Source organism: Lichenostomus cassidix, chromosome 1 (genome assembly GCF_008360975.1).
Source record: "Lichenostomus cassidix isolate B80296 chromosome 1, HeHo_3.0, whole genome shotgun sequence".
Taxonomy (NCBI): domain Eukaryota; kingdom Metazoa; phylum Chordata; class Aves; order Passeriformes; family Meliphagidae; genus Lichenostomus; species Lichenostomus cassidix.
In genome coordinates, this window is record NC_139479.1 from 108,117,258 (window position 1) to 108,189,346 (window position 72,089).

A 72,089-nucleotide genomic window follows, 5' to 3' on the forward strand; every position below is an offset into this window, starting at 1 on the left:
CCCAAACAGCCTTATCTGTTATCAGTCAAATTTGAGAGTGAGAACATGCATTTGGGTTCCTCATTCAGCATCTAAGCGTGTGATGATTTTATGCTGTGGCAGCAGTGTGGAGAATCACTTTTACGGGGGTTGCAGGTGTATTACTTGTGAGATACTCACAAGGGGCTGTGCAGACACAGGCAGGGCTCAGTTTCTGGCTCCAGCTGAGCTTTCACAGACAGGAAGGGCTGGGGCAGAGCTTTCCCGGGCAATCCCTACTACTCCTTGAGTCCCACCTTGCAGTGCCTGTGGCTGGCTGTGCTGGGATCCCTCTCACTGCCACACAGCAATTCTGGGCTTCCCAGTGCTCAGCAGAGACCTCAGACCAGGCTCTTTCCACAAGCCACTGGTGTCTCAGAAGTGGCAGTGTGGACAGCCAGCATCAATCCTGCTGGTGGCTCAGGATCCAGCTGCACAGGCACAGCTGGATGGATCAGGTATTGCTCACCTCTTGAGCATCACTTGGTAACCCATGCCCACACACACAGCCCCCTGCAGCAATGCTGTCCTCTCCCACCGAGCAGCTCTTTCTGAGCCATCAGAACCCAGCAGGGGAAGCAATAAAATCGGAGGCAGCAGCAGTGAGTGCAGCAGGGCCCACACCTGATACTTGAGACTGAAAAGCACAGCTGAAGGAAAATGCCTTCAGCCTTCCCACAGCTGAAGCAGATGCGAGAGAGCCCTTCGAGGAGCAGGAGCATGTGAGGGGACTGCTGGAGTGTGCTGGTGACATGAGATGTGTGGCATTTGCCACCTTGAGGCCCTTGCAGGCTCAGCAGCATCTAATTAGCTCCCAGCCGGAAGCACCTTCCCAAACACTCCTGCTGCTGGCTGAAAATTAACCTCCTTCAGATTAAGTTTCTGCATCAACAGACCCTCCTGGGTTTGGCTTAGGTTTGGCTGGTGAAGTTTTGCATCTCCTGCAGATTGCAGTATAATCCCCGTATATGCATTTCTTCCTCAGAAAAAAGAAGTATCTCACAAGTAATACACCTGCAACCCCTGTAAAAGTGATTCTCCACACTGCTGCCACAGCATCAAATCATCACACGCTTAGATGCTGAATGAGGAACCCAAATGCATGTTCTCACTCTCAAATTTGACTGATTTTCAGAATACAGTTTCTCCTCTTTATAATCAAATTCTGCTAGACTCATATCATGCTTTAGACCAATATTAATTACAAGCACAGTGAGAAGAGCAAGAAACCAGCAACATGGCTAGAGTGGTAAAAACTGGGTTACAAATCTGTGTTTAGTGACCACAAGTTAAAAATCATCTCACTTATTAAACAGACGTGGCTGCACAGCTGGTCAAATAAACACAAAAATAAAGTTAAATAAACACGAAAATAAAGTTAAATAAACATTAATTCAATCCCCAGCAAATCTTGCAGGTCAGCTTATCTGTTCCTTACCAGGTGTGATTCTGTTACCTGGTTAACTCACACAACATTGGGTACTGATAGCAGCTGCTGTTGACGGGTAATGCTGTGAGTTAACCACTCCTGGCTAAGAATGGCACAGAAACTGGTAGAAATCAGGAATGCTGCCAGCATGACAAAGCAGTAAATCCCCTAAAGTGAATATCAGATCACAAACTGATATTCATAGTTACTATTATTTCTGCTTTTGCTTTTTAACCCTAAATGTAATTGTATACTGCAATTCTTTGCCAATATTTGCTGCATTTTCATCATGTAGGTGTCTCAACAACTCTCCACGAGGACTACAAAACTGGTTGAAAATTCCAAATTTTTAGGCACAAAGCATGTTCCTGGTGCTTGTAGGACTCCAGCCCTGGAAACTGCAGCTTCTGCAGCTTTGCTCCCTCACACACACACAGCTCCAAAAGTATTTATTTTCTCCTGCCAAGAGAGAACCAAATGACCTTCAAAGGAGCCAAGACATCTCCAGACTGGAATATCTGTGCCTGCCAGCTGTGATGAGCAGCCCCACTTTGTCATGAACTGACTGCATTCCTTCAGTGCCTTGCAAAATGTCTTGAATTCACAGCCTGAATTCAGTAAAAAGCTATCCAGGAAAAGTGCTGAAGCTTATATTCGTGTTCTGTCTCATGCCTACTTTGACTTACCTCACAATGTTTAGTATGCAGAGTAAATTACTCTGTAGTCCAAGTAGTTCGTTCATATTCCATTTACTAAAGAATGAAGAGCCTTATTTGCACAGTAAAGGTAAATATAGTTGTTGTTATTGGGTATGCTTTTCTGGGGGATGGAGCAAACACTCCCCAGAGCCACAGTGACATCAGTGGAAATTTAAAAAAAACCCAAAGCTTTTAAACTAAAATGGTAAGTTCTGTTAAAAATACAAGCTATCTGTCTGCTTAATAGCAGTGAATAAGAGGACTCACTATAAAGAACATAGACAGTGGGAAATGAAGTTTATTTCTCAAGAACTTATAGCAAATAATGGACAGGTGGACAACACCTGTGCAGAATTCTCACAGTGTCTCTTGAAGCCTTCACGAACAAGAAACTGGACATAAAGCTGAGAACTCAGCGTGGCAAGCAGGGGTTAACTTGCCTCATTGAATGACATTAATTGAATCACATGCCACTGAGAAACATCTAAAACAGATGAGATAAAGTGAAGGAAAAAGTCTACAGCTTTTTTTGAAGCTATAATCTTCCTGCTTCTTTACACATTAGAAATTAGAGGCTTATAGGTAAGCAGGCTTGGTATCAGCTGGGGATTCTTCCTGAATACCCTGAAGGACTTGAAAGCTTCTTCCCTCATCCCCTGAAAAAACAGTAATTATACATTTGTTACAAATGAAGTCCAGGCTTCTCAAGTTTTTCCCCCTGCTCCAAGCAGTGAGGAACAAAAGCAACTTTGTAATATTTGTCCATTTTCCTGCAGGAGCTCAGGCTCAATAAAGAAGAAATAACTGCATTCCCTAGACCTAACTCCTACTACCCACTCTCATCCCCACACATCCTTTGAACTGTTCTGAATGGTCTAGGGGTCCTACACAATACATTTTTTTTTTTTTTTAGCCAGAGCAGTCATACACTCTAAGGCTATTTCTCTGAAAGCAGTTTGTGACCCCACTAATTCCTATTTATACAGCCTGGTGTAAAGCAGCACTACTTTAGTAAGACTTCACTAAATATACAAGGGCATACAATTCTGTAGCTAGTTTGAAAAATTATAGTATTTTTTTTCTGAACCATAATGTATTGTTATCCTGAATTGTACATGAGATGCAGAGATGATATTTCAACATTTCCATGGTGCTAAGAGAGTTTGCTGGACAGTGACCAATTCCCTGAGAATTTCAGCAAATGGCTACTGAGAAGACAGAGTGGCTGTTCTGAGGCTTCACTGCATCAAGGCTCTGGGGAAAATCATCAGGTGCACTCCTCCTCTGCTAGTGACAGAGTGCTCCCAGAGTCCACATTTCTCTTTTCCTTCACACAGAATTAAAATGAAATATTTTATACCAAATAAAGAAAGAATGCCAAAAGCAAAATATTGAAATGCTCTGCAAAATTAAATGTTCTCCTTTTCCGATTTCAATTCCAGTCTCTCTCACCTTCTCACTTATTGCTATTTACACAGTAAGAAGTGAAACTTTTTTTTTTTTTAAAGAATAAACAAAATACTTAAGGTTACTTCACTGCTTTTTTAAGACTCGTTTTTATGGCTCTGTCCTCAGAGAACGGTTGTTGGGAAAAGCAGAAGGGAATGGAATAATGGGATGCTTTACAGATACTTCTGTATGCAAATAAACAACAACAGCCATTCCTCTAAGTGGATTCTGCCATCAGCATTCACCTGCATACAGACCCTCCCCTGGGACTGAGGAAATGCAGGGTAGAGCATGGCTGGCTGGGTTTATCGACAGCACTCATTTCTCTCCCAAGCTTATCACCATGCAGGGCAGAATCTCGAAAGGCAGAAACCAAGGTGAGCAGAGGAGCTCCCTACAGGTATGTGGTGGGGAACTGTAAATCACTGAGAGGAAGGTAAGCAGAAGATGTATGATTATTGGAAATTACATCCTAGCGAGTGACATCCTATCAATTTCTTGGTCAGGGTGTTGCTGTTGTCAGTAGCCACATACTCTACCTCACCTGTGCTGTAGCTTGGATCCTTTGTGGGTTGTTACGAAAAGAAATGGAAATACCAAGGTGCAAGCAGGAATTTCCAAGTTTTCCCGCTCCCCATCCAGCTTTTGGAAATGCACTGAGCCCTGACCATAGCACAGGAGGAGAGGAGAGGTTCTGCAAATGCCACCAGCATTGTAACCAACAAGAGTGATCAGGAAACAGTCAGTCAGGAACTTCTGGTAAGTCTTGTCACACTGTATTATAAGCAAATATAGAGTAAAACCAGTACAAGTGCCAAACAAAATTAAAGAGAATGGGGAAGGAAGGAAACAAGACACAGAATAGCACACATCACCTGCAAAGTACAAATGGAAAAGAGTGCATTTCTATCTCGTCCTTACTTTACTAGCAGGCTCTGTTCTGCTCTGACAAATGACTGCCAGACTTTGTTATTCACGGTTTCATCATTTCTCCTGTAATGTAGGTAGCCACGAAGGATCAGTCTTTTTATCATCAAAAAATTTCAACTTACTTCAATACTTCTTGCCAGCAACAAAAAAAATTAGTTTTCTTTTGACCTCCCATGCAATTTTTAATCCATATCAAGATATCAGTCTATAAATTTAAGGCATATGTAAGGCTAAGATAACTAAATTAAATACAATAGAGTATCTATTATAGGTAGTATCTTCTAGTAGATATTTGTTAAGTGATAACAACCCCTAAGGACAGGACCCGTTATGACCAGCATCAGTGCCTAGCTGAAGTTTATACTGTTTAATGGGTTTAATTTTAAGCTGTCTTCAGGCCTGTATACAACAATACTTACATTTCACCAAATCACAGAATAATTTGAGTTCCTTCAGCTGATTTCCAGCAGTAACTGAGCCTTACCCTGGAAGCCTTAAAAAAAAATCCAGGATTCCAGGTGAGGATTAGACTATGACACTCTTCACCTTCTACCCTACCCTCTTCTGAAATGGGTTGATAATAAAAGCAGCCACGCTGTGGCCTTGCTAAAAAAAATAAAAAAAAAAAAATCAGTCATCAAAATTAGGCAGATATTCTCCTGTATATCTTAGAAATACAGTTTGGGTATTTTCTTGGCTTGAGAGTGTGTCTTTTAACAGAGCCAACCCTTCTTTGAAGCCTATTTTTAGCCAAGTGTCTATACATCAGACAAAACAGACACCTAAAATTTAAATGCTAGCATCTGATCAAATGGCACCAAGGAGGAACAAGGAAATCTCAGCAAGAAAGTATATCTTCTAGGAGAGACAGAAACAGTTTCATGCAAAGGTAAAAATTTTTCAGGAAAGACTTGATGAGCGAAACTTATCAGTAAATGTCTGATAGACCCTGGTTAGGAATAAAGTATACATGCTGCTTAATAAGGTTGTAGTTTCAATATAGAAGATCTGGCTGTGGTTTCATGGGGACCTGCATGTGCCCTGCCTCTCTTCTCTTAGCAAGCTTTTTTAAAATAAGAGCTAGAACAGCCCAGGACTTCTAGAATCAAAATTACAGCAATATTTTTGAATTTAGCGAGCTCAAATCAAATAGATTAACACACTAGAAATGGAATATTCCCTCTTGCTTGGTTTCCAGACTTAAATAAGTTGATGATTTTCTGAGCAGAGCGACTCTGCACAGCCTTTGACATTTCTCTGCTCCTCGCTGCAGTCTCAAGGAGTCTCAAGTAGGTGCATCTGGCTGCACTTTGCAGCCCCCCAAGCCACCCCTCTGAGCAGCTACGACAGATCTCCAACAAAAGGAGCAATTTCCCTGTCTTTCTGGAGGCTTCACCTTGCTGAGGCTTCTTAAAGGCACACGAAGGCAAGGGCAGGGATAACAGATGCCATCTGTCACAACTGATTTTGGCACATTGCAATCTTATTTTTTTTTCCCCCTTTAAAAGACTACTTTCAATTAGCGGAATTAAGCAATCCAGTTTCCTGCTCAGCCCACCACACAACAGATTTTGTGCAGCTGAGGAGATAGGTGGGTGGAAAAAACTGAACCACAAGAACAATAAAAAATGACCAGAGAAAGAACAAGGAAACTACTTACAGTGGTTTTAGCTGCAGAGCCACAATCTCTGACTGCCAGGGAGAGTGTGAAACTCTCAGAACAATAAACCTGCTTACTGGAGATCATTGAAAAACTTTCTAAGGCACTTCTTTGACCCTCTTCAGGTTTATACAGCTGTCACCTGAAAGACCACTGCACTAACTCCCGTGTTTAATCATGGAAGGGCACTCTTTCCCTTCTGTGAAATGCCCCAAATCTACTGCAGCTAGCATGGATGCAGCAGCAGATCCAAGGAAACAGGAAGAGCTACATTATAAAAGAACCAAAGCAACACACTTCTGTGCTGTTCTGACACTGCTGTGTGGAACTCGCCTGACACATACAGTAGGTCTCCCCAAAATTACCAACAATTTTACCAACAAAATTACCAACAGCAAATGTGAGTGATAAATGCCAGCTCCCCATGCTTCAGATCACCAGAAAGTTTTACATTTTAACTCTGATGTCACTTGGTGGTTCTAGCAGCAGCAAATCTGTTGCAGTTCTCAGGAACATAACAAGCAGACACTCTAGAAAGCCCTAGGCAAGCAGCCTTGGAAGGTAAGAGTCATAGCACATTTATGGGGTAATACATTAAAAAATGCCTTTTGGATCTACTTTAGAGGCAAAATTCAAAGATACCTCAATTTCAAGTTGGGGCCTTTATAGATACTGCTAGTCTTGGTTTGTTAGGCTGATATCAGGGTAAGGGCTTTGGTAAGGTCACTGGTCACTTTGTGGGGTCAGCATCAGGGTTTGGCCTTTTCCAAGTGATTGGATCACTCACCTTATCCTCCCCTCATCTGAGATCACACTCTCTGAAGGTAACAGATCACAGCCTCTGGTTTAGTCAGATAACAATCCCTTATTTGAGCAGCAACTGCACTGAACTTTTTTCAGACATAGCAATCTGCCAGGCCTGTGTGGGCTGTGCTGATAAATGGTGCAGGGCTCTGTAGCTGCTCTATCTTGATTTCCTGCTGCCATGTCAAAGTCCTCCTGGGCCTCCTTGACACCTTTAGAAGGTCCTGGCTCAGCTCCCCTTGATCCCCATGAACTCAGGGTGACATCCTTGCCATAAAACATTAGGGAAAATGTAGCCTTAGCTGAACACCCAGCAAAGGGGACAACTCTGCTTTGATAAATGCCTTTCTGTTCAGAGGGATAGAGATTGGGTGAACAGCAGTCCTCTAACATGACGGGGGCAATGCTCTCTGAATTCTGCATTTGAGGAAAATAAAGCAAGACAGGCAGAATTCAACACTGTTTTGAGCACTTGTGGTCCTACTGGCCATAAAAGTCAGCAGTTTAACTCATTTTTGGGCACAGATTTTGAACTGAGGTTGATTATATGACTAATGACACTGGACCTGAACTAATAATAATGAACCAAACAAAACTCAGTTTTTCACTAGGTCAGGCAGGAGAAAATGAAAAGCAGAAGAAAAAAAGTTGATTATTTTTGTCTGCCAATGAAAGAATTGATATATTAGAAGAAAAAGTGTGTTTTACTCTTTCTTTAGAAGCAGCAAATAACTTCCTTTCACAGAGCATTAAGAATCAGTGGCTAAAGTGATTTCACCAAATGGGGAATGTATCCCATTCAAAGACAGCATAATGTGCATTGTTATGGCTTTTTCATTTCTCCTGAATAGCAGCAGGTAGCTATTGTTCTTCTCACTCCATAATCTTCAGAGGTTTTCAAATTTTCCATTGCAGATAATACCATCCCAAAGGGGATTGCATTATTACTGGCTTCTCAGACATTATTTCAAATCTGTCTTTCTTTGGTCATGTTTTGAGGTGAAATAAGTACCATCATATCTGCCTGAGTCTTAATACAGTTTTATTTTCAGGAGTTGTGAAGCTGTTCTGGTGGATTTCTTTCTTTTCACTAATTATTTTCCTCCTAGTTAATGGGGTGAAGAGATCTCAGTCTCACCTTATTAAAAAACTTTTAAAAAAATCAACAAACTACAGCTTACATTATTCTTCTGTGATTTCAGCAAAGTACTAGCATGGGTTCTCCCCATCCTTCCCCTGTATTCACTTGTGGAGATCCAAAAAAACCCAAAACCATTGCATCAGGAGACCAGAGAAACCCTGAGCCTCTGCATTGTCTGTGTTTGATAAAGCCCTTTACTATCTCCAAGGAGGAAGCATTAATGCTGCAGCTTTTCAGTCTTCATTCCTTTTTCAACTTCCTTAAAGTCCATAACAGCAGAGGAGATTGTGATATTATGGAGAGCAAACAAATTTGATAACAGCCTTCAGATTAAACAGTTGGATTTTTCTAATGGAAAAAAAATCAAAGTTTTGGGGTACATTTTCCAGTTCCCAAGGATCACTAACATCCCAGATATTAATTTTCTTCACTCCTAAGCTACAAAAAAAAAGACATAGTGATATTTATCTATGTTCTATCCATAGTCCAGGGAAATCCTTGTTTCAATCACCAGCAAAAGAAAAAAAAAAAGAAGGAAAACCATTGTAGAGTCCTACACAGTCCAGATTATTTGACCTGATTTTCTACTAGTAAAACTACCAACAAAAAAACAAAACAAACTCAAAAAACTTCACAAAAACACTACAAAAACAAGACACTTTTAAATGTAAGTGGGGAAAAAAGAAACAAAAAATAAAAATCAAAGCAGTAAAGCAGAAGTTTTCCAAACATGAAAATTAATAAGGATACTATTAGATTATTATTCTTCTAATCCTTCAATGCACCTCTAGTTCACTAAGGGGCAAGTTTTGGTTGTCTTTCCCATGGCTAAAGTTTGCTTTCCATGGCTCTAACTTGAATCAAAAAAGAAAAAACAAACCTTGAAGACAGCTGGGTGACAGGAGAGAGAGGTGCTCAATTACAGGAGTATCAAAACCAAAGTAAAAACCTTGATAAGATCACTTGATTGTCACTTCTAGCTAGTTCAGTTGATGTCAAACCTAAACTGCTCGAATTTGCTGACTCTAGACTCTTTCCTTATCAGGCTGATTTTCACATCAAAGACATTTATAAGGACAAACTCATCTTTACTTTCCAGGGCCAGTATCAATCAAAATGCTTCAATATGGTCTATGGATCGATTCAGTCTCCTATTTGCAAGACTGAAACTGTGAGCAGGCTAGCACCCTTAGCTGAAAAAAGGGATGTCAAAGTTAAAAACCTGTACAAAACAACTTGCTCAGCAGTCAGCTCATCAAGCTTGCTTGGGTAATGCCAAAGTGCAGGCTCTGTGGCAAAATTATATACCCAAAGCATATCTAACTCGCTGAAATTATGCAAGGTTTAGGTTTGCAGAAGGTTATTTTATTGACAATTTTAGCTTTCAGAGCCAGCTCTCACTCATCCAAAGAAAACCCTTAATTTTTGTTAATTTTCTTGTCCTAAGAAAGTAAACCTTACACTTCCAAAGTCTTAAAAATACTGGATCATTGTAGTCCAAGGTGAAGGAATTACATCCAACTGGTCTGACAACATGTTATTGAGTGGAAGAGGAAAAACTAAGGAAGACTGTCACTGCACTAAAATAAAAATAAAAAAAACAATGAGAGACAGAAGGCTGTTCAGGTTATTAGCTCTATATTATACTGCTACACTATATCATTGAATGCTTCATACTCCTGTGCAGTTGTAGAATAGGACATAATCCTGCCCAATTTCCACCAAGCAGCCATGTCCTGACTGAAGACACCAATTATGCCCAGGCTCTTCTCCCAGCATGTGCAGCATTTGTGGAACAAAGATCCAAGAATATTCCCCAGGAAGCAGGAGGGCTGCACTTGTAAGAGTGAAGAAGTAGAAAACATGTCAGGAAAAAAAAAAAAAACAACGAAACCAGCAGTTCATATTGTTCCTGGGATTCCTGACCGCCACACCTAAATTTCTGACCCACAGATCCTCAGGTATGGAAAAGAGACACTTTAGCCATGAGACAGATAAGTAGAAGTCCTTCATAAGGCACAAGTGTCACATACACACAAATGTCAGTGCAAATTCAATAGTAAATTACATCCATAGCCACAGTCTTGGGTCTCATCACATGGCCAGAACCCAAGACCTGAAGTATAACATCTTCCGACAAAGCCTGAGGCCTTTCCTCCTTCACTGAGAAATCACTTCTCAACTATTCAGGTGTCCCTCACAGGAATCACTGTTGTCTCAGGTAAGACTGTGTAAAATGCTGGTGTTTGACCTCGGAATCCCCCCTTGCTCCCCCACAGCAGAGCATCCTGCACGTTGTTTCCTCTCCAGTCTGTTACAGGGATGTGCATTTCCCTCGTGGAAAGCTACTGCTTTCAGACACTTCATGCTCCAGCAGTTCTGTAAAACTGATATTTTGTCTGCAAGTTGCTACCCCTGGCAGTGAGACTATGCCCAGGGAATATTTCCCTGCTAGTGATAGAGGGACAGATCCAGAAGTCAAACTCCTAAAATCACTGCTTTGCAGCTGCATTTCCAAACTTTTGTGCTGCTGACTTTAATTGATCAGTGCTACCAGGAGTAGCTGGAGATAAAATCAGTTTTAAATTAATCTATATAAGAACACACTGTTTTCAGCCTTTTTTACTGACAGCTATCTGACCTTGATTAGGCAGCCTAACTTAGAATTTTATAGCTAGGTAAACAACAAACAAATTTTGAATTACTTTTGAGTGCTTCCACGAATAAAAGCAGGGAATTTCTGCTGCTGTAATTGATACCTTGATCTTTTTTCTCAGCCATGAAAACATCATGAAAAATATTACATACATCTGAATAATAATCCTGCCCAGATTGTATGTTCAGCAGAGCAGTTGCTTGCTGGATAACACACTGGATTTTTCACTGACACCTTGCCAAAGGAGGTTGGTCCCACACTCCCTGAGCCAAAGAGCAAGTCCAGAGACAACAACCAGGTTCAACAATTGAGTAAAATCTGCAGGCAAATTCACTGCATTTCCTCCTGGCCCTCTCTGCTAGTATTTGGGAACTTTGGGAAGATCTCTCTTTTTCTCACCAGAAACCTGATGGAAAGCTTTCAGATGTGTCAAAACTTTCTGCTTCTCCTTTGCATTCGTCACATTGCAAGACATTCCCCATGTGGCAAAGTAATGATGAAGTTTCTGTTGCCATTGCCTGCTATTTACAGCCTCTGTTGGAGAAGGATTTGCTGAATTTACAGAGGGGGTGGCCAGAAGATAAAATCTGATAGTTTTCCTCCATTTCTGACTTCTCTGATTCTTAAATACACACAAGAGAGCAACTTGATTTGGATCTACCAAGTATGAAGTAGGCCACATTTCTTTTTCTTCCAAATGGATATAAGTGCTTGCTCAGAAATCTATGAGGATGGAAATTGATTTTGTATTCTCCTTTCCTTGGTCTCTTGGGGACAGAATGGCAAACAAAGAGGAGAGAGTGTGAATTCCAATGTTTTCAGAAGGGCAAGTAATTAAAAACTGTTCAGCATGTAAGGGGAGTTTCTCAAGGTTGCCTCTGATAACCACAGAATTGCAGAATGGTTTGGGTTGGGAGGGATCTTAAACATCATCTCATTCCAACACCTTGCCATGGGCAGGGATACCTTACATTACACCAGACTGATCAAAACCTCATCCAACCTGCCCTTGGACACTTCCAGGAATGAAGCAACACTTCTCTGGGCAACCTGTGCCAGTGCCTCACCAAAGAATTTCCTTCTAACATTTAATTGAAATCAACAATAACAGAAGCCTCTAAATAGTAACATTACTTTGTTTTGTGGCAATGCTGAATATGACTTGTGGCTTTCAAAATATTTCTTCTTCTTTCAGAAATGTTAGAACTATTCTGGAGTTTTTTTGTCTCAATTTTTTTACACAGGAAGTTACAGAAATACATGCAAGTGGCTTGCAAGGAAAAGAGAAGCTGCAGTGATTAAGGAAGAAGCATAGAAAGAGCAAAACAGAAATATAAAAACCTCAGAAATCCACAGTGGAGCAAGAGACAAGGGAAAAAAAGGCAGGGGGCAAAAATAATTATGAGATAAATTTGCTATATCAAAGCTCAAAAAAGCTTCTCTGTAAACATAAAAAAAGCCACATAAGAAATTGCAGATATTTCTAAATCCTCCAGATTAGGGGAAATAACCCTGGGTTTGCATCAGAAGTAAGAATTTCATAAGCCATGGAAGATCAGTGACCCAATGAAGGCACTGGGTCTGTGATGCTGCTGAGTGTGCTACAGACCTATAATCCAGACAGTGAAGTTTTACTGTGGAAAGTCCGTCTGTGCAATACTTTGGAGCTCTTTAATATAGTTTCCTCTTCTTTTTTGTAGGTAAACAGTGACAAGGTGAAGTCTACAATCTGTTTGGCTTAGAAATTTTATGTGCTTTTAGTGAAGCTAATAAACAATGGCAAAACACATAATTGCACAATACATATGTTTGAATTTCTCAGCTAAAATAGCTGAAATTTAAAATTCCTAAAACTCCCTTCCTCCAGAAATCATAAACTACAACTTTGTCAGAATTTCTTAAAATTTGCATTTATATAAAATTAATTAAGAGCAATATTTTTAAACCATAAAACTATTTTCAAGCCTCTAATAAAATATTTTTTTTTCCTTACCTTTTATGGTTTTGGTGGATTTAAATGGATCCTTTTGAAAAAACTGCCTAAACAGTAACATGCAAGAATACAATCTGACATTGTAGTGGGTGATAATAAGTTTTCTGCTTTAGGGGACTTTGAAGTGATTGCTGATGCTGCACTGAATTCAATTCACAGCATGATAAACACAGACAAAGAACATGCTTGTATACAGGACCTTTCAAAGTCGAAGGTGAGTATCTTTACCTGAGTCTTGGAAGTCAGGTTCAAAAAATCAGTATTCAACCTCTGTCATCCTCTCTCAGGGAGAGGAGCTGACCTGGAGCACTGTGGAAAACTGGACTGTTGCAAACTACATCAGAGAAAACAGACTGCTGGGAATGTGGAGGCACTCCTGAGATGCTGAAGGATAGCAGCATGCTGACTTAATTGGAGAGGAAGTTGTTCTCTGGTTGTATTGTCACTGCCACCATATTTTTCTTCATATTAGTTCTGCTTCCATGTCTGAAATGTCACTTTGGGGAACTGCTGCCAGATGTTGTTTGGATGAAGGTGACAGAAAGTGTTATAATACTAGATGAGTCTGGCATATGTGCATCATCTATAATAAAGTTCTACCTGCAAGAGCAATGATAATTTGCAGAAACTGATGAGCTTTTGCTGAAGAGGAGAAGCTATGGCCAGCACTGCATAAGTAGCATGAAATTCTGCATCCCACTGAGAGTTCACTGCCAGCATGTCTCTAATAGCAAATTTATGAGTAATGGTATAAATGTATGCTAAAAATATTAAGAAGTTTCAGCCTTGAGAAAATTCAGTTCAGTGTTTCTAGTGCTCAGTCCTGAGCATAGAAAGCATTTGGTAGCTCTGGTCATAAAACAAAGATGGTTGTATGGATGCCTTAGAGTCCTTTCAACAGAATACATTTCAAGAGAAAAAAATATTTCATGTGAGGTTTCTCTTCCTCTGCAACTGATCCTAACAATAATTCCCTTTTTATTATTTGATCTTCTTTTTTCTCTTTCCTCTGAATTCGTCACTTCATCTTACTCTTATATTGGCCAGAGGAAACGGGAACAGAAAACAATGATTTGTCAGATGTTAAAAAAAAAAATTTAGGAATAATTAAAGAAAGAAATGACCATTATGCCCTTTGTTTTCATTATTATCTATGGTCATATGGTCATATCTATTTTTAGAAGGAAAAAAAATACATATATTGATATACAGACTTGTACACACATGCAGACACATTTTAGAGAGCACACCTAGCACATCTTTGAACACCATATCCAAGGTGTAAAGAGTCTCAGAAGACGTTTAAATTACAAATACTCCTATTTTAAGTCCCTGGAGTAATTTCACTTTAAGTGAGATTAAGATCCAGTATAAGTATTATGAATGGGACTATTATTTAAGTCAGATGACAGTTCCCATTATAAAGCCCTGATTTTGGTGGCCTATAATTTTGCTGAACTTTAATCTTTCAGGCTGACGTGTTCCTCACTGGCAGGATGGGGCTGGAGGCTATATGGTTCACAAGGATGGTCCATCTGTCAGAAATACAGCCTGTCTCCTAAAATAAAACTCCATTTTATCTCTTCACAGCATATTCTTACCCCTTGTCTCTAACTTCAAGAGATATTTCAGTGTCCTTGGGCTCAGTCTCTCCTTGCCACCCACCAACAGAAAGAGAAGGGTGTGGGCAGGATGAGAAAGAGCAAAACAGAGGAGATTGGAGGAAAATTAGTCCTGTTTCTGTTGGGAACTGTTCTGCCAGTTTCTGCTTTTCTCCCTCTTTCCATTTTATTTTAGAGTCCCATGTCTCCTGTCTCAGTGGGAGACCAAAGGAGGAACAATCCTGAACTTGCTTGCCATCCCTCTGTTAATATATATCTATATATACACACATCTGTGAGTGAAAACTGTGAAGTGACACAAGTAAATTATTAAACCGATTTGTATTTCTCATTTTCAGTACCTAATCTGCAGGACTACTGAGTATTCACAGCACTATCTGCCAGCAAGAGAATCTATATAGTCAACTAACCTCAAAACCAACTAACCCAAAACCAGCTGAAAAGATGAATTTGTTGTCTCAGTGGGAAACCAAAACTGGTTTGACCAGCGTTATGAAAAAAAAATATTTAGAGCTGCAGATCATCCTTTCTTGTGTATCAGTACTGAAGTCATAGAACTTCAGAACATTGAAAAGATATTGTAGGTTAAAAGGCAACAGGTGGGAATTGTGCTGGCAGCATGGATACATGGATGCATAGGCAAGAATAGTTGAGAAAATTTACACTTAAATGAAACAGAGAGGAAGCTATTTCATAAAATAGAGAACAAGACACATCTGCTTATATAGCACAGAGTAGAAGATGTGTTGTAACTTGAAACCCTGATGTAACTCATTCAATTACAAAAAACTTGTCATATCTAAGGACTGAGTTTGGATTATTATGCTACTGATCAGCACACATATGTACATTTTAGAAGATCAGGCTGACAGGAAATAAAAATCCACAAAATCGTTGAGAAGTAAAAATAAATTAGAATATCCTGCAATTTTGAGTAATGAACATATAATGATTTCTCTTTCCCCATTCCACAGTAGCTACCAAATATAAACCAATTCATGTATAAGAAAATATGATATCAGTGGTTCCTCAGTAGTCATACAGAACTATTTCAGCAGCTCCCACAATCTGCCTGCAATCTGAAGATTAAAAGAACCGGGAATTTTGCAGCAGCAAATTAGCAGTGATGGCTGGAATTTTTTTACTCTAAGGCACCTCTAACAAATGTGGGTCAGTTGTTTGGGCATGGATGTCTAATATTATATTTGGAAACCCATTTGATCCCAAACAGATGTCCTTGGGACTTGTGTCCAGAAGACTGGAGAAACTCATCATTCAGAAATGGAAGGCAGGAGGAAATCCCAGAGCATCTAAAATGCTAGGGAAGTGGTGAGGTCTTACCCAGTGGCTCTCAGCATAGACTAGAGATTTCTCTGTTCACTAATGTTTGGATATCCCATTCTGAGACAGGCTGGGGTGATGTCTCTTAGAGGGAAAATCACCTCCAGAGCTTGGTGATCTCAAAGCAAATACCTCATGTTAAAATATTTACATAAAAGACACTGGATTTTTTTCACTTTTCATTTCCTCTCAGGCAGCCTTGGGTATCATTCAAAGTTTAGGGTACACTTCACAGGATCAGTGCTGAAATAAGCAGTCACCCATATGTGATCAGACCATGCATGTTCTAGACTAGAAAGAAACACACAAACACATGCGTATACATTTACATATATATGCATATAGGTATAAAGCATAAAAATTTTAAAAAAATTGTACAACTAAAAAAAAAATACCTCTATATATACACACACAAAAATAATAAACCATAAGGAAGAGCTTCAGCAACTCACAGAAGAGGCTGAACTTCTCATCTATTTCAGGCTAACCTATAAGCAAAACAGATAAATGTGTTAACTACTTTCCTAAGTAGAGTCTCAGGGGATGTTGAGAAGAAACATATGCCAATAATTGTAAAGAGGGACTGCTGCTCACTTTTAATTGCAAAACATATGAGTAGGTTTGTGGTTTTTAAATACTGTCTAAATACTCGAAAAATAAAATTATAAAAAGCAAGTAACAGAGCACTGCAACAACTATAATTACTGTAAATATGAAAAGGCTGTATTTTTCAGTACTATAATGGTATTTATCTTAGAAAGCTCAGACAGTTTGGCTACCTGTATCATTATTATGCTGTTCATCAGCCACTGTGGTTATTTTGTCATTTTAAGCATTGATTGACTACCGATCCTCATTCCCTCTGCCTCTCTCCTTCATATTTTCTGTATTGAATTTCCTAATGAATTTTTTGTTTTCTATGATAGTTTGTAAGCAAATTCTTGCTGTTTGTAGCTTTAACTTTATAGGGTTGAGCAAGGTTGACATAAAGAATAAGCAAAAAAAAAAGATACCCATGAATTTAACTGTTGAAGTTACTACCAACCTTAAACATGTGAAAGTATTTATAGCCATATACTTTAAAGCATTTAATTGCACCCAATATTGTCTGCCTGCATCCTATTATTTTTCTTTTTTATTGAATTTGTAATAACTGCTAAAAAAAAAAAAAAATCACAGCCACATTTGAGAGAAAATTAAGAGTACTAAAGACACTAAGTATTTGCAATGTTTCTGTGAAATGGGCAAACACTGAATTAGTTTCATCTCTTTGAAAAAGGATGCAACATCAACCCAACCATTGTGAGACACTTCAGTGTTTCTATAGGATAGCAACACTGTAAATACCTTAAGTGTGAGAAAAGATTAGACCTGAAGACTCCCACTAGGAGACACAATGGATAGAAAATTAGACTTCATTAATTCCACTCTCCAAGGAACAAAGCTTTTTTTCTCATTCAGTTGCATCAGGCTTTGGATTACTGCATTAAAATTAGTTATATCCAAGTCACATTCATTTAGCTGAAAACTCCTTGAGATACAACTTTTGATCTTCTATGAATCAAAAGCGCTTGTGAACAAACTTGGCTTTAACAACATTCCTGCCACATATTAAACCACATATTAAAAGCCTCTGAGATGTTCTTAGCATAATACAGGAATTATGTTGCTGTAGATTAGAACACATACATTTTTGGGGCTTTTTCCATAATTTTCAAAGCAATGCAGAAACTCTTTTCTTACTTTTCTCTCGTTGCTTTCTGCAGTGGAAGAGGAGTTGGGAGCAAATATTCCTGGAATTTACATAATCATCCAGAATACCACAGTACTGCACTGACAAACTCCATTTGTCACTCTGTTTACAAGGCAAGTGCTTTGCACAGTGATTCTTGCCTTGTTCTGGACATTCAGAGCATCAAACAGCCAACAACTTTCAAGAAGTTCCAGTGTTCTTCCATAAGTCATCCCACAAAATATTTTGTCTCGTCTAACATGCTTAGTTTGATTTGCTTTTGAGATGATGGGTCCATTGGTTAAGCTTCAGTTACTTAATTCAGTTTTTATTCATAATCAGAGGATGTAAACAACCAGTCTAACAATCTAATCACACTCCACTGCCAGCTGAAGAAAAGTGCCAATGTTAAGTGCCAACTCTCCCAAGGACAGCACCATAAACAAGGGTGCCATGTAAACCACTGAAAGAAATAAATCACATTTGTAGTGTGATGTGACTCCTCAGCTGCAAGAATAACTACAAGAATCTCTTGCCAGTCACATGGATTCTGCCTAAATCCCTCTGGTTCATGATGAATCCATCTCAAGGCTGTCACCTCTACCCACCACCTTCTCAAAACAAAACTCTTGCATGTGTGCACCTGGCCACAGCTTCAGTGTCTTTGAGTTACCTAAACTTGGAATGTCGCCTGGAACAAAATGCTCCCAGCATCCAATAATCTGTGAAAGTGGCTAGCAAGGCAGCCCAACAGAAACAGAGCATGATCTGCACTTCCCTTAGACTTCAAAGACTATTTTGCTTTATATTTAACAAGAGATTTTTATAAACAGCCTTCTAGAGGACAGATTAGGTGTGTCTCTGCTCTTGAATATACCATGCCACAAATGAATGCACAAGGAATTCTGTTTGAGGGTTTAATTTGGTTATTTTAATTAATACTATTTAAAATTATTATTAAAAAAAAGTCCGTAGTAAAATGCAATTTTTTGATTTCAACTTTAATTAGTGGCCTTCAGTATTGTTTCTACAGTTACATCAGGCTTGCCCTCAAATAACACATAAAAAGAAAAATCATCCACTTGCTTCCATTCTCTAAAAGCTTTTCCAAGTCTTGCCATTACTGTGCAATAATTTGTACATTTTCATTTCCAAATATACCAGCATCCTACTAAATTATTTAGAGAACTTTAGTCATACCTGTACACTCCTTTTCCTGCCTGTCCTTGCTGCTTAAGCAGTAACCTCTCTCTTCCCAGGGTGGTGTTTTACTGACCCTAAGCTTTGCACCCTACAGGACCAAATCTAACTGCACTATCAGAAAAATATTCTCACCAAAGCAGGTTCTGGAAAAAGCAAAATGGGTATCAAACTCAATATTGCTCTTCATTCCCAGTGAATTTACTGAGCTAAAGTAAGTGTCTGTGCAGCTCTAGATCAGGAACCACTTTTGTTCTAGTTTGATTCACTGCCTGGCAGTCCATCAAGCATTTCTATATTTGTGTCTACTTCAAAATCATAAAAAGAAATCTGATTCTTGAAAAGAGCCATTTCCTAGACTGTAGTGAAGATGGCTGTTGGCAAATGCCTCTTACTCAACAAAAATATTAAACATTCTTCTTTACTGTGTGGTTGTTGTGGTCTTTTAATTGATTGGGAAATTCCCAAGAATCAGTTTCGAATTTAACAAGAACATTGGAGAATTCAAGATTCAGCAGCTCAAAGATATTTTTCAGCAGTTTCTTGTGATGCAATATGCACGTGGTCATGTGCATTACTTGACTAGACCACACACCTAATATTTTGCTGCAGCACTGTCCTAAGGTTAGAGCATCATTCCTGCACTTGTTTTTGAATATGTAAAAAAAAAGTCAAATAAATTACAGGAAAAATGAACAAACAAACAGAAACCCCCAAACAACTGCACAGAAAAATACTTCCTAAGAAAAATCTCAAGCCAAATTACAATATATCAAGCACAGATTATCCAAGTTGGTACAAAACAGAGGGGAAAAGGCAAATTTGAATATGAAGGCACAATATCATCACCATAATATCAACAAGTACAGAGAAAACAAGTAAGGAAACTAACTGCAAGAAAAGTGGAATTCATTTACCTCTTTTTAAAAAATTTAAATTTTTATTCAGTTCAAAGTGTTCTGGATTTATTTTACCTTAATTTTAGGTTAGTATTTTACCATGTGAGCAATGTAGGTCAGTTTTAAAAGAAAAAAAAAAGTGACATTTTGAATCAAAAAGTCAAAGTTTCATTTTACAAATGTCAAAATGAAATGGTTTGGCATTTCTGAAATGAAACATTTCATTTCAGAAAGGTCAAAATGATATGTTTTGACATTTTTTAAATTTCTCCCCACTTTTGTTCTGACCGGAACTATTAGTCAAATTCAACCTTGATTAGTTTCAGGCCCCTTTAAGCTCAATTTTCTATCCTAATTGCCACTCCTGAAAAAAGATTTGCCCAGTGTCATTACGACAAGGAAAACAATACGATCTTTAAAACTGTGCTGGAACTGCTTCTGTAACAAACTCTGTCCCTCTCCTGCTTTGCCTCAGCCTCCAGCATCCAACTACCTTCCCACGTATTTTCACAGCTGTGAGAGTTAGCTTTGCCCTACTGCCTGCCTTAAATTAAAAACAATAACACAGCCAAAGGCACAAAGTCTCAATTAAACCAGAAGCTGGACAGAGAATTAATTGCCCTAATGGACAGTTCTCAACATTTTTATAGTGCACATATATCGCCCAGGTGTTACAATTGCAGTCGCTATAAAAATGCTTATAGGTGAATAAATGCACCATGTGAATGTGAGGCAGAGTCATCTGCCCATTGCCCTTAGCAATAACATGCCAGCATTTCTGTTCAGTGTCTCATGGGCAGCCCACACTAAACTCAATATTGTTAGTTTAGCATCTTATGAATAAATAAATCATATTAAGCACTGCAACCAGGATTGAGGCCAGAACACTGAATAAGAATAAATAAGAGATGTTATAATGCCTGCTGGCTGCCTTGTTGGGAGGTGTGTGTAGCAGAGTGGGAGATCACCTTTCCCACTATCCTGCCAGCACACTGGGATCAGTGTGGGGCGGCAGGGGACAAGAGTGACACCATTGTGCTGACTGCAAATGAAGCACACCACATTCACAGCAACATCATACTGAAATACCTCACCATGGAGTCAGGGGCTCTTCCACCAGCATTGCTGGAATGGCAAAGTGTGAAAGGGATTTATTCCTTTTGCATGCGTTAAGGACAAATCCAAGGAAAACAGGCAAAGGGATGCAAAGAGAACCTATGATTTATTTTTTTTTCCCCCCAAGCATATCAAATAAAGAGATCCTGATGGATGTCATGGACCATATCATTCTGTCTGTGATCTGACCAAATGAGTATTTTCCCTCAAGGCACTTCTGAAATTTCCCCTCCTACAAGCAGGTGCTCACCACCCCAAACAGCCTGGGTAGAAAAAACAGAGCTCCAAGAATCCTGGAGTTATTTATGCCTTTTGCAGGATTTTTTTTTTTTTTACTTATTTGGCTATTTTTTTTTTTATGAATATTTAGAATCTTGTGGCATAAAGCTACCTCTAGAGAATCTCAGGAAAAACATAAATACATTTAGTAATGCTTCACTCACTAGATCTTGCCTGCACAGAATGTCTGTACAGAAATTTTCTCTTTTGGTCCAGTTGATGTCTGCCCTGCCTGTTTACTCCTGACGAGACTATCCATCTCCTTTCCACAAAATCAAGTAAAACTCTGGTGCTTGTGTCCTCCTCATGCCCTCAAAACTGGCAGGTTGTCAATATGTGCTACCCTGCACTGTGTCTCCTGGAATCCTTCTTAGACTGATGACTTTCAAGCCCTTAAACCTGGCTATGCAATACTTTGTGCATAATGTTATCTGCTGACAGAATCAAATAGCATGTTATTAAAGTTTGAAAGGCTTTATCTATTTTTCATAAGCATTTTAATAGGCACTGCACTGCCTTTTGCCTCCCATATGCTCATCAGCCACACTGATCTCAAAACGGACATTGTATACTTGGATTGTATTACAATAGATCTCTCAGAGCCAGGAGAAAGTAGAAACAAGTGCTTAGCTCTGCCTTACCTAGGCTTCAAAGATTACTCAAAGACTTCAGCCTTAAGGGTTTAGGTTTTGTTTGGCTTGGGTTTTTTTTTTTTCTTTTTCACTTTTTTTGCTGATGCTCTAATTCCAGATTTTGAACTGTAACTGCACTTGCCCCTCCTGGCTATTCTTATAGCCATTTTGCCGTTTCTCTGTTTTCTGCTAGGGAACACCACTGTTTTTAGTAATGTTAAAGAACAAATTCCAACGCTAGTGCTGAGGGAGCATGGAAACTTTGTGGTGGCATCCAGACTCCTCTCCCACAATTTCATTTAGTACAATTCATAATGCATCATGTAACACCAACCAAAAGCAGTGCTTCACAAACTGCAGGAGTTTTACCAACTGAGACATTCCTTAGATTTTCACTGGGCAAAAGCAATTCATATATGGCAGTTAACTTAGTTTTAATTATATAAATTGTTTTAAATATATACACACATTTCTAGAATACAAATAGGAATTTTTTGTTCAAATGAAAGCTTTCAACAAGTTTTCCTCAGGAATAGAATATGAAGATAGTAAAACCAGCATCTCACTAGAAGAGCAATTGCATACTTTTAGAAAATATTGGATTCTTTATCCTCCAAAATGAAAGAACTTCAGGGATAGATCTGTAATCCAAAGATGAGCAATCCATAGCAAGTCTACCTGATATTCACCAAGAACATAGATTTCATCTTTTAGGGCATATTGGCTACATTTATGCTGCATAGCATTTGCCCTTAGTTCTACATGGGTGATGTGCCAATAACATAACAGTCAGTTTGGGCTGGTTTATGTTCATGTAGGAACAAACACAAGCCCTGCTGGACCCACTAAGAGAGTGCTTCTAAAACATGAAGTTATGTGAACATAACTGAAGGCCAGGAGCTCTGGGTCAGCACTGGAGGACTGTGTGGAAGACACAAGGACAAACCTGGCACAGATTTACTCACACTGCTTAGGAGAGCAGTCCAGTGCTCATCAGAAGCTATTCCCAGGAGGACGCTTGAGTTTTGTTTTAGGGAAGGCTGGTTGAGGCCCTTAGACACAGAGCCAGGGAGCTGCCTGACAGCTTAGTGGTTTTTTATTCAGCAGCATGGCTGCACCTGTAGAGACAAGAGCCCTGTGGTGTATGTGACATGTGCATTTCAGGTCTGTTAGAACACACTAATTTCACATATTGCCAATGGGAAACAATACTGAAAGGAAAAAAAGAAAAGGAAAAAAAAGGAGGAAAGAAAAATGCAGTGATGAAAATGATGATGCAGCAAAGCAGAGTTTTTTTCTCTGAGCAATCATTGCTTTGCTTAAGGCATGTAAATGCTTTCACCTCACACCGAGGGTTTAGGAACAATATAACTATTTCAGTGGCTCATTGCAGTATATTTCTGCAGTAACTTTGTGTGTCCTCTACCAGTATTTCTTTCTCTTCCAATAGTTCACACTTTTGGTTTTTCTCCACACAGTTACTTAAAGATCTTTATATTATATCAGTGGCAGGGAACACTGCATGTCTTTTGCTTTCCATGCTCCATTTCATGTTGTAATATTTACAGGAAACTATGAACAACTAAAAAGAAACCCAAACCCACAAATATTTTACACAAAGAGCAAACCACTCAGAACAGTAATGTTTCCATGTGAGATTATTAACTCAACCTTATTAACTTGTATTAACTGAGTTCTTAAGTAACTACAAAGCCCCTTTAGCTATTTCTTGATCCACATGGTATTTTGTTTTGTCAGATAACATTTTTTCATTCATCAGTCTAGACTGCAAGTAGAGCTTTCTTTGCTCATGCCTGAGCCATTATTCTGGTGATAAAAACAGGCAAGAAAACTGGGTTGGTTTCCCTCCACGTGTTTGAGGCTATCCTGTGATTTCATCAGAACTCATTCATGCCTACAAAATGTCTTCACATATCTGCATTGTGTGGGCAGGATAAACTTTTATTTATGAAAAAAGTCAAAGCTGACCTCAGTGGAAACTGCGTAATATCAAAAGTAGCACAGCTGCATCCTATTACCAAACAGAAGATAACAGGAAATTGGTCCAAAAGGTTGCAAAGAATTCTAGAGCCCTGTTTCACCTGGAATTGAACAATGTGCATAAATTCTGTTGAATAATAACATTAAATAACATCTTTTTTTTGTTAGTAATTATGATTATATTGCGTTCATGAGATGCAAGGAAAAGTATTCAAACCTCATACTGAGAATAATTTCCTCTCTTCATTAAGTTTCTAAAATGAAAGATTAATTCAGTACCTATAGGAACTAATAGGAACACTTTTATATGGGGAACAAGGAAAACCGGCCAATGCTGACACAGTCACCAGATACATGAGTTATTCAGACTAAAATTTGGTGCCAGTTATATTCTGAGATGGAGCAACTCAGCAGATAAAATGCTCCTCAACTCCACAATTAACCTTGAGCAGATCAAGATAGGCAAGAAAACTGTACTTTCAGGCCAAAAGCTCTTAAATTGGTAATTCATCATGAAAGAAAAAACACCCTAAACAAGAAAAATCATAAGCTGCTTGGTCCTTATTTCAGCTTTGTAACAATTCATCTCACATACTTGCTTAACTCATCTGGAGGCAAAAGAATAGGTAAAGATTTAAAGATGTTATGAGTCAGAAAAACAATAAACTATTTATATGAATATTTTAGCATACCAAAACAAATTTAAAAAAAAAAGAAAGAAAAATAAGCACTTTCATCTCTTAAAGATTGTATAACCCAACAGAATCTTACAGAGGATGAAAACCGTAAGGTAATAATTGCATGATAATGTCAGTTTATAATGTGCAGCAAATTCAGGACACAAAGGAGCTTCATTAGAAGATGGGTCTTCACTTCCCTGCCCCTGTTCACCTGCTGGAAATCAAAAATTCAAAAGGCAACATGAAGGAGGTCAGCATGTGGTACCTCTGGAGAGGACTGTGGCAGCAGCTAGGGGTGGGCTCAAATTAATCAGGAGGCAGTGGTGAAATGGAGACTGAGCCCTTAGAAAATCTGTCCTTGTTGCTATGTTATAAGGAGAAAAGAAAGAAGATTTTATTTATTTATTTTTTTATCCAGCATTCAGAAACCCCAGATTGCTACCTAAGTTTAAAATTAACTGGAAATATCTCAGGAAAATGTCTATCAATAACAAAGCAAAAAGGGAAAGGATATATATCTGGAAATATACCCATTGAATATAAAATTGGTCTAAAGGGATGATTTTAAATGTTTGTCTCATTAATGTAATTCCTTTCTAATACAACTGAAAATGTGGTTTTATTTACCAGAGACACACATACACCTACACAACACATGCAATCAAATTGCACAGGACATGGAATAAGAACTGAGGTGTGAAGATCAGTGCTGGCTTTGTTGCCTGCTGAGCATTTCAGCACAGATCTATGTAGGACAAATTCCACTGGAGAGTGTCTTTTATCATTAGCTGATCCCTGGGCCTCATGGAGATTGCACTTCATTGACCAGAAGTGTCTTTCCTTGTTCCACTGAGAAGCACAGTCTGGTGGGATTATTTTACCTTCTTTTTTTTTTTCCTTCTTTTATTTTTCCCCCTGTCTCAAGACAGACATTAACTATGTGAGTTTCCAACTGGTTTTAAAGGTCTCAGAGGATGTGTGTATGAAAGGTTGGTCATGGAGGACCAGGAAGAAAAGAAGAAATCAGATCTACAAAGAATTGCTTTCTGAAGCTGTGCCCAATAGGTCTGCATACTCAGAATATAAATTTTGTTCCATTGATGTCAAGTAGAATTTAGTCACTAATTTAAGTTCTGCTGTATCTTAAGAATTTTTAGATGGGGAATAAGAATAAAAACTAAAAGCAAATTAACAAAAGGTACTTTAATTTTCAAGAGAAACAGATGGGAAGAAAAGGGAAGGAAAAGAGGGGAAGTCAAATGGCTAACATCACACAAGCTGAGGAAGGGCACATCACAGGGTTAACATCACAAACTGTTTAGCAGTTCAGAAGAACACATGTAGATTCCTGTTAAATAATTCAGTCTGAGCATCACCACGTTTTCAGGCTAGAGAGTTCTTTTTCTTTAGGAAGAAAAAAGCTGGTTTCTGACTGAAATGTCTGGCCTCTTCTTGCTCATATACTGTATTTGATTTTCACTACTTATTTATAAAGGGGAATTAAGGTTAACATCAGGTAGGACAGGAATAATCTTTAGGTTTTTCACTTTGTCATTTCAGCTTCCTTACTTCAGTTCTCCATAAGACAATTTTTTTTTGTTTGTTTAGGATTTACTAAGAGCTAGTTTTCAACTTGAATTAGGCAAGAGGCTTATTGAATGCAAGATCACAATTTCCTCTCTCCCTGGCCATGTTTGAATTGCACTGTGAAGGAGTGAATCTCACCCTGGATCTCTCCTCATTCCCAGACTGTGCAAGGAAGAGGGTTAAGGAACAGCAGAGGATGTCTCCCTCCTGAACACTGTGGTTTGCACAACGATCTGGTCTGTGAAATGCTACAACATGAAACACCTGAAACACTTTGCCAGGGAAAAACACAAACCCAAATGTGCTCTGGGGATGATGTGTCCAACACCATCCTTAAAACCTGTGTCTGCTGCAAAAGCTTCACCACAAGCTCAGGCTTGGTGCTGTATCTGGGGCAGGACTGAGAGGCAGAAAGATCCATTTTCTTTCAGCCCTTCAGGGAAGAATGATTTCCATTTTTTCTGCCTCTACACATCCTGTGGATTAGGAGCAACTGAACACCCTCTTGCCCTATCTCCACACAGTGCTATGGATTAGGCAGCTTGCATGTGAATGAGAGCTGCATTCAGCATTGCAGTTTTGCAGTGCTGGCTTTCCTGCTATAGAGAAATCTCCTTAGCACAATTTTTATCTGTTTATTTTAGTATCAGATAGTAAAATTAATTAGCTTTATTAAAGAGCAAGCAATCTGATACTCAAGAAAACAAGCAGAGTAGCAGGATTCCAAAAATATGCCTGCTACCTGGCATTGCCTGATATATGTGCTTCCTTACAAAACATAGCTGCAGCTGGAGATTTTGCTTGTTTCTATAGGCAAAATTGGTGCAACACTTTTCTCTGTTTATCTAAAGTATTTGCAGTTTTTGACTCTTTAACACATTGACTAGAATATCCATAAACCTGGCTAAGACTCAATTTATTTGAAACTTTTTAGATTTCAGCTAGCTTTCTGTAATTCCCACCTATCCAAATGGCTACTGTGCTTCCATGGGAAGCTATTTTATCATCCACTTCCTAAAAAAAAAAAAAAAAACCAAAAAAAAAAAACCCAAACACCCCATATTTACTTTCATATTGACTGAAACCATAAAGACAAGGCTTAGAATGGATAAAATCTCAGCACTAAGTGACTGGTTACAACAAATAGCTTCACAAATTTGGGTTCTTTTACCCAGACAGACAATATTGCAATGGAGCATTTAACAAGGCTCACTTCTGGACCAATAAGCTCATATTAAATGTGTCACTGCTGAAAAATGCATAGCATACTCTATAGAACTGCTCCTTTCAAACCATTTATTAAAACAGCCACAAAGAAACAGCTCCACCTGCTAAGCCCAGTTAACTCAGCTTAGAAATATGCCTTCTGAGCATTTCAACTCATCAATAGCTCCATTAATGGAATCATCAATACTCCACAAACAAATACATTGAGATATTTGTATTTCCTGGTTTATACACAACATTAAAAATACTTATATCCCATTCACATTAAAACGTGGATACCTGTTATCCACTACTGCAGGACATGTCTCAACATGCAAGCATAGCTATAACTTTTTCCTAGGAAGTAATGACAAGGGGAAAAGTTATTTCCCTAGGAATTAATGACTAAGTTGAATTAAAGTCTTCATACTTATTTGGGCAAATGCATTTCTGCCCCATCATGCTTTTTTATGCATTTCTTTGTCCATTTTTATCCCACAAAGCCTAGACAGTTCAATAACTGCTGCACTGTGTATCCATATTGCAAAGCTAGGCTTGAGAAAGCAGGAGACCAAGTCCTTCCTAATAGGCAAACCTTTAATTCTTTTGTCAGAAAGGCAAGGAATTCTGTCCTTCACCTCTTCCATGATGCCTCCCTTTGATGTTTCCCTTTTTCAGCAAACTAATTTCTGTCTAATTTCAAGACACAGAAACATGCTTGGGACTTTTGGCTCAAAATAAGACTGTAAAAACTTGAGGCCAATACTCAATTTTACTGCAAAAATATTTGTCGTACCCTCATACAAAGCTGTCTTATTTTAATGTGGAATTATACCACAAAAATATCCCTTTTCTTCCAATTATTTAGCCACAAATATATCTTAAACAGGTAAGAGTAACAAACCCTTGAATTCTAGCAAAGCTGAGCATGATCTGAAACAAACTAAGCTACAATCACGAAATAATAACAGTAATTTTGAGCTTCAAATTAGTCTATATTTGACTGGAACAAGAACTCTCTTGTTGGACAATAAAATTGTAATATATTGTTATATAACTTCTAGCATTCCACCATTCTTCTACCTCTCTTCTCCAACTGTCTTTGCATTCTCTTTTTTAAAATTACTTATATATTGGGGATATATTCTACTCAGTAACCTTGGCAACAAGTTATTCCCTTTCAGAACATACTGTACATTCATATTTTTATATAATAATAATGCATAGCTATTATCATCTGAAAGCAGCAAGTGAAGTGGTGTATTTGACCCTGAAGTTTTCAGGTCATTATCAGGACTGGATGATAGCTCTCAAAAAGTACTACCTCTTTTTTTTTTTTTTTTTTTTAACTATTATTATTTTACTGCTATATTTAGGAAGTTCTTAAAGACATATAAATATAAACTTGGATTCCAAACAGGAAATAAATGCCTAGCACCAGATTTAAGTGGCATTTAGGTGCCTAAACCCCCAAACTGTAATCTCACAGCAGTTCAGTGTCAAATGAAAATGATAAATACAAATTATTTTTGATGTCATTCTTCCCCAAACTGCAAGACTGGAAAAGATAGAAAAAAATGGCACATTAAAAAAAAGGGAAGAAAAGAGAAAAGGAGAAACCAGTAAAAATAAAATTTTCCCATTCACTTCATGTTGATCCCCTTTTTTCCTACTTTTTATAAAATTGTTTTACTGCATCACAAATAAACTGTTAAATAAAAAATATTGCTAATAAAAAAATAAGCTCCTACATTTGAAACAACTAACCTAACTAATGTAAAACACACTTAAAACAGAGTTAACACTATGTAACAAGATCATAGAGATTATAAAGTTGCCTCATTTTATTCATATTACAGAACTGCCACATGTAATTTGGTACTTTTAGCTGTCTTTGATCATCAGACGATGAAGATTTATCTATCATAAAGGCTAATTACTGCTATCATCTTCCCTAGACTGTGGTCTCCATAGGCCCTGCTTGTACTTTTTGATGGGAAGAAGAGGGCCAGCCTTTGATGATTTCAGACCTGTCTCATCAAAGAGCCAGTGGGGCACTACCCTTAATGCATTCACTTCTGAGGAGACAGTGGGAGCATTGCCATCTGCTTTGCACCACAAAAACCCACCAAGAAAGATCTGCTCAAATGAAGACGTCTTGCCCTTCATCGGCAGCCTTGGGAGCATTGCAGAGGAAAAAGGTTAGAGAGGAACAGAAAAAGGAAGTCATGAATATTGCAATTGCCCCACCTTATCAGAATCGGTGTGTCCCCAACCTTTGTGACCTCTCTGCAAGTCATTAGCATGCTCTGTGATTCTGCTATTAGCAACATCCTCAGCTTAGCAGTCTAATAATATTAAATGCTGCTTAAAAATAGGGGGGGGAGACAGATTTGGAAAGTATGGAGCATTTAACCACAAAATAAAGCAAGCATTTTCTCTCATTAAATTTAGCCAGAATTCAGGACATCATCGATTGGTTTTAAATCTTGCCGATGAAAAGAAATGAGTGAACAAACAGGCTGAACTAAGCTGTTATAAACAAAACACTCAAACACTCCAAAAAAAAAAAATTAGTTCCTTAAATCTAAATTACCTCTAATTCCTAAAGAAATTAAGTAACTAATTTCATCTTGTTTGGGTTATTTAATTATCTGATAGAAATAAAAAAGCAGGGAGCAAGGCTGAATCAAAGAAAAGAAAGATTGGCTTTTTGTCTCACAGTGAGACACACAGCTTAGTTGTTAATAATAAAATGCTATAAGCCACATGTTTCTTGTGGTTTTCTTTTAAGCTTGAAATTAGAATGTGCTAATTAGAGTGTGGGCCACATATAAAAATACAGCACCCCATTGCAACTGTGCCTGTATGAGGACTACATTGTGGATGAGGATAAGACTGGTGCTATAATTATCTTACAATCCAAGAAGTAATTCACCTTAGTAATTTTTGAATATATCTAGAGCCTGGTTCACAAATCACTTAATTGCTTTTATGCACTCTTGTGCTGCAATTTACTGTATGTGAGAAAAGTGATTTGTATACCAATATCATATAATTTGCTTCACATTTACCAACCTTCCACATCATAGTGTGGCAACTAACAATACTCTGTTTTCAGCTTCATTTCCCAGGGCTCTAAAGACCTTGGGAGATGTGAAGTTGACAGTGTTTCCAGCTGGGAGAAAATAGCATATATTCAGAAAAGGAACCATGAAAAGCTTCCTATAAAGCCAGTAGGTAAAATAGTCTTGTCAGTTTGAGCAGCATGCCCACAAACTGCATTTTGCTTTGTTCATTATTGGAGCATAACCCATGTTTACCCTTCAGGGGGAAAAAAAAAAACAATCAGGGAAGCAGAGATGTGAATTGGACAAGAAAGAGAAAATTCAGTCAAGTACAAAACTCTTTCTAATACGCTTTTTTGTATGTTCCCTGAGACAATGACATTATACTCATTATGGAATATGTATCAGATTATTACTTCCAGACAGACAGATGCCATTGTGTGAAACATACTGGTCAACAGATTCATCTGGGAACTTTTCACCAGAATGTTGATGAAAAACTGAGGTTTCTGTGAAAGAGGGCGTTTTTAAGGATGATGGTGGGGGGGGAAGCCAAGTTTTAGGCATTGATATTTCTCCAAATTGAGCAGATCTCAGATACTTATTTTCCAATCCAGAGAGAAATCTTTTCAAGTTCTGTTTGATACGTAACCTGTGAGATAACAAACGTGCTGTGGTGTTTTGTGGTAATTGATATAAAAAAGTATGTCATGGTTAGCAAACACCACACTAATGGCAGCAGTTTGTGCTCCATTTGGGTTGGTACAACTAAAAGCTGATGGGTAAAGCAAAATCTCCCCTTTGTCCTGTTTACTTTCTCCCTTCTACCTCTTTTTTTTTTTTTTTTGGCCTCTCCTGGACCATCTCCAGTAGCTCCTTGTCTTTCCTGTCCCAAAGAACACAGAACTGCATACAGCACTCCAGATGTGGCCTCACTAGGGCTGAGTAGAAGATCAGGATCACTTCCCTTGATGAATAAATGTCTATTTTTTCATCAGTCTATATGCATTTCCCGTAAACTAACAAAACACATTGTGTAATTGCCCTCTGTTAATACTTCACTAATTCCCTAGTATCAATGATAGAGTGGTTTACCAAAATGTAAAGAGAACATTAAAGTATATTTGATTTAAAATCTGGTGAAGATCACAAATTTCCAATCACTTAAATTTTTGAGAAAGCCATAGTTTGCAAAAACATTCCCTTTGTAGTCACTATCTACTTGGACTTAACTTGTACACATAGCAATTTCAAGAGGATTTTTCAGTGTTTTAGTCAAATATATTGACTGATGAAGATGATGAAAATCAACTTCACTTTTGCTTAAACAGAGATTTACAGCAAATAAATCTAAAAGCTGCCTGTGATAGTAAGTACCCTAAGCAATTAGCATTAGTTGTCACATGAAACTAAAATGGAAATGCAACATTGCAAAAGATGATAAATAATTAATAGCTTTACACTGAAAACTAAGGGAAAATCATATTTTAATCTCTCTGTTTTATTGAAATTACAGTTGCATTAGAAACAGCTAAATTAGAATGAAAATGACATCTTTGGAAAAACATGATTTTCCAAAGTTCAACAATTTCTGATGGCAATGAGATGAATTTGTGTCATATTTGAGGCGAATCTATGTCATATCACTTTTGAGCTAAGCCACTTTTCTGGTTATATGCTGTACCATCAGGTAGTTGTGTTTGTGAAAGATAAAGATCTGTAGCTATGTCCAACCTGGCAAATCATGCAATGCTAACAAATATACAAAGCTTCAGCACAGGCCTTGGTTTTCCTCTTGCTGCAAACCACCAGTGAATCCCATTTTACCGTGCTTTTAACTGCTATTTGTCATGTGAAGCCTTCAGTACATGGGAACATCATCTATAGGATGAGGTTTCTCACTGCCATGAAATGGAGATTTAATATTGATAATTACACTTGCAGTTCAGTATTCAAGCCTTGGCTGGTCAACAGCAGCCTGTCACCCCTGATTTCTGAGTCAGCTCCAAGCACATTAATTTTCCCTGTACATAGTGGAAAATCCATCATTTTAACAGATTCTGGGATAACTTCTTGGGTTTTATGCTTCTTTCCTGGTACCCACTCTAATCCTTGCCAGCATGTCTATTTTTTTCACTACTTATCAATACATTGACCTGAATTAGAACAAACAATAGGCTTTGCTACACTCAAATGTCTGTGCATGTGAGACTCTTGTCAACTGTTAATTATTTATCTTTAACTCTCTTGTCTTGCAGATAAAGATTTAATTACTATGAAGACTTAGAGACTAAAGAGTGGTGAGGATGTTTGGGCTTTTTTGGTGTGTTTGCTGTGGCTGATATAGCTGGTTTCTATTGCCAGAAAAGTTCCCAGGCAGACTTAATTCTCCCCCTCCCTCTACTTTGTCTTATACATCATACATACCTATTTTTTAAAATGTAAATATAATCAACTGTACAGATATCCTGCTAACAGTTTTTGGGGAACACCAACATATGATTACAATGAGATTTGATTATAGTATTCAAGATTACACCATAAACAAAACCCAAACTTGTATACAGCCCTGGTGACAGCTCTATATTTCTCCCAAAACTGCTTTTATTCTTTCCCTGTTAAATAAGCTGTCATATATACACTTTATTTTTATAGTTTTATTTTTCTTAGTGGGAATACTTTTATTCTTTCTGGCTCTTGTTTTCCTTCAGTGAGACAGGTTTTAAACAGCTTTTGTCCATCTGTGGGTTTTAAAGAAAATATTTATACATATTGTAGTAATGATGTCGATACGTGTCAAAAAGAGATAGGCAAAAGGGAGAAAAAACACTTAAGAAAAATAATGACATAAAAAAAGAATAAGATGAAAATAACAAAATAAAAATGAAACAACTGAATATGTGGTCTCCTTTTGTTTTACAGGGCAAGAAGACCCCTGCTAGATAGCTGAGAAGAAAACCTGTCTAAAAGGACAAAAATCCTTATATTACTCAATGTTGCAGAAATAGTGTTTTCTTTTGCAGAACACCACGAGGAAAACAGGCTTCAACTTCAGTTCTGAGTGGCACCAATTGGCACAATTTACAGCCACGATTATGCTCTGTATCTTCACTAAAAGCCCACGAGGTCTTCTGATAGTACTTAAATACTTCCTTTTCTCCCTTTATAGCCCATAGGCAGTGTTCCTATAGTGAAATTACCTTCACATATATTTTCATCCACACTGAAGAGTGGGCATTCATTCTTTATTAGTGTTACCTATAAACTTCCTTGCCTATCAGGTAAGAACAAATGCATACTTTGTATTTTGCTAATTTGCAATAGATACCAGTTATCATTACCCTTCTTGAGTGGAACAGTGAAATAATTCAACTTGCATCCTCAGAAGGAGAAATATGTTGATGGAATTAGGGCTTTCTCTAATTTAGTGTTGCTCATGTAGAAAATATATATATATATATGTATTTAAAGGCCTGATTATGGTAATGTATATGACAAACTGTAAGAAATGTTTTATCTGCTCACAGCTCTAAATGTCTTTTCCCTCATTTTCTTTGGGATTTTTCAGGCCTGCACTCCTACAGTCTGCTTTCCTTTAGCTGTTGGGTTGGTTTTCTGGTTTTGCTTGATCAAAAACAGGAAAAAAAGCATTAACAAAGTGCTTCCTCTGTTCCACACCCACGCAGATGCTGCTCTCAATCAAACAAATTCCAAATCATGCCCACGTTGCTGAAACCTGATCGTGTGACACAGGCTGGGCTGTGTCCCTCAGACAGCACTTTGGCTGTCACATCACCTATCCTTGAACATATTCTGAATAAGTTCTGAACATATCCAGAACTCATTCTGAACAGAGCAGTCGCCAGCTCTTTGCATTTTCCTCCCCGTGAATCAGAAGCTGGACGTTAGTTAAACGGAACAATTTTGGTAAGATGACACAAAGCTCCTGATTTAGCTCTGACTGAGGTGTTATGAGGAGCAGTTTTGTGCCTCAGCACTCGAGCAGAGCAGAGGAAGCAGGGCAGTGCAGCATTAATCATCACTGCAATGTTGTCACCAGACAGACCAAAAGAAGGTTACTCTGACACAGTTCTGTGGATTGCAGGGTGAAGTGTTACCCTCTTGTACACACACAGAGATTTTCATTCCTTTCCCCTTTTTTTTGTAAGAACTCAAAGAAAGGTGAATTTTGTCACTGTGTATTTATTATGACTCCCTTTATGTGTGTTTCAACATAATCCCACTGTTTATTTGATGCTGGTTAGCACACAAACTTACTCTTTGAAATGTTAATTGTTAAGACAAAGTTTACTGAGGCTGCTGAATAATGATGTATCATTATCTTCATGCCTTTGAATGAGTCAAAACTGCACAGGCATTTACAAACATAGGGCTGTGATAGGGTTCCTGACACTATCCTCGACGTGTACAGATGAATTAGACGAGATTCTCTGCCTTTGTAGAATGTCTTTTGCTCTCTCTGACTGTGGGTTGCCTCACATAACCTCACTAGAGAGTCACAACAATGAATATGGCTTGAACCTGCTTTTCAGCATTTGAAGTGCTGGAAGGAAAAGGCAGACACAGCCTATTCTATCTGCCCATGGCAGGGTTGATGGATGATGTTGGCCTTCTTATTTGAACTTTTATATATCCTCAAGAACTTCCAAGGACCACAAAGGCCAGGTATAACAAAGAATTTTGTCAGAATGATAAAGTTAACATAAGCATCTCTATTTTGCTTCCTAGATATTTGCTGCTGTTCTCAAACAGTAAAGATCATGTCAATAGCTTTATGCCACAATCAAAACTCCACTGTGTTTTCAGGAATGTGGTGTCTATTAAGTTGTACAGTAGACAGCTGAGAAGAGCTCCAGTCAATATTTTGCAGACAACTGTCATCTGAGGAAAATCTTTATAATTACAACATTACAACACCTTTTTTCTTTCTTTTTTTTTTTTTCTCCTCTCTTTTGAGCCATTTTGCTTGAAAAAGGGGACTAACTTGGAATTTTGTAACTTGAGGACAGGCAGTCCCAGGTAGTCAGGCCATATTGCTCCATCAACATTGCACCTCTGTCTGTGAAGTTATTTAAAGCATTCTGCTGGAAGGGGTTATTATTCCCTCCTTTCTCCCCCACCCTTCTCTTTTGCAAATAAAAGCTATAAAGAGGTTATTTCTAATTGGCTTCAATTCCACAGGAGTCAGGACATCCTGCACCTCAAGATTTATGACTGAAGGTAGCAAATGCTCAAATGATCAGTAATGGATACCTCTTTCCTAAGCAACTTATTTCCTTCTCCTGTCTCTAACATTATCAACCTTGTACAAAAGACAGTCCCCAACACGTGACAGAAAATTTCTATTTAAAGCCTAAACCTAGCTTTAATTCAACAAGTCATACCCAAAAGATAATATTTAAGTTCGAAGTGGTTAGGATTTGTCTTTTTTATTATCACCATGGCAAAAACCTGGTTTTGATTAGAGATCACTAGTCAATCAATTTTTTTTTAAATAACATTTTCAGTTGTGAAATTACCTAAATGAGAAATGGATGAAAACTCATGTATCACTTAATACAGAATTTTAGGCATAAATTCTCAAATTAATAAGATTTCTTAATTTCAGCTATCTAATCTCTTTGTTTGAAACCTGGGTATCACTGCTTCATCCGAGGTTAGGCACAAAAATTACCTGGATCCAGTGAGTTTAAGCGATTTCCAGTTGGATAAGCCACTGCCACTGTGTATACTACCATCCCAATCCAATTGCAAAAGAAAAAAACCACTTGGTTTAGGAATGTTGCCGTTCACATTTGTTCCAGGTCAAGCAAAACAATGTTTCAAAAGCAAACTGAAGTTTTTGCCATTATCAGGGTTTTTTTCAGCTGGCGTCTTTGTAGAGGGTGGAAGGCTGTATCAATTTGTTAGGCATCACTTCCCTTTCCCAAGCCTCATTGTTAAGGAATTCTCTCTTTGCCAAGCCCTATTCATGGAATCTAACTGTCTGCAGAGTGAAATTCACAGAGGAATTATCAGCATTAACACCCTACCAGCTTGCTGTTTGTCCAACAGCCCCATGAACTCCCCCAGCACAGAAATTTCTTCCAGTAATGTCAAAAAGCACCTACAATCACATTCCAAAGCTGCTTTAAAACTCAATCCTGAGCTGCCTTGCTTGCAGGACATCCCTGGCAGCCCCCCTCAGGATAAACCCATCTGAGGCTGGGACTGTGGGGTGGTGGATGAGCAAGCCAAGTTGCCCACACTAGGTGAGGCTTTCACCAGCACACACAGCCTCCTTTACTGACATCCCTGCCACTTACCTGAAGCAAAGACTTCAGTTTTCTCAGAAAAAAAATGCCCTTAAATGCTTAGCCTACTTTGGAATGACTAAATCTCCCTTGTTGAAGCAATTTCAATTTGCTTTTATTTGTTAAGTGTCATGTTCCTCATATACAAGGTTTTGGGCTGGGTCTTGAACAGTTCCCTGGATGAGGCATCCACAACTTCTCTGGGCAACCTAATCTGCCAGCATATGTCCATACATGTATACATCAGGATATAGATATACATATATATAATATATATATATATATACACACACCAGTACTACCAATTTTAGTTAAATAGCTACTACCCCAGCTGCTGTCATACATTTCTCTACAAATAAACTGTATTTTTGTCTCTTGCAGTGCTTCTGTAATCTCAATAATGTCTAGATCACCTATATTTAAACCATCTCTAGCCAATATTGGTCTGATCTAAAAAGCCACTAATAATGGAGATAGACTAAAACAGCACTCCCAGCTTTTTAACCAAATTTCTTTCTTATTTCATCTAAAACTCCATCACTGCCCATTATCTACCCATATTCACTAACAAAACTAAGAAGAGTTTTTTCTCTTATTTTTGCAACCTTTAGCAAAGATTACAGGCTGAAACTAGAGACTAATGTACCCTTCTATCTTGTCCAAATAAACTCAGTTCTTTCACTTGCTGCCACTAGGTTGTGTTTTATAAATGCCCAATCACTTCCATTACCATTCACACTTAAGAAAGAAAAACTGGCACAGAAAACCCAAGCACAGCCAAAAATTTATAAGTAAAATGGTATTAATAGCAGGCGTGACCTGAAAAGGTTAAGTTAATTTTTAAACTAATTAAAAATAATGGTATAGATGCAGAGAAAAATGTGCACTGGCTCAATATTAACTGGTCACATTGAAGACAAAATGGAAAACAAGCTTATACTAATTTAAATGGTCTATGTCTCAACAAATTGTCTTTACATGCATCAAAAGCATTTTATAGAAATTATCTGTAGAGATTTCATTTTCTTCTTGTGAATGTGTTTTTATTTATAGAGAGGACTGAAGCAAAGCAAAATTAACAGGGATCAACAACAAACCCTGCTTTAAAGGTGTATATATATATATGGTGTGTGCATATATGTGGGGGTACATATACATTTGATTTTGCAGTAATTACTCTCTGATGCTCTTATATAAAAGAAGACACAGAAAACAAACTGAAAACATAACTACTACCACAGTAAAGAATGTTTACTGTGCTTATGTTCCATCAATTAACCAAATAACATCTCTAAAAGAAATGGTGCAACTTTCTGTATATGCTAAATCACAGTGGCTCTAGATTTTCAGAAAAAAAAACCTAACTGTAATTAAATACAGAGAGCATGTTTTTTAGATGTCTTGCAAAACTGATGATAAAGTGTCATGCAATCCAACAGTTACTATTTCAAAACAGCAAAAATCTTAAAATGCCAAAAAGGATCAGAAAAGCACATAACTCTATTGGAGACACAGTATAAAAGCTCAGCATGTGGCTATTTTATTTCATTTCAACTTTACAGATACCTAAAACTTACAATCTACTATTGCCAGCCCACCTAACAAAGAAATCAACAATGAACACAATAAAACCCAAAACTAGCTAATAAGCTTTAACAAAGCATAACAAATAATATAACAGAGGACTTTGGTCATAAGGTCAGTTTTTTGTATAAATAAATACACACACAAGGAAGGGAATGGCCAACCAGCCCCTAAGTTAAAACACTGTTTCATATATAAAATGGCTGCAGAGATAAAATTCTCTTCAGTGACCCAAATCAAATGTATTGTACTATTTTGCCAGGAATTTATCATTTGTGCATTTTTGAAATACACCAGGTTGACAATGATCCTAATCAGTTTCCACAAACTGCCATATTTCTTTCTAAAAGAAAAAGCATAAACTGCCAATCATCAGCATCCAAATCTATGAGATCAACATCACTGTGTGCTGGGAGTGAAAATAAGAAAGTAGTACACAAGGTAAGAAGGAAAGCAGCAGACAACAGCAGACACAGAAGGTCAGAGATCTGACACAAGTACCGAGTGACATTTTAGTGTCTCTCTGAGCTACAAAGAAGGAAAAAGGAGCAACCAGATTTTGTCATGTCCAAGGTGATCTTTACCAAAACTTAGAATACTTAGATCTCACAGTCAGTTGAAAGAAGCTTATTCACTCTGAAGGGAAGGTGGAAGTTTCTCTTTTACTATACCTACAGGCTAAGAACGATAACCCTGTTTCTGAGAGCAGCTAACTATTATAAAATTCTAGTTAATTTTGATTTTAAAAAAATTTTACAACTCCCTGCAAAAACATGTCTTCTGTACTCCACTGTCATTAAGACAACTCCAGTGTTGATTTCCTTGCAAACCATGTACACTTAGATCCCAGAAAACTGAGGACAGCATGCCTGAAAGCTGGAATTCCTGAGGCCTTCTGCTTCCTGTCAGCCCTTGGGGATGCCAGCTGGCAGCACTGCAGTGCTCATGCAAGATGCCCAACTTCCCCGTGGAAATTTACCCAAAGCAACGTGTTTCTGCAGAACCTGGGGGCGACAATTCCCGACTGTTCAAGCAGGGAGGTTGGGGACTGCTTGTCAAGCGAAGGATAAATCCTAGTCGCTGCTACGATATAACTTGTCAGTTTATTAAAAAGAAAAAAAAAATTAAAAAAGGCTGTAATGTGCCTGCTTGGGATACTATAGAGGATTAGCTGCATCCTGGTATGTCTCCTGGCCCTAGTGTGTAGTTTTGGGCTTCATAGATCATCCTTTGTAGCAGCTGAAACCTACTTGAAGTGACACAGCACGGGAGAAGTCACCTACTTGTGACACCTTCAGAGAGACCCAGCCTTAGAGGGACATGCAAAGAATGGAAATGAGCACATGAGAAACTTAAACTGCAATTTGTGAGAGACAGCTCAGAGCCAAAATGCAGAGACAGCAACGTTTGGCTACTCAAGCCATTTCATCTGACTGAGGGCAGAATAATTGATGAAATTTCTAACTCTGTTTCAGACAGCTTTTCTCTGGAGTGTGCACCTCACTCATACTTTGTGAAAGTTATAGTCCATCACATTTTATGGATCATCCTTCTCAGAGTTTAGTAATCTCAAACTAAGGAAGTAGCCATATCTAAACTACTCCCCTGATCATCCATTTCTGCTGCTTAAGGTAGAGAATACCTTACCAGTCAGAAAAAATATCTATACTTTTATTCCTGGCAAAGGGCAATATACAACAGAAATGGGCACTGTTTGGATTGAGGTACCAATGAGTTCCTTTCAATCATTTGGGAGTTTTAATATCAGATTAAATAGTCAGAATTTTGCCCTGCACTTACTGAACCATATTTCTTTCTTTACCAGTATATTTTCTAGTACTGCTTGTGTTAAAGCAGATTTTTTCAAAAACAAAAACAAACCTAAAACCCAAAAAACCCAGTGTCCCCCTCCTCCAATGCCAGTAAATTTACCTGGGTGATAGGTATTTCGATTATAATGCAGCAAATTGAGTATATAAGAGAATTCCACAAAATACAAAGTACTGATTCAAGTCCCACATCACATATGTGGGTAGCTGAACATAGCTTGTTGCAGCATGCAGTGATCCAGGCACGAAATAAATATACTTATGCACAAAATGTATTTGAATCTCACACTGAATCTTAAGCACATTTAATTTGAATATACAATTAATTATGAATTATTGATTTAATCCTGGTTTTGCTGTCTCTGCTACATATATATCAATAGCTATTCAACCCAACAATAACTTTGTACCCCGGATTATCAAATTTGAAGATGTTTTCCGCAACAAAAACATTTCCATGATGGTTTAAACATGCAGAAGTACACAGAACCATGAACCTAAACTGTAAGTATAAATCTGTAATAAAATAGTACATATGTGAAGGGGATTGACTTGGCTTCTGTGTGAAACATTTCTCAACTTTAAAAATTCTTATACATATTAATGTAGAGTGGGTTTTTTTGGTTTTTTTTTTCCTTTTTGCATTGAATTGTAAAGTAGTTTATAATGAGAAAATGACTCAGTTATCCCCACTTGTGCTACATTATCTGCTGTGGGATGGAGAAGGAGTTGGTAATGACTATATATATATAAAACGTGGAGGATTTGATGTGGGATTTAGACAGAACACAGGCCTAGTGCTGATCACCTGCCTAAGGCAGATTTTCACCCATAGCACAGAAGGCAGCATTAAGTATGTGAAAGCAGCAATTCCTTTGAATTATTGATGGATTCTTTGAGTTTTTGTTATTGAATCTATCTATTGGCAAATAGGAAGATCCTAAGTTTTTCTTCCCTCAGTATGGATGAGTTCAGACAGGAGCTTTGAAACAATGCCTTAATTTATCTGCAGATAAAAACTATGAAGCTAGACAGCTGAAATAGGGAAAGGGTTCCTCAGAAAGTTTTTTTTTCCATTTTCACCCCCTCCACACTGACATCCCAAAAAGAGAGCAGTCAAACACAATGAAATCCAGATAGACAATTATTTTTAAGCAAGTTATATAAAAAAAAAAAAGGAAATTAGAAAAATAGTTAATATGAGCACTATAAGTAACACTGAAACCATTAAGAGTTTCATCAATAGCATTTTGATTCAAGTTATGCCTAAATATTAAATTCTTAGACCTCAAAATTCCTTGAAAATTTGGGTTTGTTTTTTTTTTCCCAGAAATAAAACATTTTGTTTTGGGGAAAAAAACCCCAAAAAACCTTTCATAGCAAAAGGGACTATAAAATTCCAATTGATTCAAAGCAATTTTCCTGACTCTCTACTATTGTTCAACCATTACAGAAACTAACACATTACCATAGCACACAAAGGCAATGAGATGTGTAAGGAGCAGATGTAAATATTAAAAATCTAAATTTAAAAAAATCTTATTAAAAACACAGGGCACGTAAAGGAACCCTACTTTAACTGCAGTGCACATAGATCTTATGTCAGATACTTTGTGCATAATGTAACCCAGAACTTAAAAAGGAAGAGCTGCTGTGCTCCAAGGCTCAAAAGGAGCAGCAGAGCCATGATGATCAATACTTCTCTGCTGGAGCTCCAACAGGGCTAAGGTTACCTCAAGAAACCCTGGTAATGTTTCTGAGTCTTTAAACAGAGTCCCTCAAGCACTGGTATTCTGGGGAGCCTTGTGCAAACCCACAGAAGATTTTCTGCAAGTTTCCATGTTCCCTTGTCAATGCTCATAATTTCTTTAGATATTGTGGTGTCCGGTGAGAATAATTTTACAGCCAGAATAAAGAAAATGGAGCTGCTATGTTTAAAATGGTCAGCAGGACTGCACAAAACACCAACAGAGGTGCAAACATGGACAGAGAATGAATCATAGGCAAGCAGCTCTAGCCCCTCTGACTAAGGGCTAAGTCTTTGCTAACTAATTATTCTGTCTTTGAGAAAATGATTAGACCTTTTTATGAGTTTCTGAATACATTGGAAAGCGTTGCTGCATAGAAAGGTTTGCACAAGAACTGAGTGTGGACAAACTCCAGCACAGAGATAAGAAACAGTCAAAGAGGGACAAAGAAAATACAAAATAAAAATCTCAATCACTGATTAAATTGTGAAGAGTTTGTATGCCTGTTTGTTTCTACTCTTCCAGCCCCACTTCTTTCTGGAGCTCATGCATTTGACCCAGTGAACAGCTTACTGTTCAACTGAATGTCCATAGTGAAGTCCCTCTATCCAGACTTGTTGGGAACTCTTCCAGACACTTGAATGCTCCCTTTGGCTTCCAGATTTTGCTTATTTTAAAACAGCATCACTTCAAATAAGTGCCAAAGCACATGGCCTGCTGCTTGTTAAATTACAGGTGGAGTGGAAGCTACCAGAAGGCTGCTGACTGCATCAGTCTCAATGTAATGCTGCTATAACATTGTGCTCCAGAGTAACTGACCTTTACTTCCAATTTAGAAATACATATTGTAATCCATTCCTTTTCAAAGTGTACGGAAAATCACGCTGTGAAAAGCCAGAGTCCATACGAGAGACAGAGGAGTTCACAACTTTATCTGAATAAAGGGAGAGAGTCCACTGGGGCACACACCTACAGGGTTGTGCTTCTTTCAGCCTTCAAATCCACAGTTCTCTGTAATTTTTTTAAATTAAAAGTTCAATTTTAAAATAACTGTCTGCCTTTTTAATCGTTTTTGCTTTATTTTCTTATTCCAGCAAGGCATAAATTACCATCTTGAAAACTTCAATTCCAGCTAAGTTCTCAGTTAGTCCAATAGAACTTTCTTACACTTCTCATTATGACAACAAATCTCTTTCTTGCTTGAGGTGAGTGGAACACCCCATGGAAAATGCCCAACAGCACCCCTGAGTGATAAGATTTACAGAGATACTAGTTCTGCTAAATTTCACATCAATACACAGAACAAATTACCTCTTGAGCTGGGCTAAAGAGATATGATAGTGTTTAAATATATATTATTCCTGGAGGAAAAGGAATTTTGATATAACAATGGGCTGGAGGGGAAAAGCTACTGGGGCTGGAGACATACTATACAGAGTAACAAGAATAACTTGGAGCAGTGCTTCCCTGTTTTTTTCAGCAAATGTAAAGAAACAACTCTACAGTGGTCAAGAAAATTATCCTAAACCATAAATTTAATCCTGCCTCCCATTTAACCCTGCCACAAGCACACGCTCAGCTTTGTTGCTTAATTCCTTCAAATACATTCAAGATGTTGCTTATCACAGCATACATATATATATATATATATCTCAACACCCCCACCAGCTATATCTATAGCTTTGATGATTTCTATATTATTGAGAGACAATGCTTACATTCTTCGTGACAGTTTTAAACAAAGCCAATTAAAAATTATTACCAGAAAAACCTCAAACTGCAGTGAACCAACATTACTGCCAAATATCTAGTCCAGAGCAAGCTAACAGAATAAAACCAACAGCAACAAAACAGAACCCCAAAATCCAAGGCCATGAGTGAGCAGAGTTTTGTTGGGGTTAGTATCTTTGGAGTGGAGCTAGGCATCACACTTGCAGCTGATAGAAGTTTCAATCAGTCACCCTGCAGCATCAGATGTTCAGACAGAAAATAAAGGTTCCCAAGGAGCTATAATAAGAAATGTACAATATCTAATGTTTTCACATACAGATACCCCAAGCCATGCAACTCACACAGAAGCATTTCCAAAGATGATTAACAACAAATCCTGAAAAACAGGGCGTCTCTGCTCTGATCTTAGATCTTCAAAACTCCAATATCTAATTTCTAACTTCACATAATACTAATCTTAAAATAATTAAACTATAACACCTGTTACTTTCAATACTTGAAGTGACAGAGTAATCTCCTTGATGTGCTCAGAAGCACTTCCCACTTGACTGGGCTGAGCAGCTCAGTGGATTTCTCACATCGAAGTCCCACTAAGGTGCATGAATTAAGCACACCTTTAACTCCTTTCCCTGTCTTCCACACAGTCTGGACAGCCCGTGCTCCAATCCTAGCTCTTGTCAGTATTTCACTATTTTACCCAGTGATTACTCAAGGTAGAACGAAGAAAGAGTACTCCAAGCAGAGCTGAAACACAGGATTTCCCTGTTCAAGCTGGATGACCCAAGCACTTTCCTACAGACTTGGTCTGCAATTCCTTATATCTCACTAAATATCATGGAGAATAAACAGCTTCCAACATACCTGCAGATTACTGGAATTGAAAAGTTGTCCATTACCCCAGAGAGCCTTGAACTCAGACCTTTGATGTTCTCACCACAGCTCCATCAGCAAGAGTGGGAAAATCAGCAGGACATCCTCTCTAAGCTCCTCCTTCTCAAGTTACATTTAATTAACTAATGAAGGGGCAGCTGTTTCCTTTTGGAAAGACCCACTTGAAAAACGAGGAGCTCCCAGGTGGTAGTGGTAATGTGTCACCAACATCCCTGAAAGATCAGGGTCTGATTTAACTATGACCATGCTCTTTGTGAGTTATTTAGTTTATCTCAAAAAACTCCTCATTCTGAACTGTCTAACATCTTTTGAATATCTCCCAGAAGGGAGCACAGCTCTCATATTCAGCTCAGATGCCAATGCCATTTTGGTTTTAAAATCCTATTTTGTAGCTTCAGAATAAAGCCTAAATTACTTCAAAATACAAATTGATTCTAATGCAGACTGTGCTCCTAAATCAAAGAAGCAAAATACCCACAAAAGATATATAGAAATTTGTCTCACATCCCAGACTGCCAGCATGGACTAGAGACATTTAAAAATCCATTTCTAATTCAAAGATCTAAATAGGTGATATATTTCTCAGAAGTACTGACTGCCATTCACTTAATACAAAAAATCTTTACTGCCTAGAGGAATCATTTTAGAAATCTTTTTAAAGAGAACCTTGAGCCTTATGCATCTATTTTCCATGAATGCACAGATTTTACGTAAATTCTGGATGGGATTAGGCTCAAAAGAAGCAATTTCTTGTGAAAGAGAGACAGAAGGTGGCTAATTGCAGCTCAAATAAGAGGTACTTTCTTGTGGAAAACAGAGAATATCCATTTATCCCATACATAGATAGTTTACATGAGTTTACATTGTAAAGCTTATGAAAACTAGATTGACTAGTGGTGATTATTTTAATATAATACAAACACTTTTATCTTGCTGCTGCTCTTTTAGAATGATATAGATTTAAGTGTTTACTGTATATTTTCCATTTTCTTTGAAGTGACTCAATTGTATTGTCTGGTCTGTATCAAAGGAATTCATCTAAATCAACTATAAAGTTAGCATTTAATTTGACAAGTGTCAGTTTTATTTTCTTATCTCTTATCCCAGTTTCAATGCATCTTTAAACATATAAATAAATCCTTTCTTCTTCACATACAATAGTTTGAATTCATGTTACAACTCTCTATTACCATCAACATTCTTCAAAATTCCCATTTTTGGAATGGTATTTTTAATAAATCCATTTTAGCATTTAATGGATAATACACATATATTTAAAAATTCAAATTATATAATTAAGTATATTAAATTAGATAAAGTTTCAAAATAGCTACTTTCCCTTCACCTAAAACCCATTAACACTAAATAAAATCTATTTACATTGTATTGGTTACACTCTATCCACACAATGCACTGTGTGGGTTGCAGTATAATATACTCATTTTTACACTCATAAAAGGTTTACACTAAAATCAAACAGATGCAATAAATCTGAAAAATGGGGCATTTTTCTGAAAAGAACTGTAGCACTGTATTCCAAATCAGATTCCATATGGGGCTGCCACTAAATTTTGGTGAATTGTCATTAGATTGACAGATAGCTCCCAAACCCAAACTTTGCACTTTTGCCCAAGTTGTGGCTCTGAACTGAGATCGACAGAGGTTTGGGCTGAGAAATGACTGCAGGTTTGTTGCGTTTAGCCTGCTGATAGACATTTTAGTTTGTGGTTAAGACTATCACAGCATTAATGAAAAGAATCACAGATATATCACAGTCTGCCCTTGAGTTTTGTTCCAACTTTTCTGCCTTATTTGACTGAGTGTGCCATCTGTGCATTCTATAGAAGGATTTCACTGTTATTTAAGGAGAAAAAGTAGGTAAATTCAGTGGGAAGGTTTTCTTGGTGGCTAGGAGAATAAATAAACTGCTTTTGATTTTACCCTGGAGACAGATCAGTATTATTACAACCATAATAACATGGTGAATTTATTTACTAATTCCTGATTTTTGATGGTGTATTTTGTCTTGGAAGTACTACTTACTAGAGAGTGTTTCCGTCAGCTTCTCTTTTTCTTGTTTCTTTCCGCACAAAGGATTAAAGATATATTATGAATTTTTGGTCTTCTGCTCAGTGGGGACTTGTAAGGTCCTTATTGTGAGGCCACAGAAGATCAGATACACAGTCACACCATGTACACAGTTATTTTGACCAGTATTTTGTCCAAAAACCATTGACATGTCCTGTTGTGGTTTCACATTCCAGAATAAAATAGGTTAGCTTTTCTCAGCAAAGAGATCTGTCCCTATGAAATTTTCCCTGTAATCTCACAAAAAAGAAAAAAAAGGATTTTCCATGGGGTTATTGTTGCCCCTACCTCTTTTCCAAAAGCAAGGTTTAAATAAAAAGCAAAGCCAACATTGCATTAGCTTGGTATTTGCTTAACTAGAATCTCCACTGCTGAAAAAAAAGTTAAGAACTCAAATCACCTTTCATTGGATTTAAGCTTCTAGATGAGGAAGATGCTTCAGAGATTGTTAAGACCTGGAGAGAAAAAATGACAGGACAATTTTCAAAATGAACAAATACTTGGCCAAATTGTTCCTGGTTTTATAAAAGATTGTTCTGTGGGCAAAAGTTTAATGACTTTATCTCTTCTATCTCTGTGCTAGCAAAGAAAACAGGCTTTTCTCCTTCCTGAGAGAACACATTTCTGTTCTGGGGAAAGGTTTATTATCCAACCTTTTCACACCACTTGAGGAGTGAGACCATCAAAAGGAGGGAAGACAAGTACTTTCCACAAAAAAGGCTGTCTGTGGGCAGAACCTTTTGTAGCAGCCTAGAAAATAAGGAGCTAATGTAGATATCTCAAACACCAATAGCTGGATAGCCATGGAGCCAACCAAAGATTCAGTAATAACAGCTGTGGGAAAGAGCAGGATGTGGCTGGAGAAGGGAGATGTGGAGCTAGGACAGCATTTTTCCGTGGCAAACATCCTTGCTCCAGCTCCTGGAGGTAAGCACAACACAGCAGAGCACAGCAGAGGAATGAAGTTGAGAAGTGGGGATGGAATGCTAACCCAAGGATGACCCAGGAGGGTGGAACAACATCACCCCTGACCCATGAAGCTCTGACCAATTTCCAGCAAGGTCTAGAAAAATGGACAGTGCACAATAACTAATGTGCACAATAACTAATATGCACAGAAAACAGGAAACTTGGTTCCTGGGTGGGGGACTAACATACCAATTTCCATGCTGTGTATGTAATTTAAAATCAAAACCTTTTGTTGCCCTTTTTGTTGTTCCCTTTTGACAACAGGTGTCTATGAATCTTGGGTGCTCCCTTGCCCTTAAGGATGGGAAACCACAACTGTAGCTATGTGGAAAACAGTATTTTCTTTTCTGTTAGTATATCTTCCACTGCAAGGATTGACAATGCAGGTCTGCCTCTTCTCTCATAGTTTACTCTGGTAAAATGAAATAGCTGATTCCAGAATAAATCAATAGGGTTGGTTTTGTTGGTGGGTTTTTTTTCCTGCTGTGGGGTTTTTTATTTGTTGTTGTTGTGATTGTTTTTGTTTTGTTTTTTTCCAACACCAAGCAAAGTGAAATTAAAGTGAAATGACTTTGCCTTTAGATACATAAGGACACAGGAAATAACGTGAAATCTAGATAGTAGAATGCCCATGCACACTTGCTGATTTCTTCTAATCTGGATACAAAAATCCCTTATAAAAATCCCTTATCAGTGTTAGGCTGTGATCTTAGAAACAGAAGTAATTGTCTCAATGCTGACAAGTTGCCTGTCTTGTTTACCTTTGCTGTGCTTTCAAGGGGAAAGGGTGATAAGCAGATTCTATCTTGTTCTTTTCAGACTACCCCAGAAAGAGCCTGGGATTAAGACCCTTCGAGAGAAATTCTATTAGAAATTCAGTGTACAGTCTACTTGAGATAATGCAGGGGTTTGGACTGTTCCTCTCATTTCTTCCTGAATCCTTCATAACCTGGAGATAACATAATATCATCTCAATCAAAGTTTAAAAATACACAGCATAATGAAAAGTATGAATATGGGCACTAGAGCTCATCAGAAAAATTTGTTTCAGATTCAAATTTGTTTCAGAAAATGTTTAAGCAGATTAATTATTTAGGAAAAAAGGTATAGCTATAATACTCCTTCAAATTGTAATTTGGATTTATTACCTGCTTGAAGACAGAATAGACTCAAAGGATAAGTTATAATTTAGTATCCAACTGATGGCCAAAATCTGACTTGCGTAAAACTTTTTTTGCACCCATTTCCATTCTGAAATTGTCACAGAATTACAGAGTCACAGAATGGGCAAGATTGAAAGGAACCACAGCAGTCCTTGGTCCAATCTCCCTGTTCAAGCAGGCTCATCCCAGACACAGGATCTTGTCCAGAGAGATCCTGAATATCTCCAATGAGGAGAGCTCCACAGCCTTTCTGGGCAATCTGTCCCAATGCTTGGTCACGGCACAGTGAAGTTGTTCTTCCTCATCTTCAGGTGGAACTGGAACACATGAGACTGAGCTCTTTCTGAAGAGCTGGACATGCCAACAATCCATCAGTGTTTCCTGGGATGAAAGGAAACATGGCCAGGCCTTCCAGGAGCTTCTTGGCCACGTGACAGAGCAGCATGAAGCTGAACTGTTTGAGGGCAACCAGCCCATTCCAGTTGCACACTATTGTCAACCAGAACACCCACAAAATTTTCACCCTAGTCCTTTTGGGCAGTCCATCAGGAGAAGATGCTTTGGGTGGGACATCAGGATGAGGCGCTGCAGCGCCCCTGCTCCATGCCTGCCCCAGCCCAGCTTCAGCCCTGGCTGTAGAGATTAAAAATTGGTCTATGGTCAGGAGAGCCACGCTTCAAACGCCACCACAAATAAACTTTGGCCTCTTCCTGTCACTGACCCTGCAGGTCCCTCGTGCCCCCATGGGACCTTTGTGGAGAGCAGGCCAGAGGCAGTTTCAGTGTAGGCAGAAAATCCCTGTGCAGACATTTGTGAAACGTGTTCCCTCTGTTCTGGGCTGGTTTTGGCTTCCCCCTCGCTCTCCCTCCCATCTGGCACTGACAGGCAGTGATGGGTACGGTTTGTCCTCCCCCAGCCAGAGACAAGCTGTGCTCCTCAGAACGCTTCCCTCGTTAGTCACAGCCAGGGCTCTGCAATGGGAATGTCCCCTCAGTCCCCTCAGTCCCCTCAGTCCCTCAGCAGTGCCAGCCTGATCTCCACAGGGTTTGTCTCTGGCTCCCATCAGGGGTACAGCATCTCTGTCTCTCTGGAGTTACACACCTGAGGATGACAGATCTGCCATCAGAGGCCATCCCTGGGCATTGTGTGGCTCAGGAAAAGCTGGGACAATCCACGGGAGCTGTGCACAACCCATGGAGGGGCTGGAGGGCATCTGCCCTTGGAGGCAGCACGGCAAGGGTTGGGCTCAGGGAGGGCTGATCCCACAGCAGGCTGAAAAGCGATCTCATACTAATGATTCAGCCAGAAATCAAAAGTTTGTCTGCCTCCTTTCATCTATTCACTGTACAGTCTGCATACAAATTCCTATTCAAATATCATTAAAGCTCAAATATTGAATTATTCAGTGTAAGCAGCTTTGTGAAACACAAACTTCATGGCTGATTACACTTTGCCTACCCCTGACTCATAGAAAGAATTTAACTCCGTGAGTTCATGTACCAAACCACACATGAAACTGAGTTTCATACACTGCATCACAAAAAGTGTTAAAAATAAAGCTTTTTCCTTCACTTTTCACACATAGTAAGGTGAGAAAATAAATGAGAGTTTATGACTATATAACAAAGTTTTAAAAAATAGTGGGAAGAAAAACATTTAGAAGCAGTTACAAGACAGCATTGAAAATCATGTAGAGACTATTTGGTGGTCAAAAAACAACTAAGGAATATAAATGGTGCTTTTAGGGAGGAAAAATCTGTTCTTACAAGGAAAAGCACTCAAGTTATCTGAATTTCCAAACAATAGTCATGCACCCACAGAGAATAAAGTACTTCCCTAATAAAAATCTATGATACAGTGTAAGAAAAAAACACTCACACCCATTTCTCTTGCAGAAATGTGTGTTTTAAAATATTCAAATTAAATCAGCTGTAGTGACTCATATTAATATGGTATGCAAAACTAAAGGTTTGTGTACATGCTATCACTGTGTCCTTAACTTCATTACAGTGGATTAAATATTAATGTGGGGCAGCCAACTTGGTTTTACATCTTTTACGTTGAGTTCAGAGCATGCCTAGGTGAACCAGAACTTTGTGTAGCTACAGAGTTATAAATCAAAGATAAATGTGCACAGCACCCTTCCTCCAGATTATGCAGAAAGTTTTCTACGAACAAACAGAACAGCAAATCACTGTTTCATTCTACTTGGATTTCTATTGCCAACCAAAAAATTGTGAGGCAGTACTGTTATATCCCAGATACTGTAGCTGAAGGCAGAAAATACTCCATTTTGTTATGCACTCCTACCCCAGAGCTGCTTTTTACTTCTACAGATGTTTACTAGTAAGTTTACATACTAGAGGTGAAATGGATTCTTGCAGAACACCAGAGCATACTGAATTGCAGGACATAGATTTGTTAATTTATAAGTAGATGTCCTTTCTCATAACTGATGACAAAATGTGGAAAACATATTTGTTTTACATGTCTGGCTGTAGAAGTGATCCCACCCTAGCAAATCTCAGGCAAGACACTAATCAGGTTAACTTTTGGGGGTTTTAGCTTTTTTGTGTACCCATATGCAAAATTTGCAAAAATAATAATTACCTCTTGAGCAGTTATCTTGCCTTGTAGTATAAATTTTTAACCTTTAGGTTCCAGGCTTGGTGAATACATAATAAAAAGAGGGACCCTCAAGGAGAACAACTAAAAAGGGACAGAGACTGAAATAATACATTCTTTCTGCTACCTTTTTTTTGTTTGGTTTTTTTTTTTTTTAACCTTAACTCATTTTCTGTCTGTACAAAGCACTTCCATCATAGAAGGAATGACAGTTGTGGCTTAATTAAGAGTGGGATCAGTCCTGAAACATCTAAACCTAGATGGTCAGTGAGAATGAGAATGGCAAAGAACTCACTACTGTTATTTAAAACCATGATAACTTTCTGAGCCCAGAACAATTTAATTAAAATCAACAAACAACTCCACAGTGAAGAATAATTAAACAGTATAGAAATTAAAAATAAATTTTGATGTAGCAAGTAAATGTTGAGAGTTATATGAATGAGTTTACAATATTCTGAGAAATAATTATTTACAAGGAAGAAATATCACTACAGTATTTTGTTAAGAATTAACCAAGAGATTGGCAGATCCACCTCCTTCCTTTGCCAAAGTTTTACCTTTCCAATGGTCCAAGTGGTGAGAGTTAACATAGATTGTAGTTTCTTATTCTCTCAAAAGGCACAGAAGCACTCTTAGGGGGAAAAACCTTTATCAGATATATGGATGTGGAAGAGCCAGCAATACCTTAGGGGAAAAAGAAGCACCAATTCATTGCAATCAAATTGTGGCACTTTGGGGTTTTAGGGAAGTAAAGGGAAGCTTTGCTATCAATTATAATGGAACAATAAATTTTTGACCTCTTACCTAAAATAATTACGATTTAAAAACGAATTCTATTTGAAATCTCTCTACTTTTGCAAGACACAGTGCTGTCTGCTAACTGGACCTCAGAAAATCAAACAAAAAGTTTCCAGGAGACATCACAGATAGTTAAACCCTGTTCCTTTATGTGGATGATGCTTCTTTTTAATGTGGGACTTTTTCAAGTTTGGAGGGGTGAATTTTTCACTTAGGTGAATATGGAAATTAATATGGGAACTTTTTTTCAGATATATTTACCTGTGCATTTTAAAATCATTGTGTATTTTCTGGGTTATTGTTTTAAACAAATACAGAGGGCTAAATTTAGTGCCACTGGTAGAGCTCGAGAAAGTAACACATTCTCTAGAACTGCTCCTGAAAATGACTATGTATTTCAGAGTCAGGAAGGATAAAGAATTTTTACCAGTATACTGGCCTCACTCACCAGCTGGATGCTGAGGGAATTAATTTTAGCTCTTTCAATGCCTTTGGCCATTTCGAGGATATTTTCTATAGTATTTTGATTTGGTTTTTTTATTGACTAGTCCTCTGTGTAGCTGGCTGGTGCAAGAGGTTGTTTCCAAGATACAGTACCATTGTAAAAAAAGTTCAGAAAAGTATGTTGACAGGACTGCTAAGTAGGTCTAGAATAGCAGAGGTGTACAACCCCCAGGGGTTTTGAGCCAGGTATGATGCAGTGAAATAAAATTGACAGTCAGCATTGACTGATTTGCCCAGTTATCCAATAATTCAGTGTATGCAATTCCTAGGATGCAATGTCATCATCTGAGCTGAAAAGAGATTATGATGCTGCATTGTGATGTGCAAAAACACAGTCAGGAATGAAGAATTTCTCATATACAAGATTTTTTTTTCTTTTAAACTTTTTCTGTTTGGTTGTTATATATTGTTATAGAGTATCTTCTGTATGCCTTAAAAAGGATGTAAAACCTGAAGTTCAAATTTCAGCTTACCTGAGTCCCCATGGGCTCCTTATGTAAATCACCATGTGGAGTCAGGCCTTGAGCACAACATACCCAGAACTCCTATTATTCACCATAGAAGAGCAGGTGCACTGACAGTGAGGTGCACAGGGGTACTTAAGGGGTAAAGACAACAGATGTTTTGTCTTACAGAGCTCCTTTATGGCTCCTTGCCCAGGTGAGAACTTTGATCAGAGTTTGCTCGCTGTAGCAGGATTCCATTTGATCAATTTACCTAATTATGAACCAAGCAGTCATGGAGACAGGTTTGCCATTGCTTTAAATAAAAGCATCCCACCCCACTCACCTCCCTGATCTAATTAGGAGAAAAGAAAAAACTAAGAAACAAAGGGAGCCACATTTTCAAGCAAGGCTGCACGAGCCAGAACATTGCTCTGCCGTGTCTGTTGGAAATCTGTATTTGCCTGAATTGCAAGAACAAGGAGAAGCATAAAAAAAGGGAAGTGGGTAGAAAGGGAATATGAGGAGGCAACAGTGAGGTACAGAAACTGACAACCAGATGCATAATGGTTGCTTGAAAGAGGACAAAAATGTTCTCATCTGTGTTTCTGTCTGTTCATTTCATCTGTCTTTCTGTCTGTTCATTTTATCTGCATTCATCTGGGAAGACAGCAAAGGGTAGGCAATTAAAAAAAAAACCCAACAAAATAAATCTATTTCCCATACATCTTGCTAAATGTGTGCCTGTATCTCCACACTGATAGAAATCCAAAGCTTTCTGAAGCTCATTAGCTCGATGAGAAATTAGAAATTATTCAAGAGCAGCTTCATTTTAATTCATATTTAAATAATTTCCTACTAATTTGAAAATTCAAGCAAACCCACACTATGGGAAAATATAGAAGGTATCCTATTACCAGAGAAAAAGCTTTGTTTCAGAGCCAATACATTTATAATGTCATATACATGCCTTGATAATTTTCAGTTTGAATAATTTAGATTTTCACCCTCAATTTTTTCTTTATAATAGCACAATGATAATGAATAAATTAAGTTAGAAATGATGGGAAATATTCCTGGCAAATATTGGGCCTTCCACTTGTTTTCTGATGAATTTTATTGCTCTTATCAGTCCAGGATGTTTAACTGAATAAGAAGATGAACACATTCAATTATGTCATCAAAATGTGTTACAGTTTAGATTGTAGGAGAACTATTTAGTAGCAAGTATATTTAAGCAACCAAGATGTAGATTATTAATTCAGTAGGAGGGTCAATTATCTTAATAAGGACTGGAAGTGACATAGCATTTTGTGATTTTAATCTGCAATAGGTTATTGTGAAATTGCCTGAGGGTGAACATAATCAATTTGGAGCATCTAAGCAACATTTACTTTGTACTAAACCTGACAAACAACCTGAGGAAATTCACCCATGCAGTCAAACTGAACAGGAACACACTGAAGAATAAAGATATTATTCTTCAGAGGTGGGTGAAAAAAAATGACACTTGGTGTAAGATATTTACAGAAGTTTTTGCATGTGTTACTATATATTATCTTATACTGCATTCAGTTCCATAACTGAAGAACTTGAATTTACCACGACCTAACCCTCAAAGAAGTGTCTAACTTTTTATGAAAAGAAGGGAAAATAATTCTCACATGATTTAGAACTCAATCCAAACATCAGCCTGTGCATTAAGAGCAGATATGAAAATGTACTATGAAAGTATTCAGACATGTTTTTTATTAAATCTATGTTGAGTGACTACAAGTCCATATTTTTACAGTTAAATTATATATTACTCAGCACCACTTATAGAAGGTGCTGAGAGGTCACTTTTCTGAATTTCTTATGTCTAACAGAAAGAAATTCACATCATTAAATTGCGAGAAAGGGTTCACACACAGCACAGAACTGCTTCTTTGGTCATTTGGTATAAATAGATAATTGACAAAATTATCTCAGTTGCATTTGAAAGCTCAAACTTTTCAAACACAGAGGAAAATATATTTTAATACACTGGATCTAGCTAGGAAGAATTAATAATTTAATTTGACCTTTATGTCTACATTGTGCAAATATATTCTAAGTTGTTCTGATATTGACTCACGGAAACCTAAGATCTCAGATTGTGTAATTAGCTTGGCTTATAGCTGCCAAATCACATTGGAGTTTCTCATCATTAAAGGTGCCAGTGAAGAAAGGCATGTCATGGATCTAGCAAGAAAAAAGAAGTGAGGGTCTTTTTTTCATGTTGTTCTTTGATTTTCATCATGAAAAGCAGATAGATTGGCCTTTCTCCCCCCTTCGGCACAGAATCAATAAATTGAGCAAAGTTGTGAACATTGGCAGAATGACTAATATCAATGTATCTCCTGTGGTGACCCAAGCCAGCCTGGCTCCCAAAAATGCATCTCTGTGGTTATTTTATAGCTATTAGTGCAGCATGCCTGTTTGAGAAGAAATATTTCATAACTTCTGCCTGTGTTCACAGAGAGATGGCACATTGTTTATCCCAATAATGAAACAATTAGAACGCTTAGCAGGTGTAAGAAGGATATGCTCTGTGTATCTTCCAAATCTATTACCTTCTGCTGGATTCCTGCAGACTTTCCAATCTGCAGAAAAGAATTAAAAAAAATTCCTTTGATATATTTTTTTCTCATTTCAAATGTTTATTTACAGAATCACAGAATGGTTTGGGTAGGAAGAAACCTTCAAGGTCATGCAATCCCCCTGCCATGGTCAGGGATAAGTTCCACTATCCCAGGTTGGTCAGAGCTCCATCCAGTCTGGCCTTGAACACCTCCAGGGATAGGGTATCCATAAATTCCCTGGGCAACCTGTGCCAGGGCCTTACCACTCTCATGGTAAATAATTTCTTCCTAATATCAATTCTAAATACACCCTCCTTCAGCCTAAAGCTGTCCCTCCTAGTTCATCTTGAATATAATTCCTTTATATAGCACTTTTAGAGCAATGAAATAAAATGTAATGGAGAAAATTAACAAAATGGCTTCTAGGTTTTGAAGAAGTCTACTTCTATAATGAACAGAAACAAATTTCAAGAAAAATCTTCTTTTATCCTGGTTCTTATTCACCTATGGATTCAAACTCAGGCACTTCAAATATAATACAAACATTCAGCAGCAAACCTGTACCCACATTGACACAACCTTGCTGTTTGTGCACTGACAGGTATGAGTTGGGTCATTTCTGTGGAAAGTCTCTGGAGCTATTGCCTGTCCATGAAAGAGGACACATCCACCCTCACAGCCCTTGGGTGGTTAAAAAAATTTAAGAATTTGAGTGAACTTGTCTGCAAATTCAGTCTTCTAAAGAACCCTTTTAAAGTTATTTCATTTCCCATTAGCACAAGCAAATGTTTAGATGCAAAACAGAAAAAAAAAACCCAAACCACTGTGTAGGCAAAATAAATGGGTGTGTCAAAAATCATATATTTGATTATAGAGCTAGATTACAGTAGACAGTCCTTGAGGCCTGTAAGAAGAAATAATTAGAAGGTAAATCAGTAGATAAGTACCATAAAGCACTAAAGAGCAACAGAAATTAAGAGGGAAAATACCTCAAAAATCTAAAACCAAAACTTTATAGCTAAGATACCAAATTGTAGAACAAAAGGGAATTATCATACGAGTGCCCAATACATGAGAAGAGTAGTTGTAATCTGAGAATAAGTAAACATGAAGACTGCATTGTACAAAGCATCCTATAAGGATTTTGAGACAGATAAATTCACAAAGAATCAAGCTGAACATACTCTTTAAAAATCATCCCAAAGGTGTAAAAACAAATGTGACTTTTGGTATGTAGGAAAAACCTGACTCTCAGACCCTAAACTGACCCTGCAGGATATGTAGAGTTTAAAATCTGATGTCTCAGGTGCAGCACAACAACTAGAGCTGATAAAAAAAATCGATGGGAATGTGTCAAGGTAGTCAAAATTAGCAGTCACAGTCACTGAGCTTCAGACTGAAAGGAGAGGGAAATTAAGAACCTGTTCTGAGTAAACAATGAAGGAGAAAAGAACTATTTATGTAAAGCAAGAACTTAGAATAAACCTGCAAGTCTGACTTTATTTAATGTCAGAATACAGCCAGATAAAGGCTTTTCAGATGCCTTTTCACTGTTTTAAGTATTGGCAATTTATCTTTCACTTTGTGACCTTTCACTGTCTCCTTCCCCTTTTGTTTCTGAAGAGGTTTCCATATGGTCTCCCATCCAAGAAATCTCTTCAGTACTCAAAATAACCAGAGTTCTTCTTTTATCAAAACACAGTGGACTGGATTCTTATTTTTATGCAATAGTAGCAACTAAGCCAAATACCATATCATAAATATTTAAGCAGTTTATCTTCATGTCATCCAATTGTTCTTTAAAAACACAAGGAAAACATCATAGCAACAGCAACCCAAGTATGAAGAAAATACCAGGACTAAAGAAAGTTAGTCAATTTACTCTTTACTGAATTCACTTTGGCAGTTTGAAGCTAATTGTTTAATTTCCATTGGGCTAAAATTCATGTAATATTGAAGAAAGGTTGCCCATTAAAATAATTTCTGCCTGCAAACAGTTTGCTTGCAACTGCTGCAAGGAATGGCTAAAACTATACTAACTACAAGAGATAAAACAGCAATTCTTGACTATTTTTTCCATTTGTTTGACATTTTTACATTTGGCAGTACACTGTGTATTGACAAAGTAACTGTTTCCAATATACACTCAGTTTGTTAGTCAATTCATGTGTTGCTGGCATGGATTTTCCACACAGCAACAGAGGAGGAAAATATGAAAATGCCCAGAATATGTAACTGGCAGCCTGTAAAAATTGGCAGAATTATGAAGGCCTAGTATATAAAATAAGTTTGATTTTGTAGGCAAATAGATTTCACTTTTGGTTTGTGATTTCGTTGTTTTTGGGGGTTTTTTCCAGCTTTGCTTTTCCTTATAAACTTCTTTTAGAAGATTTACATCCAGAACTTTAAGCATTAAATACAAACTTGTTTGTCTGTTTTCCAGATAAAAGACGATTTTGACTCAAAATTATAAAATTCAGGCTTCTGCACTTCCTGATGAAGCATGATGATCCCATGCTTCAGAGATTCTGGATAATTCTTGTTTCTCTAAGGTTTTGGTTTCTCAGCTCCCCAGTGACTAGAGAATTGATGGGAAACTGGAGCAGAGAAAGCCTGAGAAACCTCAAAGCTCTCTGAATTTCATTTTAAAAATTCCAAACCAGACTATTTAATGATTGTTAATGTGTTTGTCTACACTTTCCTTCTGCTGGATATTCCTTTTATGTAAAAGTGCAACTTTAGAACACAAAAGGAATTTTCCAAGGATCATATAGTGTGACCTTTTCCCATACCCAGTAAGAAGCATTTATATCTCTTCTTAGTATAAAATATATGTTGAGCAACTTATGCTAGAGAACAGATGGTAAACAACCCAAAAAAGCAGAAAACAGAATGCCACCAAAATATATGCTTTTTCTTCTCTTTGCTTCCGTCAGACTGCAAATATTCGGACCATGGCGAGCCTTTCACAAGAGGTTAGCATTTCTGAGATGTCCCACTGACAGCTGTGAAACTGCTCATGACACATCCACACCTACAGGGATAGAATCATGGAAAAGTGAGGCTGTAAAGGACCTCGAGGAGCTTCATTTGGCACCTTGCCTCACACAAGGTCAATTTTATCTTTGTCACTCCTGGCTGATGTTTATCGAACCTATTAATAAAGGTGTCCCATGATGGCAGCTACAGTTTTCCCCAGCAATTTATTTGGTTCCTGTCTATATCTTTATCATCAAAACCGTCATAGTATCTGATCCGTGTTCCTTTGTGCTGGAGCTTATTCTAATTACTTTCTTATTTTATTCCTCATGGACATGGTGAGCAAATTTTTCCCTTTTTTTTTGCAAAAGAATCTTTTCCCATATCACAAGGTTTGCAAATATATATTTTTTAATTTATTTTTTCTTTAGCAGTAATCAGGAGGAGTTGATAAAAAAAATAGGTTTGGACATAAAATTTAAAACATAGCAAAACAGTAGCTGTAAGAAAACAACAGTAAAAAAAAATATTGACATATGCCAAAAGTTCATCAAGTCAGGGTTTGTCATCTCTGCATGTTACTAAGGAAAATGGAGGGAGTGAGGGGAGAGAAATTGTCTTTTGGAAATTTGGTTGAGTTTTTTGGTTTTGGTTTTGTTTGTTTTTTTAAAGTTAATCCTTTGATTGAAAGACAGCAAAACAGCAATTTAGTAAAAACTAATTTTCTGTTGGAAATTGCTTTCAATAGAATATTTTTTGACCAGACATGTCACAAAGATTCAAAAGATAATATCCCTGTCCATCAGCTCCTGAATGTTTTTACATTTTCCTCCAGCAACACAACAATAGCATTGAATTTTAGTTTCATCATGTGCTTTATGTGCCTTCATGAAAAACTCACTAAAACTCTAGCAATCAGAAATATGCTTTGGAAGAGTCTTGGAAATTTCAAGTTGTGCCTCTGTTTGCAGCTATCTATCTTAGCAAGTTTTCCACGCAGGGGAAGCAGTGGCACATCTGTTGCATGGTCTGCAGTGATTTATATCCCATTCAGGGACATGGTGAAATCACTTGTGTTTGAACATGGAAAATTTGAACTTCAGAAATTCCAGCTGGGGCTACCAAACTGAATACCCAGGGAAAAAACCCTCAGGTACACATTTTGTCCTTGCCTCCCTATATGCAGCTCCTTTGTTGTGGCTTTCTAAATTTGATCGCTTTGCAAAAGCTGTCATGTATCCCATAAAACTCCTAATCTATCATAAATATCAAAATTTATAACAATTAAAGACTTATAGGTTAGTTTTGCTAAATTCTACAAATAGAACTTGTTCTAAGCATATACTTAAAAATCATAAAATATGAGTGAAGTTAGAATGCTAAATTTACGTGCATGATAAAATAAATATTATGGCACTGTAACAACCATATATATTTCAGGCACTTGTCTTTATATCCCTAAACAAAGTGTTGTCCTGACTCCAGTGCCAGAATAATTTTATCCAAAGAGCATTCAGAATATCTAAGTTAGCCTGTAATGAATTTATTCTTTACTCATTATTTCCCTGCTCTGATGAGCTAGTGAAGCCTACTGTGTTTGCTGAGCTCTGGAAATTCTTAGTAGCTTCTAAATATCTTGTCACAACACACAGAAAATGTGCTCAACATCAGTGTCTAGAAAAGCTCACTTATATATTAGCTACAACATTTTTATAAACAGGGTGAAGCTCAAAAAAGAGAAACTCAAGGACTTACTGCAAATTAACTTTCATTAGCTATTAAGGCCTGAAAACAATCACAGAACTCTTACCAGATATTTTCCTTTTTGTTATAGAAAGAAGCAGACAACTCAGCTCATCTTTACATAACTAAAAACTCAGCAAACCAGAATCCCCACAGCCTTACACCAAAATAATCAAATTAAACCTCTTAGGAGCAGCTAGAAGGGTTATGTCACAAGTGACTTCACTGGCCAGAGGGATCTGGAGAAAGAATTCCAGGAGAAACTGAGACAAACATGAGCTTTATCATCAGTGTTTCAACATTTTAAGCCACAAATATTCTCCTGAATCATCCTACAGAAGATCTGTATTTTTAATGACTTCCACTATAGATAGGTCAGTCTTATAAGCACTGAATAAGCCTCTTTTGCAAGACTGTGTTCTTCTTAGCACTCTTTATAGACATTACAGAAAAGTTTTAAATGTCACATTTGATTTGTATTTTATTTGAAATGGAAATAAGCAGCCCACATAGGTTTAATAATTTATCTCGTGTATGGTTTGAAGCACCAGGGCACACGGCTTGGATGCCAAAATACACTATTTGGAACTGAATTGTTTAGTAAGTCTTAAAGGCAGCTATTCCAATAGTCATTCTAAAGCAAATTGTTTTTTTGTCCTAGCCTTTGTTTCTATGGGACAAGCCCAAATCTGATCTTGTGGCTGGACTCTTTCTAGTGCAATCTTTGCACAAATCGAAAATAAAGAATGTGAAAAAGTGATTTTTCCCTTCCAGTCACTACATTAATTCCTAATGAATGGTTGCAGTGTTGTTTTGGTGCTGAGATTTGCTTTAAGCAGTTGGGAATATACACTAGGTATCAACTTACTTTCCTGAAGTACTGACATGGTTTGCTAGATGGAAAAAGCACAGCTGAATTAGGTCCAAATCAGATTCCACTGCCAAACTGCAGAATCTGTAGAAAGCAGTATAATTATTCTAATTGCACCCAGTAATTAGAGAAGAACCAAAGTAGCTGGGAAAAAATTACTAGAGAGGGGAAAAATTTAGCATAGAATAGAAAGTGCATTAAAGCCAGATTGAGAGAAGAGCAAAACCAAAAGAGCAGGAAAGCTACAGCACCTATTTCCTAAAAACAGGTTTTGCCATTTGTTTTGCTTTTCTTTTTCTTGGACACAATCACCTACTTAGTGGATAAAGGAAATGCAATGTATATGTCTGGAGTCTAGTAAAGTGCTTGATATGATAACTTGCAAATTGTGCTGAAAATTATTTCCCAGTGACTTGCAGAGAGAACTGTCACAAGGGCTGAGAGCTGGCTGTACAGTAAGGGCTCAAAGTATTAGATTTGGAGTGTAGGGGAGAATATTTAATAGCATTCTGTAGAGAGTCATTCAGTTTAACGTCTTTATTAATAATGTGCATGTGGGAGTAAAAATACATTAATGAAATATGCAGGTGAGAATAAATTAGAACTTGAGGTGAGCACGAGAGAGCACAAAGGCATAATACAAATGGGACCAAGTGAGATTAAGGAATCAGGCAGAAAATTACAAAATGAGCTTCAAATGGGAAAAATACAAACTAATATGTTCGAGGAAAATAATGTAAAATACAGATATTCACAAAGCCTGAAAAGTTAGGATGAAGTGAAACACAGAAAGGTCTCAAAGGAGTAGTTTGCTGAAAACTGAGTGAAAAAAATCAGTGTATCATGGTCAGATTTTTTTTTAGTTCTTCTTCAAATGGCAAAGATATTGCAGCAGCTCTGACTTTGGCTCTGCAGCCCAGAGACTCATGGGACTAACAAACACTGGACCTCTTTGAAAGTAAAAAAAAAAAAAAAAAATTATTAATTTTCAATTCCCATAACTGAAAAGTTTGTGGCAAATGAGTGCATGATTTCATTCTATTTCACCAGTGACATAACTATAACAAACAACAACAAAGCACCACACAACAAGATGATCAAAGGACCTCAGAAATGGAAGGAAGATCCACTGCAAGCAAACCATGGTTTGATTCATTTTTGTAACCAGACTGCTTTGCTTCTCTGGTTGTTTGCACGAAGAAGCGATAGATTTTGGGTTGGATGCTGATTATCTCACAGTGATTACATCACTGTAACCATTTCATGTGATTTTAGGTTATATTGAATACTACAGAGTGTATTTGATTCAGATATCATCTAGGTCTTTCCCCTGTCATGACAGAGATCTGGGACTCTGCACATATGTTTTCCAAGACCAGAAGAAAAATCTCTTTTGGGGAAATTACTGGGAGATATTGGAATGTATCAGCAAATGAACCATTCACAGGACAATAGAAAAACCACCTTTAAAAATGCATAGAAGACAAAGTAAATCATGTCTTGAAGAGCTAGCAAATATTTGGGTCTGTAAGCTTTTTTAACAATAATGGTTTTATTCAGTCTCACACTTTTAAAATTTGTTTTATTCCCTACATTAAAATTGTTATGAATTCTTATTCTCCCTCCTAAATTAATAATTCTGAGTCAGAACCAGATATTTTCTCAGATATAATCATTAGCACTCGTTAAAGGCCTTCGGATGCTCTTGGCTGTGTCTTGTTAAGATTATTAAATGAATCTTTCACTTACCTCCTGGTTATTTTCCAATTTGTTTGAAGATGGCTGCAATTAAATCTCATTCATAAAAGACAAATTCTCCTAACAAGGGGCAGTTTGCAGCTCAGAGCTCCAAATATGCTCTCCATGATCCCAAAGCAGCCTGTGTCACATGAGCTCTAGCAAGAAAAATCTTTCTATTCTGCTTTTTTAATTTTTTTTTCCTAAAGTGCTCAACAGTTTTTAACACTTCTTCTTCCATGAACTCCTCTGTTTCATTTGAAATTCCTACAGATATTTCTGGTGCTGTCTGACCGTTGTTCACATCCAAACATATTTATTTTGGTTGCTCACTCTAAACAAGGCTATAGGATAAGAGGGACAAGAAGCCTTTAGGTAGAGTCTATGCATTCTTTTGTCCTCTGCACTCAGACAAAGAGCAAAGTGAGAACTGCTTGAAAGCCAAATAGTTCAGATTTAATGGCAAACTGTTTAGCTAGTTGGCAGAAAAAAACTCGGGGTGGCATGCTGGTTGAGAAAGTATGGAACTGATGGAGGTGAAAAACAGAACAGTGACAAGGAAATACAGACAAGATAAGAAAATTGCAGCCTGGGTTAGGGTTTTTTGGCAGGGCAAGGTGAGGGGGAAGAAGAGGAGATGCTGGTGCTTTGTGTTTTGCTTTTAAGCTTACAAGTGTATTGCATTATCTTTGTTAACAGGTTTTCTTCTGTTTGACACAAAAAAAAAATCAATCATCTGATTATATTGTACTTGTGGGTAATGTGGGAAATGTTGACATCTCTTGAGATAATGGCATTTTTTGAAGGAAAAATCCAAGTTTTTTTTTTCCTTCTAGTGCATAACATGAAGGAGTTTAGATGCAGATGATACACTGGGTCTCTTTGGAAGCTTGAAAACAGATTGTTACTTTGCATAATCAAGTTACTGATACTCAGTGATGAGTAACTCTGTGTGAACCACAGAGAAGCATTTCTAAAATAAACCCGCAAACATGCTGACTTGTTTGTTGGCACAAATTACTTTGAGTTCCTCTTAAGCACCATTTCTTCATCTCCCAAATGTGGCAAATAAATAATTTAATCAGTTACAGCTGTCTTGATACCACCACAGAAAGGTAGCCAAGGCTGTGGCCATCAATAAGTACATTTGAAACTGTAAAGCACCATTTAAGTGCTAACTGCTTATTTTGTCTTTTGAGCTCCCTGAGATATTACAATTTATCTTGTTGCTTGGATATCATCTGTCTTTATTAATAAAATTCTGAGAGAGCAAAATCTCTGTGAGTAGTATTTAAAATTTGCATAGACCCATCCATTCTGGAAACAGCATTGAACTTTGTTCATTAGCTCTCCCAAGATTATCAGCTCCATTACCATAGTGAATATTCTGAGTGTTATGAAGTAATTGTACACTATCATACATTTTCTAAATATAAAATTGAAAAATCCTCAAGAATGAGATACCGGTATTCACAAAGAGAAAAGAAACATTAAATAAATCACTCAAACTGTGCCTTAAATTGTCAAGTACAAAAGTAGAACTAGTTTTTCTGTATCACATGCATTAGACACAAACAAGGCATGTAGGGAAAAAATAAAAGTCTCCAGATTGCAGGTTTCATCTGTGTTTATGACAGTTATCCAAACATAAAATATATGCCTAGGCCCAGAATTAAGTAACATGGTATTAAAAGTGTTGGACATGAGAGGGGGGATTAAAATATTAAGATGATTGACCTAATTTCTATTATTTTTTATCTTATTTCATCTTTTTTTAAAATTTAATTTAATTTTGTTTTATTTATATCATACCTTATCTGCTACATAGCTGCCCTGTTACAAAGATATTAAAAATATCTCTTCTCCCAGATTCATCTTGAACATTTTCCACAAGCTGGTCTCATGAGCTATTTGGGGAAGATTGTGCTAACTTGTTATCCTGTTGCTAGATTATCTAAATCTTTCTCAAATAACAGAGGCAATATTTTTACTCATAAAATTAAATTTGACTCACAAGATGTTTGCAAACACAAATAACTCTTCCTTTTCCTTTGATGGATATACCTTTTTGGCACTCCAATCCAAACTAGCAATTCCTTTTTGATTGGTGTAACACACATTTATTTCTATGGAATCAGGGCTGTTATTTTCCAATTAGGATTTTAGAAACTGATACTACTTTTCCGGTGTCATCCCTATGGTAACATTTTTCAGATTCTTCAATTCACGAGTGATAGACATTGTTTAAAACAGTCATTGACTGATCAAAATTGCCCAAATACTCTTCCAGACGCTTTCCACTTTTTGTTGAATTTTAAAAATATGTTGGTGTTGTTTTAGATAGGTCTTGCTACAGACATTTTGTATTTTTTATAGCATGAACTGCCACCTAGCTATTTGAGTTCCTTATGTTGTTCATTTCTTTTGAGAGTGGCACTGCTACCATACAAGATGATGATGAGACAGTCTAAGGATAAAACATGTTTGGAAGGCACTTGGCATATATTATTAAATGAATGGGAAATGATCAGTTAAAGCAGCAGATGATTAGAAAGGAAGGCATATTTTACTTGCAAATAGGGCACAAGTTGGCAAGTAAACTTGAACAGGTTTTAATACTATTGAAATGTCATGTTAGTACTTTGGGAACATTTGCAGGAGGAGCCTTTGCACCAAAACACTTCCTCTAAAAGGAGTCCTGGGAGAATATTTCTGTGAGGAAGAAATGGCTCTAATGAGGGAGATACTGTGAACTTGTCAGAAATGTTGTTAAATTAGTGGACATATGCTGTCTTGCTACTACATATCTTGTGGTAAATAAATTTAAATTTTTTAAATGTCAGAGCAGTGTGTAATGAAGTCTTGGAGGAAATTCATATTAAAATCAAAGTTCAAGCTCCTTTGTTAAATATTTGATTATGTACACCCCATATTTTCAGCAATAAAGTATCCATTGAAGTATACAGCAATCATCTTTTCCCTTCACTTTATTGTTCCTGACTACTTTTCAGATAATTTGAAGATAATAACTCCTCAATTTTGAGATCTGAAGATTATTTCATGGCTTAGCTTTGTCCCCTGAAGCAGAAGACCTCTGTGTCTGAGGACGAGAAGGGAACTTGGAGTTGGCAAAAGCATCTGACAGGGTTAATGCTGTTGCAGTTCTATCCCTGTAAGACTTGGGAGAAAATTCCTATTTTTGAAGTGAGGAGAAAGAGATTCAAGACAGAGATGGAAGCAAAAATCTCAAATTGTTACCAATCCTCTTCAGCATATCCTTTCAGGTAAAAAGAAGACTTGAGGAAAAGGACAATGCAGAGAAATTATGAAGAATTATGAGAAAGGATAAAAAGAGGGATTTAAAAAATGCAGTCAAATGTCAAAGGGATCCTTGACATAAGCAAGGAAGTAGATAGAAATCCATGCTTTATATTGTCTGATGACTTAAAATCAATGCAATAAATATAAGAAAAAGTGTAGCAGCAATAAGCAGGAAAATTAACACATTTAATAGCCCATGGCACAGAGATTATAGCATTGTTTTAAAGCTGGCAGATTCATATATTGATTGAGGCTGTAAAAAATAGTTTGTTACTATTAAAATAAAAAAGTTTATATCATTTGGGATTACAAAGGGAAAAAAATCTAAAAGACATACCTACACTGATGTGATCCTAGCTTTCCAAATTCCTCAGGCAGCACAGAACTGTAGATCAAGCAGTGAATTCCCCCATTACTCCAGTGAGATTCTAGACCTAAGCTTGAAGGTAAAAGTAACATTTTGTACTTCTCTCACATCCTTAAAATTACAGCAAGATTTAATTGAAGGACAAGAAGAATCAGTCTAAGACTGACATTTCCATGTGCATGGGCACAGTACCAAATTATAAATATTATGTTCTTCATTGACACAAGAGGATTTTCTTGCCCTTAGTCCTGTGTTAGCACATCTGGAACACACCCTTCTAGTGATCAAACAATTTGATTCAAACTTTAGATGGCATCTTTAGATACAACTTATTTCAATTAGGTACAGAGTATAACAAAAATGTAAACTACAAACTACCTTTGGCTACACTAGAGCTCTGTTAATCATAACACTTTTCATTTCTGCTGTGGTATTTTTCATGGTATCTTTTCATCAACTTAATTTGTCATAACATTTACTTTGTGATAAATATCAAGACACATAATGGGTTGTGTAACATGGTATTTACAGGATAACTCACCCTCTGGAAGATAACAAAGAGAACCTTCCAAATGAGAGGGACCCTTCTGTCTGAACTGTGTTATTCTCCCTATTTATAAAATATACAATACAAATATCATGTAAATGTTGTTATCAACCCAGCCCACCTCTCATAAAACCTTTTCTAATGCTCCACGCACTTCAACTGTCACATAAAAGTATTGATGCTGTAGGTATTTTTCTCTCTCTATTTGCATATTACTGATACTCTTCTGTCAAAAACAACAGTTTTGTAAGATATAAATAGTACCACTTTCCAATCAGTTGCCCTACTTTTCCATTAGTAATGTATCCAAGCTCCTGCTGCATACAAATTGCACAAAGGTAATAATCTCAGACGGAAATGCTGCAATGGAAAAGAGGTAGTTTTTTTGTTTTGGTTTTTTTAATGTTGAGAGGTATTTGTTTGGTTTTGTTATTTAAAATCAAGGGGAGATTTGTTTAGAAGTCTAATAAGTAATAATTTCTTTGAAAGCGTCTAGTAGCCTCACTCTTTTGACCAGAAAAGTATTTCCTACTTGCAAACATGTTCCAAGTCCTAAATCAGTGAAAATGTTAGTTTCTTATACTTTATGTTCAAAATCACAAGCATAACTTAGGCTGGTGAAATCTAATGTGCAATATGGTATTCCCAAAGTATTTTTTTTTCCCCCTGCAGTTGTTTGCCATGTACCATGGTGCAAGACTTTCTGAGTGGTGAAAAAAATGATACAGAGAATAAATTAATAGGAGGATAAAAATATAGAACCAGATTTTGATGTTGCTATTAAGACAGGGAACCTGGATGATATTTACTACATAGATTTTCATCCAATAGTGGCAATATTTTTACTGCATATTTTACGATTTTTTATTGTTCCATAGAGGGGTTGAAGAAACAGTGCAAATATTACCTGTAGTTCTCAAATTTCAAATAGGAAACCTCAGGTGACACTGAATTATTGATCAGAGCACATTCTCAACACAAAGGCCAGAGGGAGAATACTCACACTTTTCAAACAAACCCCATCTTGATACAGAACATTAAGTGTTAGGTAGTCTCATACCTTCAGTATTCTCTTAAGTATTCTTTTTGGAGGTTCATGGTTATTTCTTAATCAACATTATTTTTTCTGTGGTTTCCAAAAAATTGGCACAGCTTTTCAGAAGGCAGACTGTTCACCTAGTTTCTGAGCTTGGGACCAATGTTTATTTTTGCTATCTCAATTTGATTTGATGGTACAAGGAAGCTGTCACCATCTGCTTCTATCTTAGGAGATTTGCCTAGCCGTGTGAAAAATAATGAATGTGACCAGAATGTGAAGGCTGGTGAAAAAAATCACCTGGATATGCCGCTTTAATTTTAATGAAAAAGGAACAAATAATATGATGAGCATTGTTGAATCCTCACACACATTTTCCACTTTTGAAACTGAGGCTACTGAAAATAACATTCAAAGAAGAAAGACATTTGTGACAAAACCACTTGCAGAACCTAGAGCAGAAATGTGATGTTTTTACAAATTTATAAGTTATAAAGTTATAAGTTATAGAACTACATTTTATTTGGATGGCAGAAACAAAAGGCTTAGATATCACCTATAAAGCATTAGCCCCTGCAAAGATATTAAATTTTAATTTAAAGTATCAGTCAGAAATCTACATTAAATATCTATGAGAAAGAAAAAACTCTATAAATATATGCATAGGTGTTAAATCAGAAATATATATATATATATATATGCAGGAAAAGAGGAATTTCCTTTGAGTAGCTAGATCATATCTGGGGTTGCTCAAATGGCTTGAAGCCCTGACTTTTACTGTCTCTCCTGTGTGTTCTATTTGCAAATGGAAAGGAAAAGCAGATTGTAAATTTTTCTGCTAACTCCAGCACCTGAAACATTAGCTAAGACAAGGATGCAGCAGTAGCCTCTATCCTCTTCATATTTCCTCCTGTCAGCTTCCTTTCTGCCCAGTAAGTTAGTCACAGAGGAAAAAAGGTAAGAAAAATCACTTTAACATTGTGATGAGTCTGTCCAAGTCATTTAAATTGGTTTGGAATAGCAATAATCCAGGACAGAGGGAGAAAGCAGCTATAACAAATTCGGGAAAAAATCAGTTGCTTACTTGCCACCACCTTTTCTTATCTCCCTACTCAAAGATTTGCCATTTCCTTAGATATACAAGAAAATAGACTGGATAAAAGGCTTCTGGTCTAATTTGGCTGAGATTCATTACTTTAGATCCTTTGAGATCTGTGCAGGAAAACTTGTGATTTCTTTTGGAATCTTTTTTACCTGTTGGAAGACAACAAGCAGTGCCTAGTCCAACTTCTTCCATAGCTGCCATTCCTTTCCTAGTTAAAAAAAAATTAAATACTTAGAGAAAAGAAAATGTCTCTGCTCACTGTGCAAATAATCAGAAGCTTAATTCCCAAGCCAAACTTCGTTGTATTGTCTTTGGAGTCACTTTCAAATTCTGATTCTTCAGGCTGAGAGGAGTGTAAATGTACAACCTACAGTGTTTGCTAAATCTTCACTGTAGGTAAAAGGAAAGAAAATCACCTTAATTCTGTTGACTGTGTTGGGAAGTGGGAAGGGGAAACCAAAACCTGCATACTTTAGTTCTTTTCTTCAGATAAATGATGTTCATGAATAAAAAATCCCAAATGGAAATCTGCCAGTATCCTCTTGTCCAAACTACCCCTTCAAGCTCCACTATCTTCATCTCCATCCACTTTCTTGCTCTGTGAAAGTTAATATTATGTTTTGTTTTGTTTTTTAAAATTGTAAATATATTGTTTTAAACAGGAAACCTTGCAATCATAATGATATTCATCAGTCTAATGTTTTCCCTTATCCTCCATAAATTTTTTCTTTTCGAATGTTTTCCTGGCTGAGCGCTACATCTAATTTGTTGCCATCTTTTCTTTGCTAACATTAATATTCTGTTTACTACAATTACCATAATTCATTCTAGCGAAAGGTTGAGGCCTGAAGAAAATATTGTCCATCTCCAATTTTTTTTAAAGTAAAAATCACAGTGAATAATGTAACTTCAATTCCAATGTGGAAGTATTATTTCAAAGCGAATGACAATAATGATCTTTAAATTACATGACCCAATTCTCCTCTGACTTTTATGTTTTCCTGTAAATCAGGGGTACATTTTTGAAGGCTATAAAGCTGCACTGACCTTTAATTATAAAGGTAACTGCAGAATCAGATTGTGTTTTTAATACCTTCAAATAGAATTAAGACACAGATCCTCATGCTTAGAGACTCTATTTAGTTCACCTTGATGAAAAGAGGAGGCAAGGCCAGGGGCTGGAGACAGTTTTGTGGCATTGCAGAGGCTAAAAACAATACCCTCTTCCTCAACCCCTTGGGCAGCAAACAACTGGATCCCCTCAGGGCACAAAAGCAGTGTCCCTCACTGTCCCCTACCCTGTGAAAGTGAGAACCTCCAGCTGGAGCCTGGGACATTCCAGTCCTCATGGAAAACTCTGAAAGTGCCACCTTCTCATCTTTGGGGAAACTATCAGGTTAGAAGGGAGCATGCTGTGCCACAGATATGTGTTGGATTGCTGTTGTATTACAAACGTAATAAGAATTGCAATTGAAATCTCCCACAGTCCTTTTCCCCAGCACAATAAACAAACATAATGTTTGTAAAGTCAAAAATTGAAGTTGGAAATCTTCCCTGTAGCCTTCAACGAGTTTGTAACTTCAATTTTCAGCCTCTGCCATTATTACTTTTTTTCCTCTCTTCTTTACTGACTCTGCCTGGTTGCCTTTCCTCATGTAAATTTTAATTTCTTAGGTGCTAATCATGTCACACCAGCAGTAACAAGAACTGGTTGTTCAACGTAGGTGAAATCTTCAGAGAATTTTTTAATGAACATCTCCACAGATTAAATGTGAAGTGTTTTCTTTTAAAGGCTGTGGCCAACGTTGGAACTTTGGGTATGATTTTGTGCATGGAAAAGAAATGGACAAAAGAGTTTACAGAATGTGAAGATGTGAGTACTTCCCATTCCAGGGCTTTGGTAAAACTACGCTTGTTCACAAAATGTCATGCATGAACACATTAAAATGACGTGATGGAACTGGAATTTAGCTGCCTGCTGAGCCAGGTGAAATTTCAGTTTCTACTTCAGAGGAAATTTGATTCCCTCAAAAGAAGGAAGACTGTAACAAGAATGTAGTGACATCAATGTTCCTCTTAAATCTGAACTTCTTCCACACAAATTACCAAAACCAACCAAGGGTTTTTTGAGCATTGTATTTCCTTATCAGCTGCTTTGGTTTTGTTTGGTTTGGATTTTTATCAGTGCTCCATCCTTAAACACCAAAAACTTCCCTTGTCATCAACTTATTTTTTACCATAGCTGGACATTGCCCAGATAAAAAGAAAAGTGACCAAAATCTCCCAGCATGATCCTTTCCTAACATCAATATATTGACATCAGTAAAGTCCAAAGGATTATGACAGTTGAGCTGTCTGTGCCTGAGAAAGTACAAGGCAGAAGACAAGCTGCAATAAGCATTTGGGTCAGGACTTGTGTCAGTGGAAGCACAGTGAACTTTCAAAAGGAACAGCAGGCAGTCTAGGTTAGCCTCAAAAGAGATAGGGAACAAAAAGAGGGCTAGCTGTCTTGGCCTTTTGGCCCAGGGACAAAAATCCTCCAGTAAAGTGTTAGGAAATTCCTGTGGGGATATCTCTTAGCTTAAAAGAAGGGCATTTCAAATGCAATGGCTTTTAAAAGGATTTAAAAGGAATTTATAACTACAAACTTGAAGCCAGACTTCTTTCTGAGATTGCATGTCAACAGATATTTACAGTATGTTGTGGTCAAACCCATAGATGGTCGTAAAAATTCAGATTGGTAGTGTGAAGGTATCATTTTAACTACAGACTTAGCCTTTTTTTTTTCCTAAAACATTTTGTAATGTTAAAATTGTATTTAATCAGAGAGGACATTTGCTGTGAAATTGAAGGCAATGGTAAGTTAAAAGAACCTCAGCTTGAGTTGGCAGAAAGCAATTTAGTTATTTCTGTAATTCTGATGTATTTCCAAGGTCACAAACAAGACTG

The 72,089-nt window shown here is 37.4% G+C and overlaps 1 long non-coding RNA gene across 1 annotated transcript; it reads right to left on the reverse strand.

The window, feature by feature from the left end:
• Positions 1 to 2,437: 2,437 nt before the first annotated feature.
• Positions 2,438 to 44,313, reverse strand: LOC146445509 (uncharacterized). Its single transcript, XR_014852401.1, has 3 exons — positions 44,209 to 44,313; positions 3,840 to 4,019; positions 2,438 to 2,801 (listed from the first exon to the last, which is right to left on the reverse strand). It is a non-coding gene; the product is annotated as an uncharacterized LOC146445509 (long non-coding RNA).
• Between the last annotated feature and the right edge of the window lie 27,776 nt (positions 44,314 to 72,089).